Source organism: Zootoca vivipara, chromosome 11, assembly GCF_963506605.1.
Source record: "Zootoca vivipara chromosome 11, rZooViv1.1, whole genome shotgun sequence".
Taxonomy (NCBI): domain Eukaryota; kingdom Metazoa; phylum Chordata; class Lepidosauria; order Squamata; family Lacertidae; genus Zootoca; species Zootoca vivipara.
This window is the reverse complement of record NC_083286.1, coordinates 42,012,337-42,075,767: the sequence shown is the minus strand read 5'-3', so window position 1 is coordinate 42,075,767 and position 63,431 is coordinate 42,012,337. Positions and strand designations below refer to the sequence as shown.

At 43.5% G+C, this 63,431-nt stretch overlaps 1 protein-coding gene across 3 annotated transcripts; it reads right to left on the bottom strand.

The window, feature by feature from the left end:
* Positions 1-26,068: 26,068 nt before the first annotated feature.
* LOC118077130 (chondroitin sulfate proteoglycan 4-like) lies at positions 26,069-63,080 on the bottom strand. 3 transcript variants are annotated; one of them, XM_035100539.2, is made up of 11 exons: positions 62,345-63,080; positions 56,646-56,809; positions 56,242-56,490; positions 49,666-53,226; positions 48,051-48,521; positions 47,542-47,718; positions 42,084-42,282; positions 40,301-40,432; positions 36,574-36,743; positions 32,861-33,044; positions 26,069-30,978 (listed from the first exon to the last, which is right to left on the bottom strand). In XM_035100539.2, the coding sequence occupies exons 3-11, from the start codon at positions 56,287-56,289 to the stop codon at positions 28,934-28,936; spliced, it is 6,987 nt and encodes a 2,328-aa protein (XP_034956430.1). In that variant the 5' UTR covers positions 56,290-56,490; positions 56,646-56,809; positions 62,345-63,080; the 3' UTR covers positions 26,069-28,933. The 3 variants fall into 3 exon arrangements, with proteins under 3 accessions (XP_034956430.1, XP_034956431.1, XP_034956429.1); XM_035100540.2 differs by lacking the exon at positions 62,345-63,080 and adding an exon at positions 61,001-61,090; XM_035100538.2 differs by lacking the exon at positions 56,242-56,490 and having other exon boundaries at positions 62,350-63,080.
* Between the last annotated feature and the right edge of the window lie 351 nt (positions 63,081-63,431).

The following is a 63,431-nucleotide window of genomic DNA, read 5'->3' as shown; positions in this document are numbered from 1 at the left end:
TGACAATATACAAACTGAAACATAGCTGTCCTTTCTTAATTTCTTAATTTTGTGGTGCAGTTGTTCAGGAGGATAAGCTGTGCAAAAATGTGTATATTGCGGGGAAAGTACATAAAATGTATATATTAATGAAAATAGGTAAAGGTAAAGGGACCCCTGACCATTAGGTCCAGTCGTGACCGACTCTGGGGTTGCGGCGCTCATCTTGCGTTATTGGCCGAGGGAGCCGGTGTACAGTTTCCAGGTCATGTGGCCAGCATGACTAAGCCGCTTCTGGCGAACCAGAGCAGTGCACGGAAACGCCGTTTACCTTCCCGCTTGGAGCGGTACCTATTTATCTACTTGCACTTTGACATGCTTTCAAACTGCTAGGTTGGCAGGAGCTGGGACCGGGCAACAGGAGCTCACCCCATCACAGGGATTCGAACTGCTGACCTTCTGATCAGCAAGCCCTAGGCTCCGTGGTTTAACGCACAGCACCACCTGCATCTGAAAATAGAATTCAACAAATATTAGGCAAAAATTCATACAAAAATGTGCAGATTAGGAGGAACATATACTAAAATCCGGACAAACTTTTTTTTCAATGGAAGAAAATCACAAACTGACACAAAAGTTAAGATTGGAAAAATGAGATATGGATAGAACCAAAATAGACAGATTCGCCCAAATTCAGGAGCCCGATTATCACCGGATTTTTCAGAATCAAAGTGACATGCTAGTCCTTACCACCTCCAGCCTGGTTTGGACAGCCGTTAATTGCTTTGTAAGGGAAAATTTTCTAAGATAAGCCTGGCTTGTGTCTTATAAACTGTCTTGGTGACACTTTGATATTCAAATAATAAATTGATTACCATACAATCCTGTGCCTGTTGGCTCAGAAATAACTCCCACCCTATGTATAGGATTGCCACCTCAGTTTCTCTTCATGCTAACAAAGATAGCCTGTAAATAAGCCAATCTGTTTGCATTGCAGTCATGGTGCAATGAATAAAACATCTTGGATTCAAATTCCTCTGCAGCTATTAGGACTAGCCTGTGGGGTGATTCATGCTGTAAGGTTACCTAAATTGCTCTGATGATGACAACCTGTATATTATCTTTCTAGCCAGGGTTTATATACTGAGACTAGTACGAGGGAGACAGACAGAAATTCAGTTAGAAATATTGGAAATAAATATTGAAATGGCCTTTGCTCTTCAACTGATACTGGGATTTTATTAGCAACAGTTCTGGAATGTTTTTGATTGGTTGATTGATTGATTTTGCATACCATATAGGACATAATATGGAAACTATTCTCCTTTAGTTTGGGGGTGGGGATCTTGTGGACCTCCAGATGTTGGACTCCAGCTTCCATCAGCTGCAGCCAGCACAGTCAATGGTTAGGGCTGGTGGGAGTTGTATTTCAGCAACATCTAGAACACTACCGGTTCCTGGTCTCTGCTATAGTTCCACAGCTTAATTCTGGTTCAAAAATATAACTAAAGTGGAAACCCACACCATAGCTGCCAAGTTTTCCCTTTTCTCGCGAGGAAGCCTATTCAGCATAATGGAAAATCCCTTTTAAAAAGGGATAACTTGGCAGCTATGACCCACACCCAAATATCCATTGTTGTCCAAATGCCCAATATCTAATTCGGTGTACTCATTGCATCAGAATATTTTGTTTTATTTCATTTTCAAGCATTTATTAAATTTACCTCTAAGCAGGTTTGATAAACTGTTCTAGCGCCACAGAAAATAGCAATAAATATGCTGGTTCTGTTTCATAGGGTGCTTCTACCAGAGCAGTTGAGAACTACTTTCTACTTTTGAAGCAGGTTCAAATTAAAGCTCAGAACTAATCAAATCACATTGGCCAGCTGGGCTTGGCTCATAGGCTGCTCTGAGCTGTTCCGCCTTCTCTTGAAACCACTTTTTACCTCTGGGAAGCTGTGAAGATCAATGACTGGAAAGAAGAAAATGTGTGTCGCAGCTGCCTATGAGGCTGAGGTGGCAATTTTGGTAAGTCAAACCTAATACTGGCAACCTTGAAGATTGAAATACATGTTCAGCAGAAAACGTTTCTGTTAAGAGAATTGCAACTCAATGCATTTTACAAGTGGTTTGTACTCAAGCTGACAGTAGATCCTGAATCTGGAATGTCAAGTGGGCCAAGGGAAGCAGCCAAACTTGCAAGGAAGCCTTTTCACAATAGAACAAAGTGGGTCTTGTGACCTCCCTGATGTCATATAGGAGCATACAGGTCAGACTGTCTCACTGGTCTCCGTAACAAGGGTGCTCTGTTGTTGAGTTTCTGGGATACAGCAGCCCTGCATCCCCACTTGATAAGAGTTCTGTCTCATTCTCTGGAGGACCTAAGTTCCTCAGGTGTATTCAGAGGAGAAGTGCTGTTAGTTCAGTGTATTAGCAATTGGTTTGCATGCAGGAGGTCCGAGGTTCGAATCCCGCAATGTCCAGGTAGGGCGGGAGGAGACCTCCATCTGAAACTCTGGAGATCCACAGCCACTCAGTGTGGACAATATTGAGCTAGCTAGGTAGATTCAATATATATATATATATATATATATATATAAATTTTTACAACAAAACAAACAGAACAAATATTTCAAACTAAAATACATATATCCACTGTCATCTCACAAAAATAAAAATTATCATTAAACAACAGACAACAAATTTGTTTACATTATTATTATCCTGTTGACTTCCCGTCACCTCCCATAGCGCAACTCTTCTTTTTTGCGAAGTACATACTTTTCTCTTCGTCTTCTTATAATCTCTTTTGTACATCAATAAATCCGATCATACCGACAATTCTTATAGGTTCTAATATTACTTTATAAGCCAGTCATTCTAAGGCTGCCATGGAAATTACAGTATGTCCATTTCTCTCTTGCAGATATCTCCTAAGCACGTCCCATTTTTTAGTAAACATCTGTTTCGTAACTCCCCTTAAGTTATCTGTTAACTGAGCCAGCTCTACCATATCTGACAATTTACTTTGCCACTCTTGGAGTGTTGGGAGCGTGTCCCCCTTCCACCTGGCCGCTATTAATAACCGGGCTGCAGCTGATGCATATAGGAAAATCTCCCTATATTTGACAGGTAGGTCTCTATTCAGGATACCCAACAAGAAAGCCTCTGGTCTTTTTTGGAATGTTAATCTCAGAATCTTTTTCATTTCTTCGTAAACTATATTCCAAAAACCTCTAACCATCCGGCATCCCCACCACATATGCATAAAATCTCTTCTCCCTTCCCCACACCTCCAACATCGATCCGATATGTTCTTATACATTTTGGAGAGTTTGGCAGGTGTGAGGTACCATCGGTAAAACATTTTGAACATATTTTCTTTGATGGAATACAACACAGTAAATCTCATGCTGTTCTTCCAAAGGGCCTCCCACTCATCAATCATTATCGTACGCCCGATGTCCTGGGCCCATTTAATCATGACTTCCTTTACCGCCTCTTCCTTGACTTCCCAGTCAAGCAAGAGGCGGTACATTTTTGATATGATTTTGTTGTTATTGTCAAACAAATTTTTTTCCAGTTCAGTTGGTTGATTATTAAATCCTTTCTTTTTATCTTGTTTAAAAGTTTCGTTTAGCTGGTGATAATCTAGCCAACTCGTTAAATTATTATTAATTTCTTCATATGGCCTCAGCTTGAATTGGCCTTCTTCATTTACCAATAATGATCTATAAGTTACCCAATTGCCTTTCATTTTCTTTTTTTTAACCGTTTTGGCTTCCACGGGGGATATCCACGATGGTGTTTTGGGTTCCAGTAACCCCTTGTATTTGGCCCACACTTTAAAGAGGGAGCCTCTTATTATATGGTTGGTGAATACTTTATGCACTTTGTTTTTATCATAATTTAGATAAGCGTGCCAGCCGAATCTTAAGTCAAATCCTTCTATATCAAGGAGGTCCGTTTTTTCAAATCCTGGAATGTCCAGGTAGGGCGGGAGGAGACCTCCATCTGAAACTCTGGAGATCCACAGCCACTCAGTGTGGACAATATTGAGCTAGCTAGGTGGATTCAGTATAAGGCAGCTTCTTATGTTCCTATTCAGAAGGGCCCTTCATTCAAGGGAGATTGCATTTTAGTTACTGAGCAATCTGAAATAAACATCACACCAGCTCTTCCTGTTCTTATTCTGACATTATATATATCAAAAGCCATATAATAAACAGCAGTGATACATTAGACACACATGCCACCAGCCACACATGCAATTCATTAAATCTTGGCAAATGTATCAGCTCTTTCAAATATTTGCTGATGTGGGCTCCCACAGGATATTTTTTCAAAAGAAAGTCTGGTGTACACATATGTTTCATATGCTGAGTTTGCACTGATGTGGGCTCAGCCAAGGAAACAGGTTTCCATAAAATATTGTATGCTTTCTGGTTTTATTGAAATCCCCATACCTCACACACACAGTAAAAGAAATCTGACAGTGAGATAAATTAAATCACTACCCTTTATAATATTAAGCTATACTTTTCTCCAAAAGGTGACACGCTGATACTGCTCTACATTCTGTCAACAACCAAATTTATAGAACTGGAAGTAATTCACAATCTCTTCATTCTCCTTTATGAACTTTCAAAGAATTTAATAAATTAAGTCTTGAGAAAGGGTTACCCAACTCTGTTGAAAATAATAATCATGAATAAGATTTTTTGATTGTGTTTATTACATCTTTCCTACAAGAAGTTCAAAGCAGCATTACATGGGGGTTGTTTATCTTCAGAAAAACATCATGAGGTTGTGAAGGTTTGGCATTCTGTTGTACCTCAACTCACCCCCTAAGACTGACAGCCTTCTCCAAGCCAATGTCCTCCAGATGTTGTTGGACTCGAACTTATGTCTTGATTACTGTAGTGCACTCTAAATGGGGCTTCTCTTTAAGATGGTCCAGAAACTGCAACTAGTGCAGAATCATAGCTGCCAAGTTTTCCCTTTTCTCGCGAGGAAGCCTATTCAGCATAAGGGAAAATCCCTTAAAAAAAGGGATAACTTGGCAGCTATGTGCAGAATGCCACCACCAGAGTACTGACAGATACTTCTGCATGAAGGAATGTGACACCTATTCTGTGGGATTGGCCCCAGCTGCTTATATCTCATCAGGCCCAAGTCAATGTGATAGTTTTGACTTACAAAGTTTTGAATGACCCAAGTACTTGTCCAGAACACCTGTTGCTATATAGAGTAGTCTGGGCTCTGAGATTGACAGGGGATCTGGTACATTATGGGGAGACATAAGACAGGGCCTTCTTTGTAGTGGTGTCCTGGCTTTGGAACTCTCCTGCTGGAGGTGCCAATGGTTACATCATTAGTAAGCTTACAGCATCTGGTTAAAACTGGAGATACTTAAGTAATTCTAGCTTTAACTAATGCCTAAGGTCTTTTTTTTTATCTGCTGTGGTCTTTCATGGTCCTAAGGCAAGAAGGGGAAGCAGCATCAATTAAAGAAAGCAGAAGTCGGTTTACCAACCCTTCGTAGAGCTTAAAGACATGCACTATAAAGCCTTTCACTGCCAATCTTTTTACTCATCATCTGGTTTCACAAGCTGTGTTCAGACATTCACCTAAACACATAGTGTTTAATAGTGAGGACAGGCCATGCAGACCCCACCACAATATCCACAATATCCTGGAGAGTCACTCCCAGTCAGTGTAGAGACAATACTGAGCTAGATGGACTATTATAGGGCAGAGTCCTATGTGCCTATAGGATTTTGAGCTGCAGACTTCCAAGCGCTAGATCAGGCATCCCCAAACTGCGGCCCTCCAGATGTTTTGGCCTACAACTCCCATGATCCCTAGCTAACAGGACTAGTGGTTGGGGAAGATGGGAATTGTAGTCCAAAACATCTGGAGGGCCAAAGTTTGGAGATGCCTGCACTAGATGAACAATTTAGCCTCTGCTGAGCTCCTCACGAAGGACCTGTGTGTTCCTCCCAATGCTGGAGAAAGAACTGAGCAACTGCTAGCTTTTCGTTTTCTTTTGTTAAAATTCCAAAAGCAGTAGGTAAATCAGCAACTAGGGATAGGGAACCTCCAGCCCACATGCTGAATGCAGACCTGCAGGCCTCTCTCTTTCTCCAGCTCTCAAGACTCGCTCCAGGACCACACATACCCTCTTTCGCCCTGCTCCACACCCTCTCTCGCTGGCTGAAATGTGTCTTTGAATTGTGAAAGTGCATCAAGCTTGCCTAGGTAAAGAATGGGGTAGGGTGAGGAATGTAGAAACCTCTGGCTTTTGCATGGATAGAATGCAGCCTCCATGTTTTCTTTCCCAAAGGACAATACTGGGTGCGCCCATGATCTACATCTCTCTGGTGTAAGTCCAAAAGGTACAATAAACCAAGTTAACAAGGCAAGAGCTAATGCAAACACAAAGCCCACCTTGCGTATACGAGCTCAGTCACAAACACTAAAATAATTCAGCCATTATTCTTTTTTCTATTTCTTTCATTATACAAACCCAATCTGGAAATACAAAACCCAGAACAACTGGATACACTTTCATTTACAACTTCTTCTTTTTTAAAAGCAGTTTAAACATCTGTTTAACATTTGTACTCAATACTTAAGTCTGGTTTTACCTTGCTGTCTGTAGCACTCTCTTCTTCCATTCCTTCCTCACCACCCCCAAGAAACACACACATTCAAATGCATATCTTGGCAGGCTTTGGGATTTTTGGCGCTTGAGCTGTCTGCTTCCTGTCTTTGTTATGCTTGATACTTCTAAGATTTTGGCTGGCTTCCAGGAATGAACCTCTTTGATATAAAATAGTAGGTTTCTGGCCTTCTAAGAACATGGCCTAAATAAGGGAACATGAAGGTGATGGGAAGCACCTGTTCAAAACTGACTAATCATCATCATCATCTGAATAACTGTACAATTCCAGGGGGAAAGGACAATGGGCAACCATGCCTGACCAGCAATCTCTCTCCAGTGCTTTACTGAAGTAAGATGTAATACTTCCCCCCCCCCCCAGTATGTTAGGGGTGGGTGAAAGTGGCCTCCTAAAATTCTCCATCTCAGTTGCTGATGGCGAAATAGTGATGATGATGATGGTGATGATGATGATGATGGTGTTCACTGAATATTCTCTGGGAAAGCAGAATTCTCCAAGCATTGGTAAGAGGCCAAAAGAGACAATTCTGAGAAAGTTATCTTCTGAGAAATTTCAGCCTACACGCACCACTAGGCAAGTTGCCTCCACACCTCAAGGGAAAGGATAGATACAGCATAAGGAGAATGTAGGGGAACAGGAGACAGTGAGGCATGGGAGCTGCTGTGAGCAAATACGTTCTTTGGACCTGGTGCAAACCACACAAGACAATTGCAGTTGGATGTTAATTGCCCCTGAAGGTTCTTTGCATCAGAGAAGGAATGGGAGGGGAGGGCTTAATTCTTTCCCTAGCATTGCTTTCTCTCTGAAACTTCCACACACTCAAGCATTTTACCCTAGTGTGGCTCTCCAGACCCCTGTTTGCAAGGTAAACATGGCTTTGAAATACACTGAGGGGGAAAGTACAGTAGCTTGTAAATAGCCACTCGCCTATGACAAGCAGGTATTACCTTTAGACAACCAAGTTGGTAAGGAAGCTTTTGTAAAGCTGAAGTGATTCTCTTTCTCTTTCCTTTTAAATGTGTTGATGGGTCACAAATGACTTAGATTGCTAAGCAGTGGCTGGTATACTCGTGTTTCTTTTATTTTCGTGGGCTAATAAATCATGTGAGACATACAATAGAGAATATCAATGTATTTGTTGTTAACAGGGAAATTATGCAGAAAGCAATGTTTTTCCCAACGCAAGAGGCAGCAGGAAGCAACATCCAAAATTGATGCAGTAAAATATGATCCACATTGCAACACTCTTAAACTCCTTATAACAATTGTTTTATTAATGTTCCAAAGCATACAGTGTTTCTAAAGGTCATCCAGAAGCAAAGAACAAGCAAAATTCTTCTCATGTATGTTTCCTGGAATTTATATTCTCTCCTTGTAGAATCATTTTTTAAAAAACATGAGATTATCTTTCATTTTGCAACCAATTTTTTTTGTCAGTTTCCCCTAGCCATTTAACTTAAATATCACTGAAGTGCGGTGGCAAAGACTCAAATATTTATGCTTGGTTCAGTTAGAATTGCAGAAGGCGGAGAGGCCTGCCAGTTTGACTCCAATGTGTATTCAGACAAGATTCAAAGTTTTTTTCTTCCAGAATTAGTTTCAGTGAGACCTGCTGGATCTGATGAAAGGGCAACCTGATGGAAGCCACAGGCCAGTGGTGAGTGATGCCAGGGGAAAAGTGGGCAGAGCTATGGATGTGCCTCTTTGTAGAGTAGCAGTAGTAGTAGTAGTAACAATAATTTTATTATGTGTACCCCGCCCATCTGACTTGGTTGCCCCAGCAAATCTGGGCAGCTTCCCCCCAAAAGAAACCCAGCCAGATGGCCAGTGTATAAATTATTATTATTATTATTATTATTATTATTATTATTATTATTATTATACAGTAAAACACAGTAAATCAAACATTAAAAACTTCACTATACAGGGCTGCCTTCAGATGTCTTCTAAAAGCCACATAGTTTTTTATCTCCTTGACATCTGATGGGAGGGTGTTCCAGAGGGGGTGCGCAACTATCAAGAAGTCCCCTAGTAGGCTACATTCTAGCCACAAAAAGCCAGAGGTTTACTTACACACACACACACACACACACCCATACCAGAAAGCAAGAGGCATTTTCACAGTTCAAGGGACACATTCCAGCCATTGAAGACTCATAGAATGGTGGGTGGGTCCCTAGGCCTGAAGTTTCCCACCTCTGACCCAGTCCATTATTTGAGCCCTTTTCCCATTTCCCATCAGTGGGTATATATAGGTCCCTTAATCCGTTTAGACTGCGCCCCATTGGGTAGATTGAACCAAACATTGAGGGACCTACCAATCGGGTGTTGTGACTGACCAATCTTACCCACCCACAACACAGGAGGTCGGTTTCCAGGTCTCACCGCGACACATGCCCTCTTTGAGGGAGGACACGATTTTTGAAAACGAAAGCTTTCCAAGATTTCAAGTGTTCTAACCTGGACCACAATCCTGCATGTTGTTTGACAGTATGGCTTTTCTTGTGTGCTGTTTAAGGCTATTTTTAAAAAGTTGTTTTACTAATAGTGTTTTATATAAAGTGGTGATTTGATAATTATTTTATATGATTTATGTTGTAATTGTGATGTTCTTATTTATTGTATGTAAGACGCTTTGAGACGCACGTGGGTGAAAAGCGGCATAGAAATATAATGAATAAATGAATGAATGAGTGAATGAAAATGAAGTTGGAATCCTGTTGGGATTTTCAGAATTTCAGGAATGTAATTGTGCTCAGGATTGCAACCCCTTTTGACACCATGATCTCTTTCTTCCTCTCGCTTAATTCCACCTACCATATATGACAATTGGCACAATCAAATTATTTACATTCCTTCTCAGCAGCGCTTATTACTTCTTTATTATTTTGTTTATTATTTCAGGCTTGGAAGAGCTTCCTGCCGGCTCCAGTTAACTAGCTCAGCAGTGGTGAAATGGATTTTTAACAGCACTTAATCCACAGGCACTTTACATTTTTTGGTCAGATGCTTTCCCCGTTTTCAAAGTGTTTGTGCAGTGACAGCCACAGCTATGCTGTGAGAATGATTCCTGGAACTGAAGGGCAATTGAAGCAGAGCAAGTCTGTTTCTACAGAGAATCATCATCACCCATGAACAAATGAGTGTATTCAGAAAATATTGGGATGGAAGGCAACAAAAGGATTTTTGTGGCACTGCTACAATTCTGTATTGATAAATAAGCAGAAAACTGTGTTTCGTTTAGCATGAAATATACAGCAGAGCTGAGAAGGACTGCCTTATCCTTTTGACCAGCAAAAAGCAAAAAAAGTTGGCCTTATAGCATTTATACAAGGCCTGTCCAATCCAGAAGCTCCCTATTGCCTACCAGTTTCAAAGGGAGGGATGTTGAAAGCGCCTATTCCTTTGCGTGACAAGGCCCCAAGAAATCCCTATAACTCACAACGGACACAATAATTATGGTTTGGTTTTTGGGCATTATTTTGGCCACAACTTTATTTAAAATACAAATTTAATTCTGAGTGTTGGCTTAGGCTTTGGTTAATCCTTCTGTCCACCCTAAGGGACAGGACCATTTCCATTTGACCATTGGGTCAGGACCATACCATCTGCCCATTGGGCAGGACCAATTCCATCTGACCATTAGGGTCAGGACCAGCTCCGACTTACCTGGTTGGTAAGTCAAGTAAACACCCCAAGGGATTGGAGGTACGGTTTCACTATACTCTCCTTCCCCCAAGGAGTGTTCCCCAAGGCTTGGCTCTGTAATGGACACACCATCCTTGCTTAAGGCCGGATGATGGACTAGAGTCCCTGAGCCCCAGGATTCCTTTAACGGAATACTTCTATGAGGAGCAAGTAATGGGGGGGGGTAGGCATTTAGCCATGCCCCTCCCATACCATTTAACCAAAGCCTAACGGCCAACCTAACAAGTTGTGACAGATTGCTTGACAGTAGGCGAAAACCAAATGGCAACAGCCAATCAGCCAAGTGGAAAAATTCCTACTGGACCCCTGAATACAGGCGACCCCCGCTAGTCGGGCAAGCATTGTCGACTAAGGCCTAAAGTCGGCGCGGGAGGGTGGGGATTCGGGAGCTTTCGAAAGACTGGGGAAACCGAAAGCGACGCAATCATTAAATTAGATGTGCCTGTCAATCAAACTCCAAGGCACGCCCCATGACTCCGCCTCACTTAGCCCACCCCCCTCCCAGATTTCTTTACAGGCCTGTCCGCAAACGCCACTACCCTCTATGAGTGTAATGGTCTTTCTACATTCTAAGGGCTTAGCACAAACAGCTCACTAGCAAGCCCAGTATCAGCATGTGCTATCCTTAAGAACATCTTGTTCTCATAGCGGCCAGTCAGATGCCTGTAGGAAGACATTAGCAGGGCCTGAGTCAGGGGCGTAGCCAGGATCAAAACTAGGGGGGGGGCAAGCCATGGTCGTTCAGGGGCGGGGCCAAGGCACAGAAGGGGAGGGGCCACAAAGTGGGTGGGGCTAAAGGGCCAACGGGCCTGATGATATCGTGGCGGTGGCAGCAGCGGCCACCTTGTGCTTCTGGGGCTGGTAGCGTTGGCGGCTACCCTGCTTGGCTGGAGAGGACGGGAGGGTCGGGCAGGCGAGAGGGGGTGGCAGGGCGGGTGAGGGCAAGGCAAGACACGGCCGCAGCCACGACGGCTCCGAGGCGTTGCTGCATATCAGCATAATATTTCAACCATGGTTCAAGCCCCACCTTAGGAAAAAATCCTGCATTGCAGGGGGTTGGACTAGATGACCCTTGTGGTCCCTTCCGACTACAATTCTATGATTCTATTGATATATTACCATACCATATGCATCGTTCTGCTTTCTTGAATTGTCCTACTCCTAGGCATAGCAGCCAACTCCTAGAGGCCTAGGTGCCTCTCCCCCACCCCCCAATTACTGGTAAATACCGTATTTGAAAGAGTCGTCCCCCCATGTTGATGGGCTTTCTATGTGGGGCTTATCTGCCCCCCCCATATTTTATTAAGGATGGAAGAGGGAGGGAAGGAAGGAAGAAATAGAGAGAGGGATAACTCATATTTGTGGGTGCCTCTGGGTGACGCTGTGATGCTGGAACTCTGCATGTACAGGAGCCTTGTAAGCAGCTTTCTCTCTGCTTGATTTACAGCAGGCACGTCCAACAGGTAGATTGTGATCTACCAGTAGATCACTGGATGTCTGTGGTAGATCACTGGTAGGTCACTGGCACCCCTAAAAAAAGCTCACCCAAAATTTTCCTCCTCCCTCAAAAAAGTTGAACTATGACCTGAAGCCCTAAAGAAAAATGGGCCTCCCTCCCTCCTAAAAGAAGCTCAACAAGTTTGACCTAAACCCCCAAAAACAGGGCTTCCCTTCCTTTAAAAAAAACTCAACAGCTTTGGCCTGAACCCCCCAAAAGGGGGTAGATCACCCCCAGTTTTAAACTCTGAGTAGATCAGAGTCTCTTGGGAGGTGGCCACCCCTGATTTACAGTATACAGATGCAGGAGGAGGGGCAGACTGGAACACCAATGCTTTTTATAAACATCACTGTGTCTGTCAAAGCTACAGCCCCCCCTTTCTTATTCACTTTTTTTTAGCCTTGCAGAGCCACCTTAGTCAAATTGAATCCTCTGAGTCTGCATCCTCATTAAATCGCCAATAGAACTCTTAATGCTCCCACTTAAGAACAATAGGGTGAAATGGTCAGCTATCGAATCTTGCCTGGGGATATATGCTCCATTGTCTTAACTGCTTAACTACTGGTAGCCACTTTGCTTTATTTATTTGATGTGTTTTTGTTACTGCTGTGTCCCCCCCCCCCAGCAAGTGGAGACTTAGCTGCTCTTGCTAAAGCAAAGCCCTTTCCACTTCAGTTTTTGGAGGGGAAAAGTGCTGGTTATGGTCTGTAAAATACATTAATTTTTTTGCTTCTAGGGGGGGGGCAGCTGCCCCCTCCTGCCCCCCTGCCTACGCCCATGGCCTGAGTGCAACAACACTCTCCCCATTTTCGATTTCAACTGGTAGTCAGAGGCCTATGGGGAGGTAGATCAGAGCCACCATGCCTAGTAGCAACTGACATTGTGGCCTGTAGCCATTGATAGTATCTTTAGTAGCTGCCAGAAACTAGCAGGTCCCACAGATAACGCCTAGCCTTGAATCCTTTAGCCATTTTTCTAGTGCTCCCCAGGCGAAACTAGGTGGCCCCCAGTGGGGGGGGTCACTACCATTTAAATTTCCCACAACTCAGTGCCCTTCAGATGTTTTGGACTACAGCTGCTATCCAGTAATCAGGGATGGATGATGGGAGTTGGAGTCAAAAAATTCTGGAGGCCACAGGAAGGCTATTTTCGAACAAATGCATTTCTTCTCTCTACTAAGGCAGATCCACACTATACATTTAAGCATAGCCAACCCACTGTAGTCTCCCCTCACAAATATTCAGTTGCCAGCACCCTTAGCAAACTACAGTTCCCATGACTCTTTGGGGGAAGTCATGTGTTTTAAATGTGAATGTGCCCCATGTCTCTGGATTGTATCAGGGGGGAAGCCCAGAATGTGATGTGAGTGGTTATAGGATTTTCCCATTTGTACTTGATCCGAAAACTAATGCAAATATATATGAATAATGATGCACATCTTTAATGTAGTAGGAAACACAATGTGTCTTGGTTAACACCCATATGTGAGATCCTTTTATGGTAGAAAATTTCAGCACACAATTTAAGTTCTGCAATGATGTGTCTCCTTTTCCTCACAGCCACCCAGTCTTTGTGGCTGTGCAGCTATCGTGAGGCAGTTTCTAAGCTTCCATTGTTGTCTTTAGCAGAAATGACATCAGCCTGGCCACAACCCAGAACCACAGCGCTGCTTATATTTGCTCTGCAACATTCTCTGCAGAGCCAGTCAACCTCTGCACTGCAATTGTAGCCACTGATCATTTTATGGAAAGCATTGCCAGTGCTGAATAGATAACCCACCTTTCAGGAAGCAATTTAACCATGTTTAATGGTGACACATGCGATGACAGGAAGAACTTGTTCACACAGAAGACAATGAATGAAGACCTTCCTTTTTCAGGGAGCCCAGTATGTATATGTGACATATCTGATGTTGTTTTTACTGCTGGTGTGTTTCTTGTTGTTGTTTGATGGCCACATGGCTACACATGGTTTTAAAAGGATGTCATGCAATTGTGATTGGTTCTGTTAATCTTAGGCCTCCTAAGCCCAAATGGAATACAGCAATGGAAAAGTCCAACTCCGTGTAAGGCTGTGGAATTTTAATGAACCAAAGTAACAGTCTGTGTGAGACCTTGGAGCTTGTGTTGATGATAAGAGTGAGAAAAACATTCATGAGAAGAGGTTGCAAAGACCATCAGCAGAAAGCACAGCAGGTGTTGAAGCCATAACATATGTGTGTGCATGTGTAAAAGTTGCTGCTATGAAATATATCTGTGTGACCTGTGCAACAATGGAAAACAATGATGCATTGTGGTGATACCAGTAGACTGTGATGTGCAGTGGGTCAAGTGTGATGCAAACCTCTTTATCCGTTCAGTGTTCCTTCCATATCCTTCAGATATTGCTGGACTGCAACTCCCATCAGCCTCGACCACCGGCCATCCTGACTAGGGGCGTTGGGAGTCCAACATCTGGAGGGCATCACATGGGCAAAACTTGTGGCCTACATCGTTCATAAAAGCAAAGGGTAATATGAGTTAGCCTCACTTTCCTTTAGCACACCAATTCTATAGGGCTGAGGCCTCTACAGCCCACCATGTCCTATCATGCAGGGCTCAACCCCCCCCCCCCAAAAAAAATATTGAGGAGGGAGAGGAGGCCTGGTGAGATGTTGCCCTGACATGACATGGCCTGCCAGGATGTTGCCCCAGGCCCCGCGGCATCTCTGGACACTGCATGGCCTGATGGGGTGTCACTCTGTCATCTCTGGATGCCATGCAGCCTGACGGGAAGTCACCCTGGGCCGACCAACAGAGCCTGGCAGCACACAAATGTTGGGAGGAGGCCTAGCCAGCCTCTCCGGATGCGACAGTCATCACGTGCAGCCCCCGCAATGTTGGGCACAGTGCCTCCAGTTCAATTATTCAGTAACTATTCCATCTTCACTTTCTGAACTGAAGGTAGCATAGCGAGTGGTTAAGAGACTGAATTATGATGAAGGAAGTCCCCACTTCAAATCTTACATCTGTCATGAACTTACTAGATGGCTTTAGGGCAGCTTCTCTATCCCTGTTTACTTCTGTATGAGGAAAAGGTGTGAGCGAACTTTGCTGGCCCTGGTGCCCAAAATACACACCCTGCTGACCCTGTGCCCTCAGTGCCCACAAATTGAGCATGAACACCTGCAAAGAGAAGGCATGTAGACACGCCTAGCTAAATGTGCTCCACATGTAGCTGGCTGCATGCCCCCTTGCAGATTCCCATGCCAGACATGTGCACGTTGAGGGGGATGGGTCCAGTGGGGCACCTGTTATCAGTGTGGGGTCACCATTTCCATCCCACTGCTGTTTCTCCAAACGATAATCTTAAAAGAGTGACTTAAAGCTTTTCATGCAACCTCAGTCCTCCTATCTGCAATGCTGTGGTCTAAGCCACAGAGCCTAGGGCTTGCCGATCAGAAGGTCGGTGGTTCGAATCCCCACGACGGGGTGAGCTCGGTCCCAGCTCCTGCCAACCTAGCAGTTCAAAAGCATGTCAAGGTGCAAGCAGATAAATAGGTACCACTCCAGCGGGAAGGTAAACGGCATTTCCATGCACTGCTTTGGTTTTGTTTCGCCAGAAGCGGCTTAGTCATGCAGGCCACATGACCCGGAAAAACTGTCTGCAGACAAACGCCGGCTCCCTCGGCCTATAGAGCGAGATGAGCGCCGCAACCCCAGAGTCATTTGCAACTGGACTTAACTGCCAGGGGTCCTTTACCTTTACCTTAAAGGATTGTTGCATAGCTTACAAGACAATGTATATGAAGAAAGAATATAAGAACAGCTCAACGGCCCATCTAGTCCAGCATCCTGTTCTCACAGTGGCCAACCAGATGCCTGTGGGAAGCCTGAAAGCAGGTTTCCCACAACTGGTGTCCAGGAGAACATATCCATAAGAGCTAGTAGCTATTGATGTTTAATGCTAAAAAAAAGTGCTGCATAAATGCTAAGTAGGGACCCAGGTGGCGCTGTGGTTAAACCACTGAGCCTAGGGCTTGCCGATCAGAAGGTCGACGGTTCGAATCCCTGCGACGGGGTGAGCTCCCGTTGCTTGGTTGGTCCCAGCTCCTGCCAACCTAGCAGTTCGAAAGCACGTCAAAATGCAAGTAGATAAATAGGAACCGCTACAGCGGGAAGGTAAATGGCGTTTCCATGTGCTGCTCTGGTTTGCCAGAAGCGGCTTTGTCATGCTGACCACATGACCTGGAAGCTATATGCCGGCTCCCTCGGCCAATAATGCGAGATGAGTGCGCAACCCCAGAGTCGGTCACGACTGGACCTAATGGTCAGGGGTCCCTTTACCTTTAAATGCTAAGTATTATTGTGACGAGTGTGTAAAAGACATCTATTTTTATTTCTTTTTTGTTCCTTTTATGTGTGGGTCTTTGCAACCCTCCCTATTAGATCTCTATCCTAATATCTGATCTGATCTGGGCATCATACTGAAGATTGACTTCTGCTCAGCTGAATATTCATTAGAACTCTGTGCAGTCAGTATGTTTATTCTCTTTGACTCTTTGTAGTCAAGCATTTCAATATGGCTGGGTTTTGTTTTGCTTTTTATACAGTGCTCTTTATGAATGCCCATTATTCTGAATGACACAGACTCCTCCTGCTATATACCACCCCTTCCTAATATCCACCCCAGCCTAATTCCCATTCTTCTAAATTGATGCCATGGGGCATGATCCCAAAAGAGAACGACCTTTCAGTGCCTTGGAAGGATGCCATTCCTCCCCTTCTTTATGGCTGTGTCAAAAAATGGGGAAAGGCCATCCCACCATCTCCTGATTCATGGCTAGTTTAAGTATGGGGAATGGCTTGTGTGGCAAAACTGGCTATTGGAAGCAGAGAAGGCAGACAAAAAGTTAATTGAAAATGAGGTTTATTTGCATTTTATGGGAATAACATAGTACAAAAGCAAATTAATCCACATTTTACTTCACTGGCGCACCATGCATTTAAAGCTTCCCCCAAAGAGTCTTGGGAACTATAGCTGACCATTCACAGAGCTACAATTACCACTCAGAGGAGACAATACTGAGCTACATGGACCAATGATGTAAGGCTCCTCCATGTCTCTCCCTCCCACCACATTCTTGGCTGTGGCAAGTCTTCCAGATATTGAAAAGAACTTGGATGCCATTGCCAAACATCCAAAGAGCCTGGATTCCTGTTTAGTCTGCAACTGGACTTAATGGTCAGGGGTCCCTTTACATTTACCTTTAATGCATGAAAAATCTCTGTTTTAAACATTGGTCCAGGCCAAATTGTCAAGGCAAGTTGGCGCTAGGGTTGGCATCAAGGGTTGGTCATCAGCCAGGGGCCCATGTGCCAAAAGGGGGTCCATTGACAAAAGCCTCCTGCAGCAAGGAGGGATGGGGGCCCATAATGGTTGTCTTGTTCCAGGGCCCTCCAGATCTCGAGTCAACACTGATTGGCACTGTCTTCTCTGGCCTCTCTTGTGAGGTGGGAGACGTCTGGGAGAACATCATTACAAATTCAAAGGAGAATGGGTTATTGCCCTGGCTGCAGAAAATCATCAAAATCAGTGGCAGCAAATATTTTGGCAGGTGTGCCACAGCATAAATTTAACATACGATATAATTACAGGCAGGTAGCTGTGTTGGTCTGCCGTAGTCGAAACAAAATAAAAAAAAAACCTTCCAGTAGCACCTTAGAGACCAACCAAGTTTGTCTTTGGTATGACCTTTCATGTGCATCTGAAGAAGTGTGCATGCACACGAAAGCTCATACCAATGACAAACTTACTTGGTCTCTAAGGTGCTACTGGAAGGAATTTATTTTATTTTATTTCGAATACGAGACAATGTCATTAGAGTATGAGATTTGACTCTCTGCCAAAGGCTTTCCCGCTGCTATTCAGACATGCCATATACTGCCATTGCCTAGCCAGGGGTGGGAGCCTTGTGGCCCTTTAGATGTTGTGGGACTCCAACTCCCATCAGCCTCTGCAAGCATGGCCCATGCCCGGGTATGATGGGAGCTGCAGTTCAGCAACTTCTGGAGGGCAACAGGACAGAGCCATTTGTGGCCTTTCTGCTGCAGGCAGGCCGCCCACTAGCATAAAAGTTCAGCAGAAGAGTTTATGCAATTTCAAAAGAGTAATTATTCCTGTTGCAATCATCCCTCACATTCACATAACTTTTCCCCAGTTTGGTCTGTCTAATTTTTTTAAAAAAACTATTCTTCCTTCCATCCTTCTCAAATGTTTCTTCTTTCCCTCCATTACGATAAGAGTGTGGAGAAAGGCATTGCAATATGAGACCGGAAATTCTAAACTGTGTGTTTCAGCTGTAAATTTCAACAATCTGTCACTTAATACCATCAGACTGTACAGTGGAAGTCTGAATTGCACAACCAGACATATGTCTTTAAGGAAGGAGGATGCTGGGCTATTGCAACCTCGAAACGCTTGCACCATCCAACTGCTGAGAAATGAAGCCTGAGCCTTAGTCATTGTCTGCAGAGACTCCAGGGAAGCTAACAAAATTCAGACTAATTTGGGGCACCTTTTATAGGCGTGAAAAAGATCTGTGCAGCACTTTTTAACCGTTCTCTTCTCCTGTTACAAACTGATTGTGCTTGAGCCAGGAATCCAAGGAACAAAAGCTTTCAGATGTTTAATTTTATAAAGATATGTACAACTGGCCTATATCCATTTTTGAGGGAAGATTGCTAAGGAAAACATGGCAATAGTTCAGTATCAAAGCTGGAACAGCGTTCAGGATTCAATGCATGCAGTCATAGCTTCCAATCCAGGCTACTTCCCATCATAGCTACATATGTCATGCCTCTAGCATTGCTTCTGAATAACAGTTGCTAGGAAGAACTTTCTGACAGTAAGAGCTGTTCAATAATGGAACAAACTTCCATGAGAGGTGGTGGACTCTCCTTCCTTGGAGGTTTTTAACCAGAGGTTGGATGGCCATCTGTCATGTATGATCTAGTTGAGATTCCTGCATTGCAGAGGGTTGGACAAGTTGACCCGCAGGGTCCTTTCCATCTCTAAAATTCTATGATCTCAGAACCCTGGCATTTATAAATTCAACACTGGGGGCATAGCTGCCAAGTTTTCCCTTTTCTCGTGAGGAAGCCTATTCAGCATAAGAGAAAATCCCTTAAAATAAGGGATAACTTGGCAGCTATGACTGGGGGTGGGCGGAGACAAGAGTGGTACCTACTTTCATTTGTGTGCACGATGCCTTGAGTGGATAGATTAGATAGCTTGTGATGGCTGCCCCACCTTCTCCCAGCATCCAAGGAGTTGCCCCAAAATCCAGCTCGGACCTGAACTCAGCCAATTAAATCATTATTTATTATTAATGAATCCATAAATTAATGGATATGCAGCTTAACGACAAAAAAGGGCTTCTAATTAGTTTAACGAAGTATGAAAAACCAATTACACACGCATTAAAACATAAACCTCCATAATTAAAATACAAAAGAAAACAATCTCCTAATAGCACTGGAATATGAACACCGCTGCTTTAAATAAGTAATAAAACAATCCCATTAAAGCAAACACAGCAATTAAAACAGGAGACTCAGGTTGAGAGATCAAGGGAACATTTGGGTAAACAGCTGCATCTTCAAAAGCCAGTGGAATGTTAATTAATTCCCCAGCTAGTCTACAGCAGTCTTTCCCAACCTTTTCCCGACTATGGCCCCCTTCCAACTTTGTTTCCTTCCTGTGCCCCCCATGGACATAGCCGGGGGGGGGGCAGAGGGACAACTGCCCCCCAGTAAGGAAAAATCAATACAAATCTGAGGTTCTGCCTTCCCTAACAAATGCCTGCCCGCCCGACAAAAATCCTGACTACATCCATGCCCCCCGCCCCCATCCTACCAGTAGAAAGGTAGCTATTTGAATGTTTTGTTTGTAAGTAGAACATGTTTTATTTATAATTTTTATAATGTATACAAAATACAATTACATCTTCACTGCAAAGCCCTGTGGCACCTTCTCCTCATTCTTGAGAAGTCTCTCTCCATCTGGTTTAATGTACTTTTATGTTTTAACAGGGTTGTTTTTGATGACCCGAAGCAGAGTTTATAGCTGTATGAAAATTCCATGTTACCATAGAAAAAATTACCTGCCCACCCCACACTATTCCACATTACGATCCTTAATTCAAGTAATATTGATCTCCGTGTCATGTGAACATTCATTGTGCAAATTTATGGGCCTGCAGAAAAATAAGAATCAGGTTGGCTAAGCATAAAATTAAGAGTTGCGGATGATATATAGGATTGTAGCGAACCCAGCCCCATCTCACCAACTACATAGCGCAGAGTCAGTCTAAGAGATAGCAGCAGAGATTATGTGGGTTTGCCACATTCATTTATTTCCCTACCTAGCACATATTGCAACTAGCTTCATTGCCTGGTAGTATATAAGGGAGAGAGCATGCCAGAAAGGAATGCCAATATCCTGCAGTCACATATCATTAGTGAGCAATTGCTGCGACTTCTTCCATGTTTGTTTAACATCTCCTTCTGAGGTCTGTTATTCTTGGCACTGCCAGCTATTGTGTTATCTAAGTAATGCGAAACGAACTATGTACCAATGTGAAGGATACTGGGCAAGATAGAAACTTAAACCACTTTTATATCTCATTTATTTCAATGTCAGTGTTAATCCCTGAATTTAACTGAAAACAATGGAACTTGCAGTCTTATTTTAAGGCAGTATACTCAGAAGGTATGCCTTACTGAGACATACTTTGCAGTGAGTGCTGCAGTGTCAAGAAAACCCTTAATAAAAAACAATTTTTTAAAAAAGTGATTAATTTTGACTGATTAGTGCACATTGTTTATTTCTCCTCTAGTTTCCGAGTAGAATACTGTACTCAACTGACTTTTTTTTTTAACCTTTGATACATTTCCCTTTAGGGTCTTAACATTTAACTGGAAAGAGGAAGTGTGTTGATAAGAAATATCTGTTAAGGAAGGAATAGAACTCCTACATGATTTAAATATCTCTCTTTTTTTTCTTTTTCTTTTTTGTCAATTAGCAAACTTCCCAAATGACAGTTCACAGAGTTCAGGGTAGATGAGTAAAAGTTATGAGGATTAAGCAATTTCAAAACCAGTTTAAATTTGTAGTGCAAATGCACTCATTTCCGTCTCTTTGGCTCCACTGTTTTAGTCCATTGAAAACTAAAGAAATCACATATTAATATTAATGAATACATCTGCATCCCACCTTACCTTCAAGGAGCTTCCAGGCAGCATACTTCTTGGATCTTCCCTCTTCCATTTTATCCTCACAACAACCCTGTGAGGTATCTTAGTCTGGGAGATAATGAGTGTCCCTCCCGAAGCCAGCCGGTGAACTCCATGGTTGACTGCAGAACCTGGCAATCCTTCAAGGGTGTGGAACCTCAAGCCTGTGGGACAAATGTGGCCTCCCAGTTTCCTTGTATGGTCCTTGGGACTTTCCCCATGTCACACACCCCACACTGGCCTTCTTTCACACCTTCCCTGAATGTTCTTTCCTGGCTGGAATATGAACCTGAACTCTGATAATGCCTCTTCAAATGCAGGATAGAGGAGCAAGTGTAAAGAAACTGTTGTTGTTTAGTCGTTTAGTCGTGCCCGACTCTTCGTGACCCCATGGACCATAGCACACCAGGCACTCCTGTCTTGCACTGAAAATTTATATGCCTGTTGTCTTTGTCCATGGAGTTTTCTTGGCAGAGATACTGGAGTGGCTTGCCAGTTCCTTCTCCAGGTGGATCACATTTAGTCAAAACTCTCCACTATGACCTGTCCATCTTGGGTGGCCCTGCATGGCATAGCTCATAGCTTCTCTGAGTTATTCAAGCCCCTTCGCCACGACAAGGCATCGATCCATGAAGGGGTAAATGGATGGTATTGATGTCAGTCATCTCTGTGGATTGAACCTGGATTACTACCTTCTTGCCAAAACATTTTCGTCCCACACAGGGTTCCATGGAGAGGTTCAGATGAGAAGCTTGATCCACATTCCAATGCCACAGCCACAAGGTGCATCTCATTACCACACCAACCACCAAGGTCCAGGACAAAAAATGTGTAGAATCCACTGAGCTGTCCGCTATAAGTACACCTTCAGGAGAGTCTTACGGAGTCACACTGGATCCTGTTGAGAATTGTCCAATAATTCTATACAGCCACAGAGAAACATGAGAAAATACAGGTGCAGCAAAAGCACAGTTGATGCACTGGTATCACATTCCTTCCTGAGACCAAAGTCCAATTTGTGCATGTGAGAGTCTTCAAACTGGGCATCCCACACAAACTAAAGCAATCATAGTTCCAATGGCTGGGAGCTTTCACTGATCCATTTAAGTCTGATCCACTGTGGAAACTCATTGGCATACCGGACCAGTTCTTGGTATAGTCCTCTTTTTCCAGAGTTTCAAATTTCATTTCATTTAATGGGCAAATGGACAGAACTGACATATGATTGAACAGATGCAAACATGAGTACTGAAAATAGATTGGTTCATTAATGTTCTGTAAGTTGGAAAGAAAAGAGGCAATTCCAATACATTTTATTATTTCAAGGAAAAGAAAGTTCCAGAATATACACAACATTTACTGTTAGCAGCATCTAAGCCATGGAAAATACATTTTTCTTCTACTGGAAGAGTCAATACTTCAGACTAAAGAACTGCTTAAATCAGATTCAAACAGAAAAAAATTGATTCAAACAGAAAAAAATGCATTAGTCACAAAAATTGACATTAATGCATTATAGTACTTTTTCAATAACAAACACCATAAAGAAACTAGCCTACTGTATAAAGATACAATCTCCATTCACTTCTCTACCCACAATTGCTTCTGGCCCCATCAACCTCTAACATGTGGCCCTCAGAAGGCTGCCCAGAATGGATTGCTGTCCTCAGGCTGAAGAAAGGTTGCTCACCCCCAGGTTTCCCGGGTCCCAGCCCAGCACTCCAACCACTGCTACACCATGCTGCCACAATCTGTGGGCAGGATTCCTGCGTTGCAGGGGGTTGGACTAGATGACCCTTGGGGTCCCTTCAAACTCTATGAATCTATGATAATCTACTCCTCTGAATGCAGCCCTTTCTTCACCTTTTGTTCACTAAACATGGTGTGCTTCAAATTTCTCTACATTGCTTCTCTCTCTCTCTTTTAATGTTCTAAGTATTTTACACGGCATGTTATACACAAATCATGTTGGGATTACTCTACAGCATACATGGGGTTTAACATCAATCATCTGCAACAAATTCCGTGCCTTTCACGTAGCCCTTCAGTCACTTGTTTCCTTTCCAAGAAGTCTGAAAAACACCCAGCAAAAGCGCCATTCCAGCACTTAATCTTCCCCGTCTCCTTCCCTCCAGCCTCGCATGAGACTTACGTCTCTCATACCATGCGAGGTCAAGGAAACATTACTCAGCTTAAACCTTTCAACTTGCAAACAAACAGCTTAATCAGCGGTTAGTGGGATTTGCACACACATACAGTAGGTATAAATAACGTTGTGTGACAAAGGAACAAGGAAGCAGCTCTAGAAAGTGGAGAAAAGGAACATGTTGAAGACTTTGCCACAAAGTCTTTCCCCCCACAAACAGTTCTATAGCCAGGGGTTCCACAGACTGCAATGAATGAAAGCTTTGTGCTGAAACTGAACTTTTATGGGGAGTTTTGGCAAGAGCTGCCTATTTCATTTCATTTCGAACCAAGTTTTGATTAATACAGCATCCATTGTGTTTGTCGTGACAATTATTTTCAGCAAGAAGCGGCTCTGCTTGGACTGCTTGAATTTCATACAGGAGAGGGAGAGTATGTTTGGGGAGAGTATGTGCTTTGTTCAAGGAGGATGTGCTTTGTTCAAGGAGGAACTACACATCTCAGGATGCTAAATTATGCCCCTCTTTGATTTGCAACCTGTCTTTCCTAGGTTGTCAGTGTCCTGGCGCAACCTCAGAAGGGAATGGATTTGGCTCTATTGTGGCACCTTCCAGCAGATCCACATCACAGGGATCTGCGACTTGGCAGATAAGATGGCTCAGAATTATGTTTGTTTGGACTAGGATTCATGTGGACCAGGATCCATGTTGCCTCCAAGGAGCACACTGCCATATCAAGGTCCCATTCTGACAGCAAATGAATTGTTGGCACCCCTAATTTGACAGTACAGCAATAAATAAGACAGCAGAACAGGTGCAAGGGGTAACTGGAGGTTTCCCATACGAATGCATTGAAATTCAATTAATGCGTTCCTATGGGCAAAAAAAATTCAAAAAAAAATTCAATGCATTCCTATGGGATTCGCTAGACAAATTTTTCATTATAAGACCCGTGGAACGAATTAAATTTGTCTAGTGAGGCACCACTGTACATGTATCCTCGCCCCGGGATCAATGGAAGACATGGCTATAATATGAGCATCCAAGGGTAATTTAGACCACCTCCAGTAGCATGGATGTAATGTAATGCACATAATATGTGGCAAACCCTACTAAGCTTTCAGTATGTGCTACAAATTACAAAAAGACAACGGAACTTGACGTTAGATTTTATTTGCAGCGGAATAAAACCATATTGCATTTCTACATTACAGTTTCACTTTTTCATAAATTATTTTGCAACAGACATTTCCCTTGTATAAAATACACTTTCTGTACAAAAGCCAATTTATCACAATTCAGCTTTGTGATTCTGACAGGTATTTGGAAATCAAACGCTATTCTCAAATCCCAGTGTAACAAAAAGCAGCAGGGGGCAAGGAACAATTTATCTTGCAATTCATGGGACGATGTCTCCCTGGACCATAGGATAGGGTGGGCTTCCTCCTCTGAGGGCAAAGAGAGAAGCTTGCCTTCACATAGCGAGGCCCAACCCCATATATCCTGTTTCCCATTACCAAAGAAACTTTCACAACCCTTGCCTTCCCTGAAATGACAACGCCAATGCTGATAGAAACTAACAGGGAGTATGTGTTGGGGACAGATCTGGGGGAAGCATGAATCCCAAGGATCCCAAGTCTTCCAGTCCTGTGACCCCTCCCCAAAAACAATTCAGAAAGGAAACTACGCCAGCAGCGAAGCTCGTATGGTGTAATTCAGTTGTTGCGCTCTCAAGAACGACGTGACGATGACAGGATGATGTACGGGAAGGCCACCCCGAGACACGCCCGGGAGCCCCCTTTTATTGGCAATTTTACATGCTGTCAATGATTAACCCTTCAGGCGCAGTCTTCCGATCAAAGAAGGACACATACAACCAAAGGTGGTACTGTAATACCTTATATGGAACTGCCCACGAATACGACACCTCTGGTGACACCCCCAAATTCCCTACATGACGCCATTATGTACGTGACTGTTTTCCATGCTCCTGCCTCCATGCCTCTATCACATGCTCTTCTTCAAACACCCCTCCTAAGCCCATCTTGTGACCCTCAGTATTTTTCCACCACCCCATTGTTCTGCCCTGTCTTGTCTTGTCCTGTCCTGCTACTCGTGTATGCTATTCTGACATTCAGTGCGGTGTGCCAGCGCTTTTTCCAACCTTGGCAGAATCGATGTGGTTTGCCAGCGCCGATCCAAACCATCCCTACATTCAGTAAATCCAATCGAAACGTAAGAGGACAGAGGAGCTCAAGAGTCAAGAGTGCTACTCTACTTTCACTTCCACACTGCCAATGCAAAACCAGCAAAGTACTGGATGTGGGAGGGGGTTGGTCAGTCTTAATTTCTCCCCTCTTCCACTTTTATGGCTGCAGTATTACAAGGTAAAAAAAATTAAAATCCAGCCAGAATGAAACATTTTTCCATTTCATTCATTTCATTTCATTTGCTTTACTTTTTCCTCTTGCAATCAGAGGAGCCTAAAAGTATTCAATTTTTGTGGCATTGTACCAACAGTGCATAGCAGACTGGTAAGATTTCTCAATGCAACAGCAGTTCCGGTGTATGGCAAGCTGTGTCTTGCAACAATGCAGGCTGCTTTTCTTTTAAAACAAGAAAATGATAGCAGCTCAGTGCCATGCGTGGGTCTAGACCCGTACATCTTGGGATGGGAATAGTTACTTTTTGAAATGAGAAATGTCATTGGCTAACCAGCTGACTGTCCCAAAGCTATTTTGTCTTTTTACATATTCTGATGTATTATTAAGTTCTCTCTCTCTCTCTCTCTCTCTCTCTCTCTCTCTCTCTCTCTCTCTCTCTCTCTCTCTCACACACACACACACACACACACACACACACACACACACACAGTCACCTCTCCTTTCTGCACCTTTTGAAACTAGCACACATTTTGTCAATATCTAAAGTAGAGGGAAAGGTTGGACCCTTTGGTAGCTACATTGCACTGTTGCAAACTTTAAGTTACGATTTCTAGAAGAAATACTCGCCTTAACATTTCAAATAAAGCTTACCTGAATTTTTTAAAAAAGCGTATTTTTCTTAGAAATGATAACTGAAAGCTTGCAGCAATGCAGTTTCAACCAAACAAGAATAAAATAATGCACTGACTGTGCAGCAAAGTCTTCTGTGGGATTTTAAGCATGAATGGCATCAGGCCCCCACAACTAGGGATGGGGGAGAAATTTGATCCAGTTTGCCTTTAAAGGCAAACCTAATCCGCACTTTCCAAAACAATATGTGAACTAAAACTCAGCCATCCTTTGAAATTCACATTTCTCTAATTTTTTTCAGTGCAGTTCACCTGTCAAGTAATGATTGGGTGTGTGTGGGTGTGCGCGCGCGCATGCATTATGGTGCATAGAAAAGCATGTATTTGTGAAAATAACAAACGAAAAATGCATTATATTGAGGGAAATTGCTTTATAAAACTAAGCATATTGGGAAAAAATGGCACTAAAGGGCTGGTGAATTTTCATGAAAACTTAAAAAAAAATCTCAAGAAAATTCACAAACTGATCAGGAAATGTGGGGAACTGAAATTTTCAGAGTGGCCCACAGCTCATAACCCAACAGCTGAACACAGACCACCAGGTATATCTTGTGGGCAACCTAGGACAAGAGAAACTGGACATTAAGTCCCTGGCAGACCGCAGTATGTGACGGGTGGCTCACACTTGACTCTACAGACTTGTGGTAAGTTATGGTGTGTTGCTGCGTTTTACAGTGTATTTCTGTTTCAACTTCATATAGTAGTCCGAAGAACACATTCTGTGATACAACAAAACCGCTTCATTTCTGCTGTTCTGATGCAGAGCTCTTATTGAACCTCTTTTCAAGCTAAATCAGTTCTTATTTTGTGCAACTCGAGACAGAATTTTGGCCCAGGCTTGGCAATATACAAGAGGATATATTGCTCTAGACTAAGGCATAAACATAAAGATAATGCGGCAGACTGGCCGACGGCCATACAGATTTGCTATACAGATGAGAGGTGAAGCATGTATTTTTTAACTATGTTCAGCATTTGTAACGAAAAACACACAAAGCAGTGAAGGCTCACTATAGCACATGCCCTATGCCATCCATTTCATCTGCTCAAGAGAATTGTGGCGTCCTTGCTCACAGGCCTAAACAAATACCTTTAAAAATCACAATGACACTGTTTTGTCTTCAATTTGTGCCTTCCAATTGTGCAAACGTCAAAAGGATGTGGTAGAGATTAGCACCAGGCCCATTATTTTGGTGGGGGAGGAGAATATCCACATCTTTTTGAAAGCAAGTAGGCTCGGTATACGAGAGAGGGTGCAAAACTGCTGGTATCAAGTTTGATTTTTAAAAATTGTTGTTGCATAGAAGCATTTGTACACATTCCCCAGCTGATTGCAAAAGTACCAAAATGGACACTTTTCTGAAAATAGAGACTCTCGAGTCAAAAATTGCATATTTTACCCATGAAACCCTAAGTCTACAAATGTGCATAGAAGGATACAAAGTATTATGTGATTGATAAGATATTTATGGTTTGGCTGTCACACCAAACCATACTTGGCAATACTTGAAAAAGCCCTGTGTTTGCACACACCCTTCTTCCCCGTGTGCTCCACTTGATTCGTAACTTCCTGGTTTGGGGCAAACCATAGCTTCCCATTACAGCCAAACCAGCAAACTATGGCAGATGCAAACCCTGCAAGTCACGTTAGATATCAGGGCTCCATCTTCATTCTAACATCTGTTGACAAGGCAAAAGCCTGGCCAATCTGGAAGCTTCACAGTGCTTATGAACTATACAGAATGTTGCACCAATTCCCTGTGACTTAGGGTAGCTCTGAGACCCCAAAATACACCCTCCTTGCAGTTTATCAGTTAAGCCCGAAGCTCAGCCTCTAAACTACCTTTGCCTTTAGGACACTTCTGTCCCCGGCTATTTCTATACTATGCAAGACAAGGATGTGACCCTCTGCTTAAGTCTTTGCGGGTAGCAAGAGGGAAAGGGATTGAGAGAAGGGAGGGGGCAGAAACCAAAAGAAAAGGTGGCAGAGAGAGAAAAGGAGAGGTTCACTCATTTCAGGCCTGACTCTGCCCGCTTCTGGCTCAAGCCCAAAGTACCCCTAGGATGTGGTGGTTAACCCATGAGAGAATGCAGTACTCAACAGAATAAAGGCTCCTCACCCTGATGCAAGAGCTCTTCCATGCACTAATTCTGGAAATACGAGCTGCTCCAAGCAGAATAGCACTGAGGCATGTTGGGAAGTAGGCACATCACCTTAGATATTCCCCCACTACTGCCAAGCCACCCAAAGTGGGATGAAGTGGCCCATTCTAGCCAGGCAAACAGACTCAGGGAGGATGCAAAGCAGGACTGCTAAGGAGGGTGGTTGAGCAAGAGTCCCAGAAGCCAGGTAAAGTTGCCTGGATGGCCACATTCAGCCCCAGGGTCTGAGGTTCTCTGACCCCGATCTAGCTGAAAGCCCACTAAGATTCACTTGACCTGCCAGGGCTTCCAATGATGCAACAACCAGGGAATGCATATTTTAACCTAAAATAAATACACACCATCAAAAGCAACCCAGTGTCAAAATGGCAGAAGCCCACATGTTCCATAGCCGATGCAATGGCACACTAGACCCAATACTGATTGCGCTTCAAAGTTGGGTTGGTTTTCCGACAGTGCTGGATCATTTCCGGGTCAAGTCTAGACCAGCTACTTTGCAGAAGACTTTCTTTGGCTGGAGCTGGGGCAACTGGCACAGGATGAAGATGCTCCTGTCTGACCGCCATGAATGGGAAGGTGGTTGTTTTGCCTGCACCTTCTAGCAGGGGTGTCATTGTGACCACAGGGACAGTCAAACGCCTTTCCTGGCAAAAGTCTGGGTTGCTGAGAGCTGCTGGTGGCTGGCATGCAACGAGAGGCTTGGTCTTTTTGGGATTGTGGCACATTAGGAAGACGCAAACAGCCACCGCACTCGCAATGAACAGAACTGCCACAGCGGCGAGCGGTACAATGATGAACAGTCGGTTGCTGCTATGAGGGGGCTGAATCCAGGTGCTTCTGGAGCTTGTTTTGATGGTGGTCTCAGCCCAGGCAGATCTGCCCCTTGCAACCTCCTCATTAAACCATGCTTCTTTATCATTTTGATGCCCCTGGTGATTTTGGTTATGCCACGGAGTGTGGCGTGGTGCTTCAGTGTGCCCGTCACCCTCTAGAAAAATCAGGGGTTCATTTTTTGTAACGGTGTAAGTCTTTAAAATGTTTGCACTAGTAGTTAAGAGAGGCACTTCTGGTGTAAACATCTGAATTAGCGAGGGATCATGTGCCACTATGGCATAGTGAAACTGGCCCATGGCAGGCTGCACTTTGTCTGCTCTGAGTACAAATGTGAAGGAATCATTTAATACATCAACCCCTGTCATATTGGCATCTGCCTCGAGGAATATAGCACCCTTGTCAATGTCGCTCTGTGTGAACGCAACTTCACTTTTAGATTTGCTTAATGACCTCCTTAGCAGTTTCCCATAAGCTGGAGGCACCATCACTTCAAACCTGGGGTTGCTGTTTGTCAAGTTTGCCAGCTGCAAAGCATCCAGGTCGCTGGCTTTTAGCTTGTAAGCCACCCTATTTGAAATATTCAAGCCAAGTGCCGTTCGCACAAGAGGCTGGATCGTGATGTTCATAGCTTGTCCCGTTAGATTACTGTCCAACGTGAACACCGTGAATCCCAGCCTATCTCCAGTTGCAGTGAGGTCCGTCATACAATACACTAGTCTACCTGCATATAAATCGGCTTGGTGAAACTTGGTGACGCGCTCACTGTCAATCAATAAATGCCCGTATCTGGGGGGTTCTGTTACTTCAAAACTGATCTCAGCGTTTCTCCCATTTGTGGTCGCCGAAAGGTGTACATTCGTAATAGGAACACTGCTCTGCCCTTGTGAAAGCACCACCTCTGTTAGGTTGACCAAGGTGAGAGACATGGGTGTCACCTCAAGGTTAAACAGCTTGTACAGCGGACGGTGTTTTCCATCTGTCACGCTAAAGTAGAACACCCCAGAGGAAGAAGTTCCATCTTGCACAAACCAGACTCTGCCACCATCGACATCAGCTTGTGTAAAATCATTGATGGATTCGTTGAGATGAGTCTGCAGTGCTAGGTAGCCATTTGGGGGATTGCTTATGATAGTGTATTTGATCTCTTCCGGGGTGTTATCCAAGTCTTCCACTTTCAGGTTTTCTGGTCCTAGAACCGCTGTATCTCCTTGTAATACATTCAAATGTAGCTGCTTTGTCTTTAGCTCTGGAGTGTGGTCATTCACAGGCACAACAGTGATATTAAATGTCTCTTCTAAAACACCAGAATCAGGTTTTGCTGCAGACTTGCCTTTCTGGTTTAGCCACACAGCAAAAATAAACTGGTCCATGAGTGATTCAGAGTCATCGTGTATATAGGTGATTCCAAATTTGTTAAGGATGTATTGGGAGAAATTGGGTTTCTCCCTAGTAATGTTTCTTTCTCCCACCACAATTCTGCCATGCAGGGGCAATGATGTAACTTGATACCATACTTCATATGCAGAACGCTGTGACTCGGGTAATTTAAAGAGCAAATTTGAACCATCTAGGTTAGTTCTGTCAATTAAAACCTTGCCTCCTTCATGGACAACAGCACCTATTGTTTTTTCAAAGAAAGAAAAAGTAGTTTTAATTCACAGTAGCAAGAAATCATGGTTTAAAGGGCTGTGATAGATTATAATATTTTAATGAGTAGGGAAACACAAACTTCTCTCTGAAGTTATTTCTATCTGAGGCAGGATCTATAATTTCCAAAACAGAAACTAGACAAATGACTAAAAAAGGAGATGTGGGGCAGCAGGGGGAGAACGAGTTTAGGAAATGTTGGGAAAGAAGTAGCCGTTTACTTAGTTTGCCATTGGAATGGAAGGAAACAAATTATACTTTTAACAATTTGCACAGAGGAGTTGCTCTAACTAGCCAAAATAAATAGGAGACCCAGTGCGGAGTAATGGGTAGATAAGTGTTCGAATTTGATCAGCAAACCTTGAGCTCTAGTCCCTGCACATGCATGAAATGACCTTGAGCCACTCATTCCTCTCACATGAACCTACTTCACTGAGTAGTTGTGAAGACAAAAAGAACGTAAGACCATAAAAAGACTCCCACTAGATCAGGCCAAAGGCCCATCTTGTCTAACATCCAATTCTCACAGTGCCCAACCACACACCTGTGGGAAGCCTGCAATGAGGACCTGGGTACATGAACACTCTCCCCACTAAAGATTTCCAGTAAAGATTTAAAACCATCTAGGCTGGTGGCTGGGACGCAGGTGGTGCTGTGGGTTAAACCACAGAGCCTAGGGCTTGCCGATCAGAAGGTCGGCAGTTCGAATCCCTGCGATGGGGTGAGCTCCCATTGCTCGGTCCCAGCTCCTGCCAACCTAGCAGTTCGAAAGCATGTCAAAGTGCAAGTAGATAAATAGGTACCGCTACAGCGGGAAGGTAAATGGCGTTTCCATGCGCTGCTCTGGTTTCGCCAGAAGCGGCTTAGTCATGCTGGCCACATGACCTGGAAGCTGTACGAGCGCCACGACTCCAGAGTCGGTCACGACTGGACCTAATGGTCAGGGGTCCCTTTACCTTTACCTTTAGGCTGGTGGCTAAATCTTATGCAAGCAAATTCCATAGCTTAACTATAAAAAAAAGGACCCTGGGTGGTTAAGTCCAGTCAAAGGCGACTATGGGATTGTGGTGCTCATCTCGTTTTCAGGCTCAGAGAGCCAGCATTTGTCTGCAGACAGCTTTCCGGGTCATGTGGCCAGCATGAATAAAGTGCTACTGGCGCATGGAGGAGGACCGTGACGGAAGCCAGAGCACACGGAAACGCCGTTTACCTTCCCGCTGCAGTGGACAGAGCAACAGAAGCTCACCCCATTGCAGGGATTCGAACCACCAACCATCTGATCGGCAAGCCCAAGAGGCTCGGTGGTTTAGACCACAGTGCCACCCGTGGCCTATAGTTTAACAAAAGAAGTTAAAAGACTGTCTCAAGGCAAATCTAAAAAAATGTAGTATAAACACCGACAACTGGGAAACACTGGCCTGCGAGCGCTCCAGTTGGAGAACAGCCTTTACCAAAGGTGTCATGGGCTTTGGAGATACTCAATCTCAAGACGCAAGGGAGAAACGTGCTAAGAGGAAGGCACGCTTGGCAAATCCACACTGTGATCAACTCCCACCTGGAAACCAGTGTCCCCACTGTGGAAGGATGTGTGGATCCAGAATTGGCCTCCACAGTCACTTATGGACTCATTGTTAAAACCGTGTTTATGGAAGACAATCTTACTCGGCTACGAGTGATCGCCAAACAATAGTTTAACTATGCACTATATGAAGAAGTACTTTATTCACTGTCAAACTTTCAGCTTCCTTAGATGGCCCCAGGTTCTAGTTTTATGAGAAAGGGGCAACTTTATGTGGGCTGTCATGAGTTCCTCAATCATACAAATGTGATTGACAGCAATATACTGGTTTTACCTGTATTTGCAAGTAGCTGAGTGGTCTGATCATGTCCTTTAATTTCGTAAGAAATATTAATGAGAAACACCTGAGGATCCAGAGCTGCTGGTGGGGAGGAGACTGTAAAGGTAAAATAATCCTGTTCATTCCAAGAAACTGCCTCCTTATTTGCATGCTTGTAGATGAGCATCCCTCCATCCACCTGTCCAAAGGAAAAACAAATTACTGGAACATACAGGTAAGACAGCAGAACCGGTCCGAAACAAGTTTCCAGCTAATTCTTTGGCCTACAAAAAAGAATTACTTCACATGTGGAATTGGGCCAAACCTCAGAGTTAAAACCTATAATCCCGTGAAAGTGCTGTGGGAATTCCATGACCACAAAACCTTAATTCTATGTGTAATACAAAAGGTTTGCCCTCAAGCCGGGTAACAAATCTACTGGTTCATGCCAACGAGTGCTCAGAGGGAGACCCTGGTGCTTTCACAAGTGAAAGGAAGAATGCCTTCAAATCCAGAATCCCTCACCTGAGAACACTGTTAGGGAAGTTGAAAACCCATAAGGGAGTGCGGTTTTCATTTTTACATTGCGGTTTTATTGGGTGTCTTCATGTTTGAATTTTTAACGCGGTACAATATAAACTGCAACAGCAAGAAGAACAGGCAGGCACATTAGCACACAAGCAAGCCTCCTTCCTCTCAGTGGCACCACTAGAGTCAGACTAGTGATAGTCCCTGGACTGCCTCCCCCCCCCCTCCAAAAAAACACACACATTTCACAGAGCAGGCAATAAAGAAGTCTGAGTGATGTTGCAGACAGTCATGCCTGGTATATTTAATTCTGCAAAGCTGGTGCACTAACCATCTCTACCTAAAGCACTGAAAACAATATTAGAAAAAGTGATCTGTTTGTCGAAACACGCCAGGGGGGGTGGCACACGCAGCCCCCGAAATGGGACAAACCTCTCTGGGCGTCTTCCTTATGAAGCGCAGCTCGGGACATCCATAAATCTTCAGTCCCGGCACGCTTCCAGCGACACATATCAGAAGACTGTGTGCATTCGGAGTATTTATTAAGCAATATATACAGCACAAAGCAATCATGGCGTCTCTCCTCCTTCTCCAAGAGAGAGAGGGAGAGAGAGAGAGAGATAGAGAAAAAGAAAGAAAGAAAGAAAGAAAGAAAGAAAGAAAGAAAGAAAGAAAGAAAGTACAACAGTACTATAGAGTGGAAGACTAGCTTCCGTTCTCACACTTTCCAAGCCTAGAAAGTCAACACAGACATGTGATATAACCACCACACACCCAGCAATGGAGGAGTGAAATGCTAACACTGTTCACTCCCCACATGGCAGGTAAGGAGTGGTGGAAGAATATGCCCCTTTTTCTTTCTTCTGTTTTGGGGGAAAGAAGGAAAAGCCAACCCTTTCTCCCTTTCTCCCCGCCCCACTTCCTCTTACCATATAGGTAGCAGGAAGGTAACAAGCAGGTTACTTTCCCTTTATCCCCTCCCCACTGCAAAACCAAAGGAAAAACCATATAGCCAGTGTGTTACCTCCCCGCTACTTGGAAAGCAGGGAGGAAGGAGCAACTAGGGCAGCATGAGGAGGCTGGGGGGAAAGGAAGTGACGCTGGCGCCCCAAACCACCTCACAATCTGGCAGCACCATTGCTTCTGCTGCCTGCAACATATCTATGGAAATGTGCTGCTTTCAGAAAAGTAAAGGAAGGATCGACAAGCAGAACAAAACTGCCTTAATTAAAATTGAAGTCAATAATCAGAATTTGGAGTCAGTAATATTGTGCTTTAGAACATTTTAAACAAATCACATTTGTTGACTTGGTTTGGCTGTATATATCTCAGCTTAATAAGGTATCTGATGAAGTGTGCATGCACACGAAAGCTCATACCAAAATAAAAACTTAGTTGGTCTTATTTTAATATATATTTTATTGATTTTATATAATAAAGAGAACAAACATAAAAATACATAGCATACTTTCCACTGACTTCTGTCCACCCTCCCAGAACCCTCTCCTCCCACCAGAGGGTCCCCCGAAAAGCGGGCAGTCGACAGTGTTTCATTTTATGATTGAATTTCTTCCCACCCCTCCCTCCCACCCCTGGAGCCCCCCCCCCTGCCACCAAGAGGCTCCAAGGAAGGAAACGGGGGGGGGGGTGTCCATCCAACCATTTATCCAAACAAGAAAAAAAAACAAAGAAAAAAAGCCCCAAAAATAACCCCCCCAAAAAAGAAAAAAAGAGAAAAAGAGGAAAAAAACAAGAAAAAAAATCATTGTTATTTCTATTTCTATAAACATTGTGTGGGCCTCCCCGACCTCCCCCCTGCCCCGATTTCCATTTTCAATTCTTATTTAACAGTATTCTTATTATTATTCCCTAAAAACTTAGTTGGTCTTTAAGGTGCTACTGAAGGAATTTTTTTACTTAATAAACTGAGACAGGCTTAAGCCTTGTCCCTGTGTGTTGTCCTTGCACTGCTTCTTCCCTGCTTTATTCTAAATGGGATTTGACCTAACTAACCATAGTTTCTCATTATGTCCAAACCAGAAACTATGGTCAATCAGATGAGAAAGGTATCTCCCAGCCAGGCCATTATTGCGATCGTAAAGTTGGAAGGGACCTCAAGGTTCATCTACTGGTCCAACCTCCTCCGATGTAAGAATCTTCTGCCCAATGTGGGGTTCGGATCCACATCCCTTTACAGCAATCTTGTAACCATATTGTTAGGGCGACAACATTTAGCTGATTTAATTCATTAAAATATTTTGATTAACTCTAAGGAACCTTCAGGCAATCAGCAGAATTTTATTTGTTTTAAAACTAACACAAGCACTTACGAAAACTGCAGGCGGCAGGTGCCGGCTTAAAATACCCACTCCCTCCTGTGTAAGACGATAGTGTGGGGAAACCCTCTTTCTTCTAAGATAGTGCCTGTTGCATCATATTACCAAGAAACAAAGTCTGTTTTCTTTCTTTAGAGTAACTTTTCTCATATGCACATTTTAGCCCAGGAGAGAGTAACTTACCCAAAGTCACTTGGGATGCAATCATACTTTTAAATTAGAAGGTAGTATAGCCCTCTTTCAAAAAAAAGAAAAAGTGTATTACTTCGGAATAAATTTGTTTGGAACTGTTCTGCTAATTCAGTTTACAGCAGAGCAGAGGCAATATTTGAACTAGAAACTTCCTGTAGTTCAGCCTCTTAGCAACTATACACTGCACTCCCTCAAATTTATAAGGTTTCCCCAGAACAAATGCAAACTTGGTTTCTATAACGTTGAGGATATATATTGCCACAATCTTCCACTCCCTTTTCTTACTTAGGTTTAGTAAATGTTGATGTTAGCACACCCCACCCTTCACATTAAACTTAGCATACCATATAAGAGTGGTTCCCAAATGCCCCCACCCCAAAACCATTCATAAATTGCTGTGGGTCTTGGTGGAACACTTAGTAATTCTTCTGCCAGTTGTAGCAACTGTGTCATATTTAATTGTATTTGCACAGGCAAGCCACAGACCATCTGAATTCCATGGATCACACTTTGGGAATCCCTGCTCTATAATATTGTCCCTAACAAGCTTCTGCCCATATTGATCAAATGAAAGGGGTAGAAATTTTTCTGTGAATGTAAACACAATGGACAGCGGAGATGTATTTGTAACAAAGCCATATTGCCGACACCCATAGTAAAATGGACTCTTACCATAGATTGCGTAAAACTTGTAATATTGTGTGTGCTGTTACCAGAGACACTGATGAGTCTTCCAAGTTTCGGGGATTTTGCGACAGTAAATAGTATAGTTCTGTTTTCCGACTCAGCTACTTCATTGGTGACAGCTTTTAGATGGTGAGATGTAATGGGTTTCCTAGAACCTGAATAATTATAAACAGTATATTAATATTGCACTGAGCACTATATTTGATGCTTCCTTTTTACCATATAAATTGCTTAATGTGCAATTGTAATTGGCTGGCCTAGACATTTTGCCACCTAAGAACAAGGCAGTGGTCCCTCCCAATTCCACGTACAGAAGCCAATTGGACTTGCAGTCTGAAATAGTATGGTCTGGGAAGAACTGTTCAACAGTTAGGGCAGTAGTCAACTAAGTTTTACTCAGAATAGACCCACTGCAATTAATGAACATGACTAAGCTCATTAATTTCAGTGGGTGTCTTCTCAGTCAAACTTAACTGAATACCATCCATAATTTCTGCATGTTTGAATCAGCTCTTTGTTACTGTTCAGAACAGGTTCTCTCTTCATTTGTAGAAGTTTAAGGGGAAATTGATGAGCAGGAGAACTACTAAGTAACTTGTTTTATTTCTACCGAGAATTATAAGGCATTAAACCGAAATTTAGAAATGCAATTTTGGGATGGAGAATCAAGGTAATTAAAATAAAACTAACTGATGCATTGCTCCAGCAAAATATTGTCTGCAATCCACAATGATGTATTTCACCAATAATAACGTCCATGCTTATGTGGTTAAAAAGTGAACGTTTTTTTGTTGCTACATCATGCACTCAACAGATGGCTATTATGTAATGGGTCAAAGAGGCCAAGCAGGAACTCACCCAAACTTACAGAAAGGACAGTAAGAATAAAGAAAGCTTTTAAAAAAATCTTTTAAACTACTAGGTCAGTCTTTCGCAAGTATAAGAAACGAACTGCAAATCATTTCATTGTCTTGAAATTGGCAGTATCACAGAATCATATATTTTAGAATCATAGATGTAAGTATATATTTGAAACAGGCAGTTCTTTGGGATGTTGTTCAGTTAACTTTGTTTTACTAGCGAGCTCAGCCATAATAGCCACTGGATGACCTTTGACTAGTAACCTTCTCTCAACTTAACCAAGACCACACCATAGGGTTAGCATGAAGATAAAAGGAAGGGATACTACATATGCCAGCCTCAACTACTTAGAAAAAGACCAGGATTTTTTTTAAAAAAGGACCAGCCTCACCAACATGGTCCTTGGATTATACTGTACTGCAGGGTGAAATCTTGTTCCCTACATCTGAAGCCACTGGGTGTGGTCATTAGGAGTTCTGGAGCAAAGTGTCATCAGCATACTTATGACACACAACTTCTCTATAACATCTGAGTTAGAAGAGGCTATGCGTGATCTAGAGACTGTTGCTTGAGTGCAATCATGGACTGGATGAGGGCTGATAATCTGAGCTTGAAGATGGAGGCAGTTTGGGTGGGGTGGCTCTTGTGTCCGAGAAATTGGCCCGTTGCTTGTTCTGGATGGGACTGTGCTCACTCCGAAAGAACAGGTTTGGAGTCTAGGGGTGCTCCTGGATCTATCTTTATCACTGGAGGCTCAGGTAGCCCCAGTGGCTAGCCGTGCCATTGACTCAATTATTGCAATGTACTCTACTATCTGGAACTACCACTGGGTCTGCTCTAGAGCCTCCAGCTGCTGCAAAACGCTATATGCTACTGGTCAGGTTCAAGGTTCTTGCATTAATCTACAAGGCCCTTTACAACTTGGGTCCAGGACATCTCAAGGACTGCCCGATCCCTGATATTCTTGCCCAGTCACTGAGGTTTTCAGGAGGTCACTGTTACTGGTTCCCTGTGGCTAAGATCTATGGCTCATATTCACGAGGAAGCATGTGCCCAGTAATGTGGGCCCAATTTTATGGAACTGTTCTCATTTGGGATAGCGTTCAAAAATGTGGAGTTATCCAGATATCCAGATGAATATATAAAGGAGATTTTAAAAGTGAACCTGAACTATGATAGAAACACATCAGCACATTTTTTGTTTCAATATTTGAGAGACTTTCAATTTTTTTAAATAACAATTGAGCAAAAACAGGGTGAAAGGAAGACTGCAAGAAAGCTTAAGACAGCTTTTGTCAACTTTTGGACTACAACAACCAAGAGTGGGCAGGCAGGAGGTGATGGGAGTTGTAGTCCAAAACATCTAGAAGGTGCCAGGTTGGCAGAGCCTGGCCTGAGAAATGCAGGACAACTGAGAGGTGGATCAAAGTAGCCAAAGCTGTGTTTAATTTATATGAGCACTTTTCTAACTCAAAAAGTGCTCAAGAGAAAATCTTGGCAGTTATTGCAGCCCTAGCAGAGCAGAGCTAAATGTATGGAGAGATGCATTACTTTTCTCATATGGGAAAAGTGGAATAGTGGAACGGCTCCTTCAAAACTGCACCAGGAATAGTTTGCTTATAATTATCTTTGGCTTACCATAAAAAATCCCTATAAAAGCTAGTGCCTGAAGCTATCTCGGAAGACCAAAAGCAACTTCGGGGACAGGGGTTTAGATTTTAAAAGCCTTACCCATGCAGCTTATTACGATCACATTTATTCGGACTGAAACCCAAGTTTCATGCTTTGCTTCTTTTGTTAAATCAGCTCATTATGAGCAGCTCTGCATTTTATTTTCATGGTTTGTAGTTTTTACTGTTCAGCACCCAGAGAACATTAAGTTATTGTGAATTGTGCAAATGTTGTAAATAAAATAAATATAAAAATAAAAATATGCTGAAACAAAGTAAAACCCAAATGTTGCAAGCATACTGAATTATGCAAAATAAGTTTTTTAAAAAATTGTGTGTGTGTGAATTTCATATATTCCTCTGCTTCCAAGATTTAGGATTCATAATGGGAAAGAATGCAAATATAGTAGCAGACAACTCCTTTTGCACGCAGAATGTCTCACGTTAACAGCATCCCAGGGTCTGACAATATATAGTCTTTGAGAGAGTTCATACGTGACTTGAGTGAATGTGCATATGACTAACTATTACCATATATTAATTATTGTTGACCTAAAGTCAGCCTTCCCCAGCTTGGTGCCTCCAGATGGCTTGAACTACAACTCCCATTATATCTGACTATAGCCTAAGCTGGATGGGGCTGACGAGAGCTGGGAGTCCAATTTCTGGAGGACACTAGGTTGGGTAAGGCAGGGATGGGAAACCTGTGATACTTCAAAGGTTCTTCGGTTCCAGCTCCCAGCAGCCCCAGCCAACATGGTCAATGGTGAGGGATTATGGGAGTTGTAGTCCATCAACATCTGGAGGACCACAGGCCCTTAACCCCCAGCTTAGGGGCAGGCTATAGCTCAGTGAAGCACATGCTTTGCATATAAACGGCCCCAGGTCCAATCCCTGACATTTCCAGCTGCAGCTGGTAAACACTCCTTTCTGAAACTCTTGTGAGCTACTGCCAATCAGAGCAAGCAATACTGAACAGGTTGGACCAATGGGCTGGCTTGATGCAAAGCAGCTTCCTGCTTCATAACATGGTGTGGGAGCTCCATGTTTGCAACACCCCAAACCTTTTTTCCTTTCTCATAAAGAAAGAGCTAAACACTGAATATTGGGTTAGACATTCCATAGCCCCAGAGTTTATTCTTATTTCCTGGATATTTAAAAATGAAAATATAAAGTCTCACCTGGAAAGACAGCTAGTCCATTGTTATTTTCTAAGCGAATAACCAGAGTTCGAGCTGTGATGCTAAAAATTTGTCGAGGTGCAAAGTTTAGACCATCTGTCACTTGAAAATTGAAGCCTCCAGACATGGCCCCTGAGGGAAGATGGATAGATTCTTATAACAACAAAAATTATCCAGAAACATCTGACAGTATGTGGTAAAACTAAGTAACTAAGAAAAAAAATATAAATCTGGAATGACTATGATAGGCTTCTATGTACAGACAATCTTTGTATCTACAAGTGGACCTTGGATACAATGGAATCCTTTTAATTCTTTTTTTTAAAATCTGAACTTCAGTATTTTCAGTCAGCAGATTTGTTCACATATCATGGTAAGCCATAATTGATGGTTTGCCACAATTGCTCCTTTCTGGTATGTTTGTTCCTCCCTGTAGCATACCGATGAAACAAACCACGATCCCCAGTTAATCGTTATCTGAACCATGAATTGTGATTTGTTTTACTGTCAACAAACCATGATAAGTAGCTAAGGCTTGTTTTTGACTTGCTGGTTTTCATTTGTTGCAAGCAAACCAAACCAAAATGCCTTGTTTGGTCATAATGATAAGCCAGTGAACACAATTCGTTTCCTCCACATATTAGTGGAGGGAGACATACCTCCAGGAAATGTATTTTTTGTGTTTTATTAACTATGGTTTATCATGACGTGTGGACGTATGTTCTGGTGTCCATATCAAAGTGAAAGATCTGAGTGGGTGATGGACTCTACTTACTACTCAGTGGAGTAAACAAAACAAAATATTGTGGCATTATCTACAGAAGGTGGGATTAGTTCATAATGCATCAGAAGCGTCCAGAATTCAAAAGAGATCCAATAGAAAAGGGACAGACAATGGCTCAGTTTCCACGTAATGCTAGGCCAAACCATGGCTTACACATATGCACAAGAATGTGGGCTTCTGAAGAGATCATGGCGACTTTGCTCATCCTGATGGATTGCAGAAAGAGAAGCCGTGCTTGCCTTCGTTTGTCATCCAAACCCAGAGTTGCAGTTGGTCTCTTCCAGCCAAACCGCAAGCTGGAAACCATAAACAAGCCTTGCCTATCAATCTTGTTTTGTCTGGAGGAGACAAACCATGAGCTTGAGTTCAGACAACAAGCAAAGCCAACCTATGGCTTAACTCACAGCTTCACAACAGTACCAGAACTGGAAGCAGAGCAAAGTAGCAGGGATGTCCTCTCCAAAACCTTTCACGCTCACACGGTCACACTATGCCATGGTTTGGTTTAGCACTTATATGCAAACTGGGATGGGTGATGGAGGTCTGGTTTGCATGACTTGGGTGGTAGCAAGTCACGGCTACACTTTTCATTTAGCACCCTTATTCTTCTGGAATTGTTAGCCTTGCAAAAGAAAAAAAGAAAAATTGAGCAATCTTTGTAAAGTGATTGAGAAGCGTCATATAGTATACCATTGCTCCTCCCATATCCCACTTTCATATCAATGGAATATGGACAGAATAAATTCCATGGGGTTTTTACTTGTCTTAAAATTTAGCTTCCTGATTTCTGAGTTGTTCGTATGTATTTTCATCTGACATCAATGTTGGCTTGGGCTGATGGGAGCTGTGGTTCGAAACATCTGGAGGGCACCAGATTTGCCAAGGCTGTCCTATATTATGTTGGGTTATACCGGCATCCTTAAATGAACTAAAATGTAAGAAATCTATCCAAAAAAATAAATCACAACACTCAACAGCTGATACATGAACATGACATACCATTATGGACAAACACTAACTGTCCTTCCTCAATATGAGCTTGGGTAAAATTAAGGGTACTTTTGTTTGGAGAAGACTTGAGTGCCAAGTGACCATTGCTTGGAGGAGAAATAGAGTACAAGAGTTCTGCGGGAGAAGAATCTTTATCTTCTGCACAGAGGTCATTCACAGTTATTTCAGTGACTGATCCTACCCAGACCTTAAAAAAACAAAACCACACACACACAAGAGAAAAACAGGAAATAATTACACAAATTGATTCCGGTTACCCCAAGTGGTTAAATGTATAGCTTTGCAACTAAAGCAGGCAGGTTGGCAAGACCTAGGAAGGTCCATCATTAAAATCATTTCAAACTACAAAGACTTAAATAAGATATTGAACCAGTAGGACAAGGAATTGTGTATAGCCTGAGAGCAGCTGAATGCTTACGAAGATAGTCTGCGTGACTCACTCTGTCTCGACACCTATCTCAATAGCAGCAGTGTTTCATTGAAGTCTAGAACTGCAGGCGAATCTATGACTGAAACAAACAGGGAAATAGATGGGCTAATGCTGATGCTCTGCACCTCACAGTCTGGGTCAAAAGAAAGGCGCCAGGAGAAAATGGATTGGAAGAATGCCAGAAGCAATAATACCTTGGATATCCGCTTGCAACATGCACATGGCCGCAAGATAGTAAAAGGGAAAAGGGAAAAAGAAACATACACACATGCTTATGCGACAATAAATCTGTTAGTCTTTAAGGTGCCACAACTTTTTGTTGCTCTTGATGCAGCGGATTAAAAGAAGTTACCCCTCTGGGCCAGGTATTCTGCCTGCTATTCTGCAAGCTCTCTTGACCCACCCCCCAAACTGCTCTTTAACCAATCCGCTAAGCCTAGTATAAGTCGTAAATGCATACTCATCAGACATGACTAATTTCTGGTTTTTTCGGAGGCTGCTCTGTTCTCCAGTTTGTGGCATTTTTTCCCTGCCACACAATGAAGCTGGCTCCATCTAGCAGCAGCTGTGTGACAATTATGGAAAAGTGTCTGCAACATCAAAGAGCAAATAACAAAGCTGGCTTAAAAAAGAAAGGCCACCTCATTACTATTTGACAAGTCAGCTCATAATGGCTCTTTGGAGATGTTACTTTTGATTGACTGGGGGGGAAATGGGGGCAGCAGATTTTAATTAACTTTTTAAAACTGCATATATGTATGTCATTCCCAAAGAGGTATTCCTTTCTGTGTGAGAAAGATGGGAGAATGCTTCTTCTAAGGTGACGTCTTCTGTGTGCATCATCTAACAGCAAAGTATGGTTTTCTTCTTTATAACTATTGTTTTTCTAATGCAAACATTTGCGCAGATTTAATAAATCAAATCCCATTTTCTCATGCACAGGAAACAATACCTCCCTCATTCAACACTTAACATCTTTATACATACTCACAGTAAATATTACTTTAAAAGATAAAATACAATCTGCTGCCCTATTATAATTAGGGCCATGTTTTTAGTTCATTAAAAATGTGGGGCAAACTTCCTTTCTTATAAGACTACTCTGAGCCTACTTAGCACTTTAGCATTTCTGCAATGCCTCAGAGAGCTAAATATCTGCCAAACTAGACCTTGGCTTCCCTATTTAGTAGGTCTGCTTTCTAGCTCAGTAGCAGGCTTGCTATGGTCCTTTTCAGTACTGCTTGCAACACAGATTTTCAGCTCTTCACCACCTCCCCGACCCCCAGTCTCTTCCACGTCACTGGTATAACAGTCACGGAAACTTGCTTCATGCTAGGGGGTCTTGCTCACACCTATTTCTGGACCTCCAAGATAATCTTCTCCTGGGACAGTATCAAAGTCTCTACTTCTGCACAATTCCCTCATATTGTTTTTAATCAATTAGGTAAAGGTAAAGGTACCCCTGACCATTAGGTCCAGTTGCGGACGACTCTGGGGTTGCGGCGCTCATCTCGCTTTACTGGCCGAGGGAGCCGGCGTACAGATACCAGGTCATGTGGCCAGCATGGCTAAGCTGCTTCTGGCGAACCAGAGCAGCGCAAGGAAACACCGCTTACCTTCCCGCTGGAGTGGTACCTATTTATCTACTTGCACTTTGACGTGCTTTCGAACTGCTAGGTTGGCAGGAGCAGGGACCGAGCAACAAGGAGCTCATCCCATCGCGGGGATTCGAACCGCCGACCTTCTGATTGGCAAGCCCTAGACCCTGTGGTTTAGACCACAGCGCCACCTGCGTCCCTTTTAATCAATTACGCTGATCAATTGACTAAATATTGTTGCTGTGGTTATAAATATATAAGGATAAACCCAGAAGAGAAACCTGGGGATTGACTGTCCCATCAGTATGTTGTTATCACACACTGTTTCGGAAATTCCCGTCGCTGGTGGTGGGGGCCTGGGATGGAAACAGGGGCTGCGATTTGAGAAATGCAAATGACTGCCCTTGCTCTCACAGTTACATGTATTCTAGCCGCAACATTTCAGAACAAATGCAGGCATTGCAAAAGAAAATGAATGATGCTAACGACTGAGAAAAGACACCCCACTCCCAATAGCACCATTCACAAGAAATGCTCCTGGGCTGCATCAATGGGTGAGAGGGGGCTATATCATGTAAGCTGGCTTGCGCCACCCGACATTCACATTAGATGTACAGATATTGGGTGAGAGGTAATCTGGTATCCATGATGTCAGAGGCAGAACTAATCGATGTGGGTCTGCTCACATATTGATACAGGGCACGGCAGTTTCATGAAAAGGCTAATGTCTCTCTCTTTCGCCTTTCACCATTTGTACCTACTTATAATTTCACATTTTATTGTAGCCCCTTCGTTGTCACAAAGGAACACGTCATATTCTAAGCTGCTGTTGGGCAATAAGGTTTCATGTAATATTTAAAAGAACAACAGCAATCTTTGACAAAATTAATTCTCGTGTAGAATTCAATAGAAACACAGCCACCACGTCAAGCGATACCTGATGATGCCTCTGCTAAGGGAAAACAGATACTGTCATTGTGAAATGGGATCACTAGAATATGTATTTAGAGTAAGTCAATAAAGTAGCCCCACCTCAAAAAAGAAAAGAAAAAAGAATGCAGGTTATTGTGTCTAGTTGCAACCCTTCTCGACGGAAAGCAAATAAGAACCCCTTGCCATAAGAAATGATCCAGTTTTGCAAAATTAAAATTAATTCTCCAGCTTCCTGCCTTCCTGGGCCCAGAGAAAATTTAAAAACCTCAATGTCTTCAAAATGATTAAATGATTTTAATATTGAATTTTTCTATTGTAACGTAACTCTGGGACCACAGCGGGTGTCTACCATCTCCACAAATCCTGGAAAGGTGTTGCTACAGTATTACAGTGGTTACCAACCAAACATAACTCCTCCCTCCATTGCTACTGATTTGATTTCATCAGTATTATTGTTGTATTCTGTTACATAGGTCATAGTCAACAATGTCTTACTCCAAGGAGACCCATGGAAATAAATGGCTGTTAGGTGCATTAATTTCAACAGGTCTGTTCTGAGTAAATCAATGGGACATTTATTTATTTTATGATTGAGTCCTGATTTCAACAAGTTTTAAGCAGGGCTGGCGAATCTGTGGCCGTCCAGAGTTTGCGGGGCTGTAATTGTCCATGCCTGCTGGGACTGGGGGAGCCCAACAATTTGTGGACTGCTGATATTCCCAATCTTTACATTACTACCTTCCTCATGGCCCAGCCCATAAATTTCAGGGCATTCCGAAAAAGTATCATTATCTGTTTTCCTAGTTTTGTCTGAACACATTCTACAAATATAATACCAGATTCTTTTCTCTCTTTTTTACTTGAGTGAATCTGGGGGGAAAGGAATAAATTATGCCGCCATACGAGGGATTGTTAGAGTTCGTGGATATCCAAAGCTCAAAAGTGTACCCACAACCATTTAATTCCGTCTATTTATTCTTTAAATTCTAAACATTACTTCTAAAAAAAGTCACCTGCTTTGAACTGAATCTGCTTCCATGGGGATGTTTCTAGATCGGGGTGGGGGGGTGTTTCGGCCTCACTGCTGTACAATTAAATTAAATACTAAAATGGTACGAACCATCGTCAGGGCACCTTCTCACATTACAATTCCATGATTCTGTTTTTTGATGACTGGAGAAGCTTCCACAAAAATGAAAACATGGCCCCCTTGTGGTTATACAGATATACTACTGCACTACTGGTGAACATCTGTACCTATGCTTGAAATGATGGCCACCTTAGATCCTAACTAAGTGAATGGGAAGCAGCAGATCTTCCCTCCCCTCTGCTTCCTGTGGCTTCTTGAAAATCTGTTCTGGAAGGTTGGGGAACTTTCTGGAGTAGTGTGCGACATAAGAGCATAGGAAGCTCTCTTATACTGGGGCAGACAGACCATTGGTCCAATTAGCTGAATGGCAGCAGCTCTCTAAGATTTTCAGGGAAGGAACATTCCTTGCCCTACCTGCAGATGCCGGGGATTGAACTTGGGATCTTCTGCACGCAAAGCAGATGATTTGGATGGGGAAGGGAGATCAGTGGGAAATGTTGCACTACCCCTAGTTTCTCTAGCAGAGAAACAGGGTCCCAGTTTCCTCCAGGAATGGAAGGAGGCCTTGCACTCAGGAAAGGCTAGTGGGGATCCAAGTCGTTGCCATCTAGATGAAATTGCATTCCTGCTAACTTGAAACAGGCAGGATATAGGAGACCATTTCCACTAAGAATATATTCAAAGGCTTAATAATCCAAAACAGAAGCCACATGCCGTATATCACTCCCCAAGAGGCCAATCATGAACATGTGATTAATCTTTTGATTAAAAAGGGCTCGTGAATCATCCACTCAGATGGATTATTCCTCCAAAAAGGAAAAGGTGAAGAAAGTTTCAAATGGTAAATTGTCAAAATGACTGATCGTTGCTGAACTAACCACTCCTTCAGAATATCAAAGAGCACATTGCACAAGTTTGAAATAACTCAGGGGAGGGTTACAAACGTTGTGAAGAAATGATAGGGCAAATACACTGAATACCAGGGGGTGGGGTATTAAATATGGAGAAGCATTTTAAAGCATGGCATGATTTAACACTCAATCCCTCTTTCCAGGTTAGTCTGGGAATAATAGTTCTGTGAGGTCTCCTAACAACTCTCACCACCCTTAGCAAACTGCAGTTCCCATGATTCTTTAGGGGCTGTCATGGCTGTTTAAAGTGGTATGAAACGGCTTTAGATGTGTTGTGCAGATGGGGCCTAAATTAGGTTCCTTAATTTCAATGGTTCCAATCTGAATAAAACTTAACTGGATACAAACCAATGTTTTTCACACATTTAAGGTAATTCTACAGAATTTAGGACAACCTTTTCAGTTCTAGCTGTGCATGCTGTCTTTTACAGAAATAAGGCACAATTAACCCAGATGAAAAACTTGGAAATAATGCAGGTCTTACCCGAAGTATTTTGTTTCGTGTTATAACAGGGGGTTCATCATTTATGGGTGAAATAGTCACAAATATCATTTGAGGCAAGCTTTGCTTCCACAGTTCTGTGCTGTTTGCTATGATGGTAAAATTGTCAAGTAGCTGTTCGCTATCATCATGATTATAAAAGATGAATCCTTGTTCTAGCTGAAAAGGGAGAGTAACCAAATTAAGAATCTAGCCTGTTCCAAAAATCAAACTGCAAGGATTCAACCACTACATGTCCTAAATAACTGTCATGTTACTTATCACATCATTCTTGTCCTGTTTTATATGCAATAAACAATACAATATACAAGAATGGAAGACATGGAAGACTGTTTAAAATCTGGGAGTTTTCTTATTATCAGAAGCAACATACTGTCCAGATCAATGGAATATTGACTACTCCCAGTTATACAGTAATAATACAGTAATAATAATCTGCACTGCTTTTTAAACAATAATTTAAAACAGAATTGTGTTTTCAGTAATCTCACCTGTTTTCTGGTAAATTTATCCAGTGCCATTCCAGGAAAGTTAGAGTTTGCAATCCTCCCATGTTTCGGTGGCTCAATCAAACCAAATTCACATTTGAGCCCTGCAAAATAGCTATTAGGGATTTTTATAACATCTTCATCCAGGACTTTTGAACCCCCTTCGGTGACTGTGAAGTTGTGTACTTCTAATGGGATCACTTTTGGAATGATGTCCACAGCAATTTCTATTCCACTGACTCCCCGAATTCCATTGGTCACGTCCAAGGAAAGCCAGTCTTGGAGTTGGCCGGAGACAGTCTGCACATATTGGATGTTACCATCACTGATATCTTCCTGGGTGAAGGACAAAACTGGATTTTCTTCTGCTCCGAGGTAGCCTTCCTCTGATGCAAACTTCCGAAGGTACCCATACATTGGAGATGACCTTACGTTGAACTCTATCTCTGATGGCAAACTGTTTTCATGCACAACCTTGAAAAGTACACGTACAGTTCATTAAAAGCATAGAAGAACCACCTTCTTTCTTTTAAAACAGTTTTCACATTTAATCCTTAAAAAGTGCAACACAAAACTCCATCTATGGGATTATTCACTGAGTCTGTCCAAGGCTCTTTGTAAAAGCTGCTCGCTGGTGGACAGTTGGTAGGGTAGACACACAGCACCGTTTGGGCAGCTGTTGCTAAACTATGCATGCATATAATCTGCATTCTGGCCCAGAATACAAATGTATGAAGCTGACATATACGGAGTCAGACTTTTGGTCCCTGCAGCCCAGTGCTGTCCACTCTGAGGGTTTCCTTTCCGGGCTCCTTTCTCCAGCCCTGCTGTGCGAGATCCAAATACCATGTACTCAGCCACTGAACTATGCTTGCTCTGCCTTTAAAACAACAACAACAACAACCCCAAAGTATTTTAAAAATGGACCATACAATCTTTCACTCAAGAGCTCAAACACCAATGCTTGCAAAATAGTGAGCATTAAGACAAGAAGCATCACTCCTACTAATAACAGGGGCAGGAACCTTTTTTTCAACTAATAGGTGACATTTCCGCTTGGCTAACCCTCTGGTTATCAGGGACTGGGCAGAGGAGGAATGGTGGAGACCGCCTCCCCAGCCTGACACTTCCAGAGAAGAAGACAGTTCAGAATGACAACAGGGGTTTGAGGGAGGTCACGGCTCAGAGGCATATGAGGGGGAAAGCTGGAAAATAATGGGAGAGGAGGAGGAAGAAGCAGCACCAGGGGGGCGGCAGCTGGTGAACTCAGCGTTTTTAGAAAGCATTCCTGACCCTCCCTCCAAGAACCCGGCAAGCCTTGAAAGTAGTAGAGCAAAGGGCTCAGAAGCAAAGGGCCCTCAGCGCCACCCATAGGGGAAAAGGTGACGAATGAGGAAGTGGGAGGAAAAGGGGGTGGAGAGTCACTTGGGACAACACCATTACTCCAAGAGGCTGCATTCCAAGTCTCTCTCTGTAAATATTGAATAAAAAGCAGCCGGTAAGGACTATTCCTTGTCTTATCAGTTCCTGGCAACCTGCCGTAGGGGGTTGGTTCCTCTGCCACCTGACACTGGGCTGCAAAATATATTGTTAAAATGATTAGACAACTTCAGCTTACCAGCAATGTTCCTTTAGTGATCTTGACTGGTTTCCCTTCCTCAACCAAAAGTCTGCCGTTATTTACGATCACTGGCGGACGCTGGTGACTTTCCAAGAATATACGGATGTTCATTTCGGCGTCCAACTGGACACCTTGAGCATAAACTGTAAAGTTAAACGTGTCAACCAAATTGTTACTATCGTCATGTCTATACGTCACACGCCTTACTTTGAGGTCATGCTGACTGAAAGTGCCCACTGCTAAATCATTTACCAAGACCTGTCCATACTTTGGAGGTAAAGAGACCTCAAACGTAATTTCGTGTTCACTTCTAATATCTTGGTTCGTGGCAGCGCTCAAGTTAGCTGTAGTGATCACTCCCTCTCGTCCTTTCTGGATCAATAACCCAGTGTTGTTTGCTAGACGGACGTAAGGGTCGGAAGCACTTACTTCGAGAAGTGAGGAAGTATAGTGCTTCCCATCAGTTACAAACAGCACAAAGCGTCCGTAGTCTGCCCCACGGTGCAGAAACAGGACTCGCCTTTGTGCCAGGTCCTCTTGCTTGAACTGATACAGCCTATGAGATGTTTCATTGACAAAAACCAAGTCTCCATTAGGAATGCCACGCCTGGTGTACAATAACTGGTTATCATCAAAATCAGTATCGGGATCATGGTAGCAAAGGTCAGCCAAGGTGAGCAGTTTCCTTCCATTCTTAACAACATGAAATACCTTATCTATGACACGAAGTGGTTTCTCATCATTTTTCAGCTGGACAGAAATGTTAAATTTGATCTCTGCCGATAAAGGGGGTTCCATTTCCGGGTCCGAGCTCACCTGTTCCTCCGACTCCTTGGCAGTTGCTGTGATATGGATTTCATCATACTGCGTCTCAGAATCATCGTGTACATACATAAGATATCTACCAACTATATCCAGATCTGTGAAACTGCTGATGTTATGGTTACTTTCCTGGGAATCTGAAAGATTAATAAGCATCAACTTTCCATGACACGGACTCTTTGTAACTTTATACTGGAAGGTCTTATTGGCAAAGGTTTGTGCAAATAGTTCTGATTTCGTGATCAGTTTCCCTTCACCCTCAGTAACAGTGAGGCCATTGTTCGTCAAAATAATGTTTCGTGGGTCTGCTTTAATGCTGATTTTGAAATCATAGATATTTGATTCCACGTATTTTGTAGAAATTAAGAACTGAAACGAGTCTTCCGTTTCTTCGCGGGGCCTCTCGGTTAACTGATATTCTACATTATAATCAGAAATGTCCTGCTGGCTAAATGTTGAATTTATTTGCAAATGTGTGTTATAAAGCAGAAGGTTTCCTTTCTCGGGCAAGGACTGCAATTTGTAAAAAAGTTCATTTCCTGGCACTTCTACTTTTCCTATCACAGCAAGAAGATGATCTGAGCTAAGGTACTCCCTCTTTGATTTGTCAATGACCAGTGGCACATGTCTCAATAAATTGTACCTCAACCATTTCACCGTGACCGGGAACAGAAACTCTTCACTTCTTTTGCTGCCAATGCTAACTTTAAATTTAAAGTGTTCAAGGGGATTATCTTGCAGAATTTCTTTGAAGGTGGAAGCATATCTCACGCGGCCACGTTCAATGGAGCGTTGAGAAAAAGAGTTTGCCTCTTTCCATTCTCCACCGGCTTGCTGTCTCTGAATTTCTCCATAACGGGGTGGCTCTGTGATCTCGTATCGTATATCTAGCTCTTGTTGGAAGGCATTTGTTTCGATGGCTAGATTACTGGGTCTGATCAAAGCTGCTTCGCCTTGTAGTGTATCCACCCCTGTGTTGTTGACCAACTTATACTCCAAAGGAACTGCCACGACACGCAACACAACTGTGTTGCTGACTTTCCCCCCATCACTCGCTCGTAGAACAATCCTGGAGTTCTTGGCTCCAGAGTGGACAAAGAAAACATTGCCATTTTGTAAGTCTTTGTAAGGAAAGGCAGTAATGGCCTTGCCAGGCATCTTGGAATTTTCTAGAAATCCAGCATCTGCATTCAGGACTGCAATACTGAGATCTGCAGCACTTGTATCATCATCCAAAATATTTATTGAATCTACACCCAGGCATTTCTTCGAATGCTCAAGGAGAAGAAACAAGTTCCCATTGGGGAGTGTGAGCTCTGGAGCATCATTTATTGGCTTCACCGTAATGGTGAACATGTAGTTCTTGTTTCCTTGCAAATATGGAGGCATCTCTTTTTTACTGCTCGTAGAAACTGAGAAAGTGAAATAGTCGTAGCTTTCCTCAGAGCCATCGTGGACATACAGAACTCTGCCTTGCCATAAATCTAGCATGGTGAACGTAGATTCTTCCTGCTCTGACTCGACATCCAACCTCAAATAGCCATGAGATGGCTGGTCTTTAACTTTAAAAAGGATTTGCGACTGCCGAATCCCTAATTTCTTGAATTCGACATTGACTTTAATGTGCTTAGATTCAAGCGCTGCTTGCCCACCCTCTGGAACAATCAAGTTGTTTACAACTACAAAGTGGCCGTGACTCTCTTTCCCATGGAGTTTGGATGCTACGGCACTGACAGCAGACATGGAAGCTGCTGTTCCAACAGGTTGTTTTTCAGGCGCTACAACAGGATTTGTACTAAAGGCGCTCTTGGTTTTGCATCCTGGTGAAATATCCTTAGTCACAAGAACATCCTTCAAGGATTTCCTTTCTGAGTTAATTTTCAAATCTCTCAAGCAGCCTCTGAATGACCCCCCTTGAGCATATCTCCCAGAAAGTGAGGTTAACCCCAGCTTCAGCACTGTGGCACGGATAATATCATTTACTCCACCTATATAAAAGGCCTCCTTGAGGACAGGAAGCTTAGTGTGCGAGGGTAATGATTTTTTCACTGTTTCCTCGCCTAGCAGGAGTTCAATATATTTTGCAGAGATTTTCAGTTTGACAGAGTGCCACTGGCTATCATTGACAGGGCTAAGGGAAGAAAGCTGAAATCTGTTCTTTCCCTTTCCAAGATGAGCTTTAATTAGACCATTTTCAATTTCCATTCCAACGAAGTCTCCTGCTGGACCGGAACTGTACAGCAGCAAGCCTCTCTGAGCTGTGGTCTGCACTGTACACTCAAAGACTCTTTCAGTCTGGGTGTTCCAAGGTGGAAAAGAAACATACGACTTGGAGCTAAAGAAACTAATAGGTTCCTCTTCACCTGCAAAAAATTCATCACTGCAGCCCAGTGACACTTCGTGCACATTTTTAAACCTAGGAGACGGTCTCAGGGATGACAGGATGTCATGCTGGTTAAATATCACATCTTCAATGCATCCCCGGAAATTTGTTTGTGCGCCATTGAGGTACGGAACATCAAGGTCACCACTTCCGCCAACATAGAGGCCGTGTTGAAAGTTTAGTTCAAACAGGACACCGGGCAATTTTGTGGCAGCTTGATCATTTTTGTTAGTCACAAGTATAACATTATCTCTTTCACAATGGACTTCTATTAGGTGCCGCTTTAAATCATTCAGCTGGGAACTTCCTTGGGAACGGAGGACTTGTTCTCCTGCTCCAAGATTGATTCTCACCTACAGAAAAAAGGATATAGTTTTAATTATTCCAATGAATTAGGAAATGCGTTAAGAAAAAGATAACAAACAGCATAAGCACAACAATTTCTAATCAGGAGTAGGTCCTACTGGGTTCAATGGGTCTTACTCCTAGGTAAGATTGCAGCCTAAACTAACTGCATGCATGAAACACAGATATAGATACGAGGCAACTCTTGGGATCAGACACCTTGCCTTTAAAAGAAATAGATCTTCAAAGTTGCCTACCTCCTACACTAAGTCATAGTTTAGCATTGCATCTGAATCAGACTGGGACCCAGGTGGCGCTGTGGTTAAACCACTGAGCCTAGGGCTTGCTGATCAGAAGGTCGGGGTGAGCTCCCGTTGCTTGGTCCCAGCTCCTGCCAACCTAGCAGTTCGAAAGCACGTCAAAATGCAAGTAGATAAATAGGAACCACTACAGCGGGAAGGTAAACGGCATTTCCATGTGCTGCTCTGGTTCACCAGAAATGGCTTTGTCATGCTAGCCACATGACCTGGAAGCTATACGCTGGCTCCCTTGGCCAATAATGCGAGATGAGCGCGCAACCCCAGAGTCGGTCACGACTGGACCTAATGGTCAGGGGTCCCTTTACCTTTACCTGAATCAGACTAGGATAAGAAAGGAAATAACTTGCCTTGAGCACTTTAAAACAAAGTAGAAAGGTGGTAAATAAATATTTCAGATCAATCGATAAGCATTTCAAGTGCATGATGCAATCTTAGCCCTGATCACTTAACTGCAATTTAAACCCTGCTTTCTGTATTATTTATGCATTTAGAAATATAGTCAACAAACACACAAGACGTAACCGGCTGTGCTCTTACATAAATAAAATATATTGTTCACTATATCATATCAAATAACTTATAGAGTTCAACGAAAATTGATTATAGTTGTGTATGAGTTTGTATAAATGTTCACATGTAGAACACCTGAGCATGGATTAAGTTTGTTTTACAGTGGTACCTCTACTTACAAATAACTCTACTTACGAATGTTTCTACTTACGAATGGAGCTCTGTCCGCCATCTTGGATGCGGTTTAGATAGGGTTGCTTTAATGAATTTTTTCTCCCAATGCATTCCTATGGGATTCTACTTACAAATTTTTTCGACTTACGAATGTGCATTTGGAACGCATTAAATTCGTAGGTAGAGGTACCACTGTACTTCTGCTGTGCCAAATGGGTCACTTTAAGAAAGAAATTTTGTATCTGTGGATTGCCAACACCTGTAACTAAAATCAATACTGTGCCTGTCCATATAACCCCACATTGCAACAGTTGCTGTTTATTGCAACTACTACTATGGCATGAGATCCACTATCTTATTACATCACATATGGTATGTACAGTTGTTTATAGTATTTATATTATTCTTCCTGTTAAAAGGTGTGAGACTACGACATTGTATTTATTTGCATTACTTGGAACTTGTACAACTGATGAAGCCCAGGACAGCCAAACAAGGCCAATATTCCGGAAATCCTTGTCTAGACTCTGTGAAAGGATTCTGTGGAACTGTACAAGCTCCCATGTGGATTGTTCGGACTTTATGAACATACAAACACACAGGTGGAATAGACACTAGTAGGCTACATGTATGGACCTCGTGAATGAACTGATCTGTGAATGAACTGATGTACTGGGTCTTCTGCTTGCTCTGTTGGACTTTATGAGTTATTTCCGTTGAACTCTATAAGTTATTTGATATGACAGAGTGAATAATATATTTTATTTATGTAAGAGCACAGCCGGTTATGTCTTGTGTGTTTGTTGAGTGTATTTTACATAACCGCAGGTTTGATGTTGTTTTACAAATATAGTGTCATCCATGTTTATGACACTTTATCCTTGTCACATGAACTGTATGAATTAGCACTGGTAAAACTCAAATTACCTTATTTTCCAATTTTCTTTTTGGGTTGCCATTTGAAAAAGAGTAGCCACAGAAATTTAGAACAGGCATCCCCAAACTTCAGCCCTCCAGACGTTTTGGACTACAGTTCCCATGTTCCCTGATCACTGGTCCTGTTAGCTAGGGATCATGGGAGTTGTAGAACAAAACATCTGGAGGGCCGCAGTTTGGGGATGCCTGCTTTAGAATGTAAAATCCTTTGGATCAGGACCTAATATTTACTGCAGCTCTGAAAACTCTGACTGACTGTAGTTCCTAACCACTTTCAAAGCATCACTGTTTTTACCATGAAACAACACTCTTAGGCTTATAGTTGAAAGGTACGGTAGTGATGTATGGAAGTGAGAGCTGGACCATAAAGAAGGCTGGTCGCTGAAGAATTGATGCTTTTGAATTATGGTGCTGGAGGAGACTCTTGAGCAGGCATCCCCAAACTGCGGCCCTCCAGATGTTTTGGCCTACAACTCCCATGATCCCTAGCTAACAGGACCAGTGGTCAGGGATGATGGGAATTGCAGTCCAAAACATCTGGAGGGCCGAAGTTTGGGGATGCCTGCTCTTGAGAGTCCCATGGACTGCAAGAAGATTAAACCTATTCATTCTGAAGGAAATCAGCCTTGAGTGCTCACTGGAAGGACAGATCCTGAAGCTGAGGCTCCAATACTTTGGCCACCTCATGAGAAGAGAAGACTCCCTGGAAAAGACCCTGATGTTGGGCAAGATTGAGGGCACAAGGGAAGGGGACAACAGAGGACGAGATGGTTGGACAGTGTTCTCGAAGCTACCAACATGAGTCTGACCAAACTGCGGGAGGCAGTGCAAGACAGGAGTGCCTGGCGTGTTCTGGTCCATGGGGTCACGAAGAGTCGGACACAACTAAACAACTAAACAACAACAAAGAAATGGCATTCCGCTTCATGATGAGAAGGAAAGATGTCAATAGTTGCTCCAGTACAGTATACATATCTAATGCTCATGTGAAATGAGCAGGGCATAAGCAGTCTTTTCTGCCTTACTCCTAATATTGAGATATAAATAAACCATAGAATCTGCTCCTGTAGCATTGCTGCTTACCTGAATGGCGTGCGGGCAAAGCAGAGCAATGGCAAGGTCAGGCTGCATGGCCCACTGGCAGAATCAATCCAGCACTCTTATACTGTATAGCCCGGACCCTGCTGATACCTTGCCTCCTTCCCACATAGTCCAGGTAAGCAGCAGCAATGCCAGTGTTGGGAGGGTAGTTCCACAGCACTGCACCTCCAACAACAGCTCCTCCTGGTGGTCTTGCTGGAGAATGTCCCTGCCTCAGACCTTGGAGAGCCACTGCCAAAACCAAAGCAAATGAGCCACAATCAAAAGGAAATGGAAAGTTCAGGTCGCTTTTGGTTTTACCCGTGCTGGCATAGGTAAATTTTGTCACGGAGGACCTTCCATTCCCTCAAAATTGGCAGTGCACCTTCGTTCACATATAATCTTACCTGCACATTTCCGGAATGTAGTTCCACCAAAAGATAAATGTCTTTTCCTGCAGCGAGAAAAAGTAACCCATCTGGTCTGCTTGTTTGAAAACGTAATTTCAGTGAAGTTGTTGAGTACGATTCGGCAATGTTTAAATGCACATAGCTTTCGCCGTAAAACGATACTAAAAAGCAAAGATCAGAAGAGAACATTAGTGCACGCTTGCCTATAAATAATGGATTCCACCCATTATATGCAGATGGTGCGCCTAGCAGTCAAAATGTGCAAAATTCATTCTTCCTCCCAGTCCACAAGCTTTATGGCTTGCACAACGTTTACTATGAGTTTGTGTCCCACATTCTACCACCATTAACAGCATAGTTTGTAATGTGGTGAGCTCCCTAATCCTGACAGGCTTGAGGAGTGGCAGTTTCTAGAGCGGCAGCTTTTGTCAAACAAGGAAGAATACAAAGAGGGTTCAGAAGCAGGTAAGGCCCCTCTACCAGCACAGAGGAGATTAGCATGCTGGGAAGAAATCTAGGTTAGTATTCTCCCTGCCATACTAGCTTCTCATGAACAAAGAGATGAATCAGGACCTTTCCTCCATACACACCACCACTTGCATTCAGAAATGGTAGTATCCTTTTATCAGAATGTGGAGCTCGGTCCTTGGATTCACTGCAAGACAGCCCGGTGTGCAGAACCACAATTACTTCTGAATTGTAACCATGGTTCAGTCTCTACTGCTATGTTGTGCTTAGACAAACAAAAAAGGAAATCTGCTTGGCCACAGCTCACATCTGGTTACATGAGCTAAAAGGAACTAAATTGTTTCTTCTTTTAGTCAAATATATACAGTAGTACCTCGGGTTACGAACACGATCCGTTCCGGATAGCGGTTCGTAACCCGAAAAGGTTGCAAACCGAGCGCCGCTTCTGCGCATGCGCGGGACGCGCGCACGTCGAAAACACTTCTGAGTTTACGGAGTGTTCGCAACCCGAGCGGGTCGTAAACCGAGGTACGACTGTATAGGCATAATGCATCATGTTTTTAATGAATTTTATTTATCAGCTAGCCACCCCAAAGGTCAAATAACCTCAGAAAAACAAAATAAACCCCACCAATGTCATTTCCCCATCTGTTGCTGATTTAACTCTCCCAAAGACTGTCTGAAAGTCAAGCAGGTAGGTTTTGAAATATGGGCATCAATTTTGAAATATGGGCATCAATTTATTTTTATCATATACACTGTAGTCTATATATGTGCAAAGCGCTTTACAACAATTTCTTTTCTGTGCTATTTCATTCTCTCTCACAGAAGACAGAGGAGATTACAAGTACGTGACGAAAGGGGGTCTCCTAAATAATCATGCCTGGGTTAGTTTGTTTTATGGCTCTCACAAAAGCTGTTTGTTAGGAGAATGGTTAACAATGCAGCTGCACGTTACAGCTCCGAAAGGATTTTTTTTTTACTGCATAACAGTAACCAGGATAATAAAACCCTCTAGTGAGTACATTGCAAATGAATGGCATTCACAAATCTCCAAAACACTACCATAATAACAGTAATCAGCGCATCTAGAGAGAGGTTGCCTGCCACCTGCAGCTGTTTTTCCTCCAGTGGAAAAATGTCAGGGGCAATGAAGAAAATAAAAATGGTGGTTCCCCAGCATCTATTACAGGCTTATATTATATTACATTATAGCCCACAGAGGAGACGCCCAGGTTAAAAGGGAACTAGGCCCAGGGCCCCTCAATCTTGAAGCCTGCCCAGATGTTTACCTGTGTGCATACAATGTGCACCTGGGTCATGTTAGTCTGTAAGGTGCCATAGGAAGCCTCTCTGCTGTTTCAGACAAAGGAAGAGACAAAGCTAAGACAAAGGAAGAGCTGAAAGTGGTCCATATATATGAAAACAACAGTTCTGGGAGCTGTGTGTTACAAATCCAGTTCCCCTGGCTGGGCTTGATGAGACGAAAGACACTCTCAGCCCCGCAGTGGCACATCCAACCAAGCTGCCTTAGATCTACCTGCCTGGTCCTCCTGCACACCCAAAGCGGGCTTCAAGCATCATTCTAGCATGTTTTAAAGTAACAGCGAAGCAGAAATTTTTAAAAAAATCTAAAATACTCAAATGGAAATGTTTACAAAGCAATCCTGGGGGTGCCTATCCAAAAATAGGGTCCAGGAAAATTCAGTGGGTCTTACACCTCAGCAAATGTTCACAGGGTTGCAAATGCCTTGTAACATACAATTAATATAGGGTGGAATGAAAAATGATGCCATCTTACAACCCTACCCGTGACATTTTGGTTTCTTTTAGTGCCAAGACGTTCTAACACAGGCACCCCCAAACTGCAGCCCTCCAGATGTTTTAGCCTACAACTCCCATGATCCCTAGCTAACAGGACCAGTGGTCAGGGATGATGGGGATTGTAGTCCAAAACATCTGGAGGGCCAAAGTTTGGGGGTGCCTGTTCTAACACAAGGTATCTATTTGGCTGAAAAATTGGCCAGTTGCCTACTCTGGATAGGGTTGTGCACACCCTGAAGGAACAGGATCACAGTTTGGGGGTGCTTCTGGCTCCAGGTGTGTCACCAGAGAGGCTCAGGTAGCCTCAACGGCTAGAAGTGCCTTTTACCAACTGAGCCTGGCTTGACAGCTACAGCCATTCTTGGTGCGGAAAAGCCTTTTCACAGTAGTTCATGCGTTGGTTTGCTTCCAGACGGGATTACTGTGCTTTATGTGGGGCTTCTCTCACGCTTCATCCTGAAGCTGCAGTTAGTGCAGAATGCTGCAGCACAATAGCTAGCAGGAGTGAGGCCTTGTAGCGTATATAACACCTGTGCTCAGAGATCTGCCCATTTGCTACCAGATTGCGCTCAAGGTGTTACTATTAGTATATAACACCCTTAACAACTTGGGAGCAGTTTATCTACTACAAGATCGCCTGGTCCTACATGTACCCATATGACTGCTTTGATCAGCGGAATTGGCACTGACAGGTGCCAACATAACACCCATTTGTAAGCACTTGATCGTTTAGCGTGAATTAATAAAACAGTAACTTGCCTATTTACCACAGCCAATTTTCCTATCAGCAAATATCATAATAGAAATCCACAATCCATCATTTTATCAATGATGTTTTAAAAGCTGATTTGAGGTATAGGGCTGGGGAGGAAGCTTCTGACTGATTGGGAAAAGCAGAAAATATATTTGATGTGCTACAGGCATGTACCTCTGAATCACGTCCAAAGGGTGCAATCTAAATCCCATTACTGTCAATGAAAAAACTACTATTGATTTCTACTGTTTTGATTTGCTTCCAAAACCTTTTAATGATGTGCAATAAAAAAAATGCAGCATAAATACTAAAGATCAAAGGGGCAATACATCTTCTGTCCTTTACAGTCAAATAGCTAAAGCCTCATCTATCATACTGTAAGGCTCAGCATGAATTAATTTAGAATCGAATTATTCAGAAATCTGATCTTGCACGTTCTTTTCCTGGAATGGAGAACTGCAAGATGAACAGCTCAGTCTGCAAACCAGTCTGAACAGAGCACTTGCCTTAAGTCTGATGTCATCCTGTTGAAGACTACTGTACTCTTAAGTAATTCCAAAAGCCTCAGATTGCTTCAAAGTATGGCTTTTAAGTAAGCCAAGGTAAGTAAGCTTGAAGTCCCACAAAGTTATCCATTAGCTAGACAGGTGAACTAATATCAGTGTACTGGAAGAAGCAAAGATCACCAGTGTCAAAGCAATGATTCAACATCACCTTCGTTGGACTGGTCATGTTGTGCGGGTGCCTGATGATCGTCTTCCAAAGCAACTACTCTGTTCCGAACTTAAAAATGGAAAGCGTAATGCTGGTGGTCAACAAAAGAGGCTTAAAGACTGTCTCAAGGCAAATCTTTAAAAATGTAGTATAAACACTGAGAACTGGGAAACACTGGCTTGCGAGCGCTCCAGTTGGAGAACAGCCTTTACCAAAGGTATCATGGGCTTTGAAGACACTCAATCTCAGGACACAAGGGAGAAACGTGCTAAGAGGAAGGCATGCTTGGCAAATCCATATCGTGATCAACTCCCACCCAGAAACCAATGTCCCCACTGTGGAAGGATGTAAGGGTCCAGAATTGGCCTCCACAGTCACTTACGGACTCATTGTTAAAACCGTGTTTATGGAAGACAATCTTACTTGGCTACGAGTGGTCGCCAAAGAAGAAGAAGAGTCCTGTGAAACTCAAATACTTGCTAATCTCGCTAACACAACTTGTCCAATAAAAGGGCACTGGCGGCGGCGGCCGGGGGGGGGGGGGTTGGACAGGTATAGTGTCATGCAGAAGAAACTCATGTCAACATCTCACCTAGTGCATGGGTTTCCAAACTTAAAAATTGCTGGTTGTCTTGGCCAACCACTTAATGATGTAGCCAATGTAATGCACTGTGCTACGGTAGATGCTGGCACACTGCATAAAGGTGGCAGTCACTTCATTGCATTCCACTACTGATCCCGTTGATATCGTCATTGGTTGTTGAAAGGCAAACAAGGTACTAGAATGGGGGGGGGGGAACACTTGCCATCTCTGTCCACTGTTTGGCTCAGCAGGTTATTTCTTGGATTCTAGCAGGATTTTACTCCAGAAATTAGTTATTATGTCAGGTCTTACGGTAAGTCTTTGAGCACGAGAAGCAATGTGCAGTAATGCATCTGAACACGTGCAGAGTGCAATTTCCCACTACTAAAGTAAAGTGACTCCTGACCATTAGGTCCAGTCGTGACCGACTCTGGGGTTGCGCGCTCATCTCGCATTATTGGCAGAGGGAGCCGGCGTATAACTTCCAGGTCATGTGGCCAGCATGACAAAGCCGCTTCTGGCAAACCAGAGCAGCACATGGAAACGCTGTTTACCTTCCCGCTGTAGCGGTTCCTATTTATCTACTTGCACTTTGACGTGCTTTCGAACTGCTAGGTTGGCAGGAGCTGGGACCAAGCAACGGAAGCTCACCCCCTCACAGGGATTCGAACCACCGACCTTCTGATCAGCAAGCCCTAGGCTCAGTGGTTTAACCACAGCGCCACTCCTAAATACAGTACCTGAGATTAAGGTCCCGGTTTACAAATCAAGTTTCGCTTCCGCACTGGTGTGTGTGCGTGTGTGTACCTATTTATCCAATCTCCCATCTTAGTAAGAAGTTTTGCATCCAAACTGTTGGCGTTAACAACACTATACTGTAGAGCCGAGCTGCAGATTGGTTTGGTTGTAAAACTTGAAGCTCCCAGGAGAGACATGCGTTTCCTTTTAGCTTTGATTACAAGCCTGGGCATCTGGCACCAGGCTCGCGCGCCACAAGTACGCATCGTGCCCCAAAACTATTATTTCGTGCGCGCCTTCCCCTCCCGCCTCCTCCAGCCAAGTGTCTGCTGCCAGGCTACAGCGGGTACGAGCCGCAGCCTTCGAGGGCCAGCCTGCGCCATGCGCTGCATTCTTGCGAAATGCAACCGGGACGGGCCAATGGGAGGAGTCGAGCGAGCCCTCGGCAAAGGTAGGCGCGGCCCCTGCGCTCTGCAACCCCGTAGAAGCCGCGCGGCCCAAATCCGCCCGCGCAGCCCCCTCCACCTTCCCTCCTCGTCCCCGGCTTTTTTTTTTGCGACGGCGGGGAAATGGGGTGTCGCGGGCACCCCCAACGAGGGCAGCGTGGTTTCTTACCCTACCTGCCAGCGCCTCTGGGCTAACGGAGAGCAGCAGCAGCAGCAGGGCGCTCCCTGAAGCCCAGCCCGGGGCCATGCCGCCCCGTCTCCGGGGAAAGGCGAGCAGGCGACGGGAGGCCCTTGGGAGCGGCGCCCGCTTGCAGCGCCAGGGAGTGGGAGCTCCGCCCGCCGACAGCTGCCGCCTCTGCTGCTGGTTGCTCAGGTCAAGTTACACAGCAGAGGGGCGAGGAAAGGGGGAGAGCGGGCCGGGCGGGCGGTGCAGAGATGGTGCTCCTCGTCAGGTCTTTCCCAGAACAAACTGGCTACACTTCTGGATTGGGTTTGTGCCTGGGCTCAGCCCCGGAATCTTTTCTTCTTGTAAGGTCAAGCCTGGTTCTAAAGGGAGCTAAATCAAAAGAGGTGGCAACCTGTTGTTGCTATTGTTATAATCACCATCCTCATCTTATAATAAAACTCTACTGCATGGCTGGACAGAGTGTTACTGGGAAAGCAACAAGTGACAAAGTTACAATCTCAGCTGTGGGTTGTTCACTAGACCAGTGGTTTTCAGCCAGGCACCCTGGGGTGCCTTGAATGATGGTTAGGGGTGCCACGGCAACACTGGCCTCTGGGCCTCTTTCCTTCTTTCCCTCTCTCCTCTGATGTCCTCTTGCGTCTCTGCTTCCCAAAGGCTTCCACAGCTGTTTGTTGCAGGAGCCCTGGCTACAAGCTCCGTGGGCGAGTTTAGTAGGGGGGTGCTGGTTGCAGGTCCGTCTTAAGCATATCCGGCGCCATGGTGCAAAGATCTCTCCGGCGCACCGCCCCACCCCCTTTCCCAGAGTTGTCGACCTTTTGGCTGGCGGGATGGCATGACGTGGACTCCCGTGATGCAGGGGCCAATAAGCAGAGGCGTAGTAAGACAGAGTGGCGCAGGTAGGCCAGCGTGCAGTCGCACACCCATGGGTTCCCCGCCAGGTACAGGTAGGTGAAGAGGTTCTCCGGGAAGAAGCCAGAAGGCACCCTCTGCAGCTGGTTCCTCCCCAGTTCCTCTCTAGTCCAGGGGTTGGACTAGATGACCCTGGGAACCCCTTCCAACTCTCTAGTTC

Coding starts and splice junctions, on each gene's coding strand:
- LOC118077130 (XM_035100538.2), bottom strand. CDS start 62,422: ATGGCCCCGGGCTGGGCTTCAGGGAGCGCCCTGCTGCTGCTGCTGCTC. Junction 48,522..49,665: donor TCACTAAAGGAACATTGCTG/GTAAGCTGAAGT, acceptor GTACTTTTCAAG/GTTGTGCATGAAAACAGTTT. Junction 33,045..36,573: donor CAAGTTTTACGCAATCTATG/GTAAGAGTCCAT, acceptor TCCTTTGGACAG/GTGGATGGAGGGATGCTCAT.